Source organism: Suncus etruscus, chromosome 20 (assembly GCF_024139225.1).
Source record: "Suncus etruscus isolate mSunEtr1 chromosome 20, mSunEtr1.pri.cur, whole genome shotgun sequence".
Taxonomy (NCBI): Eukaryota; Metazoa; Chordata; class Mammalia; order Eulipotyphla; family Soricidae; genus Suncus; species Suncus etruscus.
In genome coordinates this window covers 2237472-2293892 of record NC_064867.1, presented here as the reverse complement: position 1 = coordinate 2293892, position 56421 = coordinate 2237472, and the positions used below count along the sequence as shown (strand labels likewise).

General features: G+C 45.5%; 1 protein-coding gene across 1 annotated transcript; it reads left to right on the top strand.

Annotated features, from left to right (window-relative positions):
- The first annotated feature begins 11496 nt into the window (after positions 1-11496).
- Positions 11497-43121, top strand: EXOG (exo/endonuclease G). The gene is made up of 6 exons (XM_049766430.1): positions 11497-11693; positions 15500-15649; positions 21249-21388; positions 28386-28462; positions 31440-31554; positions 41279-43121. Exons 1-6 carry the CDS (start codon positions 11552-11554, stop codon positions 41735-41737), a joined length of 1083 nt encoding a protein of 360 aa, XP_049622387.1. The 5' UTR covers positions 11497-11551; the 3' UTR covers positions 41738-43121.
- Positions 43122-56421: the final 13300 nt, after the last annotated feature.

The following is a 56421-nucleotide window of genomic DNA, read 5'->3' as shown; positions in this document are numbered from 1 at the left end:
AGCAGGCGCTGAGGTGCTGAGCGGTGAATGCAGAGCCAGCGCTGTGCTGAAGAGGCATGTTTGCCGCCCTCTGTCTGTCTGTTGTCTCAGAACCTGTGACACGAAGAACCCCAGCTCCTGTCTTGGGAAACTTAATGCTGCAACTCTCCCTCGAGGAACCTTCGAAGACTGTTACATAAGAACACTCCTTCCTCCAGAGGGGAGCTTTCCCTCCGACCTGCCCTCTCCTCCCTTCTTTTTTTATTGGTTGGTTTGTTTTTTTTTTGTTTTGTTTTGTTTTCCCCTCTCCCTTTTCAGACAGAGTGTTTAAGAAATAGCAGATATATTTTTCATGGATTAATGGATGTTGTCCTGACCGAGAGAAAACTAGGATGAGGATGGTTTGGACTGGAGTTGGCTGGGGAGGGGCGGGCTGGGGTTAGGGTTTGGAGCAGAGCTACACTGGACTCGGGCACATTGGGCGCAGCATCCCTGGCTGTGGAGGCTACTTCTCAGGTAACCGGGAGTCGAGGGGAAGGACCATCGAGGCTGAGCATTGACGGCCAGGCCAGAGCGGGGTCTGGAAAAAGCACAGAAGCAGGTGCGGCTGCGACCCATCTGCTGACCCTGACCAGTGTTTCCCGCCCACTTGGGTATGGACATAGGGCAAAGCCTTTTTCTCTTTTGCCCTAATTTAAAGGTTAGGTGATGGCAGAAGTCATTAAGGTTTAGTGAGTACATTCTTCCTTAGATGTGATGTTGTAAAATAACTTTCACAGGGGAAACGGTACTTGCTTCCTCCTGAAGCAGTTTGGGGAAAATGCCTATGGGGCGGGGTGCCCTGCACAGCCAGGGAAGGCGGATTTCCTAGGAGGCACCTGTGTAGAAGGTTCTCTCAGAGATCACACCCCCCCCACCCCCCCAAATCCTTCAGCCTGGGCTCTGCCCTCTTGCTGACATGACTGCCCCCTTCTGCGGCTTGTGGACCTGGCTTTCTCCAGACCCCTTAACGTGGTGCATATTCTAAAAACTTTTTTTCTATTATGCCATAACCTTGCTCTAGTCGGTGAATGTTCCTAATGCTGCTGTTTCAACATTTAAATTTCTTTTTTTTTAATTTATGAGACATGCAAATTTTTTTTAAAAAAGAAACACATTCACATATACACACTTTGCTATGTGGCTTCCGAGGTTTAAATTTTAAAAAGTTAAAAAAAAAAATTTAAAACTTCACGACCACAGACCACCTCAAACCAGAAATACCTCAGAATTTTCTACTTGTGTAAGTTTTATTATATATTTTGTTAGTTGTGTTGTCTTGTAGTAAGTATATTTTAATGTAAGTTGGCTTTTATGACAAGAAAATTTAAAAGAAATAGAGAAAAAGAAAAAAAAAGTGCTGGCGTCTTATAGGGAGAGCTACCATTTTTGTTTGCTAACAAACAGCCCCTTGTAAATATTTCTCATCTGCCGTAGGTTGGCCGTTGGCCACGTTTGGGCATTGTCACTCTTGAAGGTCCATGAGGCTTTTCTTCTGGTTTCTTTCGACAGTTTTATTTTACAACTGGATCTCTTCATCTCGAGGTAGGCAGTCAAGAAGCAGAGAGGGGCTCAGCTCTCAGCTTCTCTTGGGCTATTTGGTGGTTCAGCTAGTTCCCTCAGCTTGATTGACAGATTTTCCCCCCAACCCCTAAACCTGGCAGAATTACAGCCCTGAGGCTCACTGAGGGGAATTTGTTTAAGATTGAATTCCTTTGGCAGTGGGGCAGACCTTTAATGGAAAGAGCTTTGAGGCCGTATCTGAGACTCCACGCCACCACGCCACCGTGGGCTCTGGCATTCTGTGATGGGGATGCTTGGGAAGGGAGCAGGGTCCCCGCCCACACTCTGGGGCACTGCCCTGTAACCCCCCACTTCTCCTACCCCTTGGCTGGGCAGATGCTGTGTGGCTCTTGGAGCTCAGATTCTGCTTCAGGGATCAAATGTGAGCTGGCTGAGGTCGTCACAAGGACATGGTTTGGGATTTTGGTTTTCCTTTTTTGTAATTTTGGTAAGCTGTGCTGTCTTTCTTTTCAAAGAGAAACTATGGGACTTCATGCTGTGGTACTTTTTCTTCCCGTGGAATAATTTTTCAACAGCACACCAGGCCTTGCAGCAGTTGCTTTTCTTTCCACGTATTTCTTTAAGAAGCTTTAAGATAGTATTGAGAAGTGCCATATCTTCATCTTTAGCTTTCTCCTCAAGCAGTGCTGGGCACCCAGACTGTGTGTCCTCCAAAGGAGCCGGTACCGTTCATTGCAGGAACAGTCAGACCCCCAATCCGCTCCAGTGTGGTGAACTGACCCTCCAGTATGTCTGCTTGAGTGTTGAGGGCTTCGGGGTGATGTGGCTGGTGCGTGCTGGCTTTTTTCAGGGAGCAGGATCAAGCCTGGCAGTGGAGGACACGGCTGGAGCCCTGGTAAGAGAGGTGGCGCAGCCTGACCTCCCCATGGCCTGTGGGCTTCTCAGTGGCTAGGTTCCTGCTTCCTTCCGGGCTCGGCCATTCATGCGCTGAGTGGCCCTGGCCAAAGTGGACTGTCGGGAGATGGGATCTGGCTTCAGACTCTACCCGCCATGGGTGCAGAGCAGATCAACTCGCGCCTGGGCATGCTGCCAGGGTTTTGCCTAAGGTTTCCTCAGAGAAGGGACCTAGTCGTAAACTCACGGGGCTTGTGTTGGTTGGATCGTGAGGACTCTGCCTGTGACATCATGGATCTCATGCCTGGGAAGCTGAGGCAGCTACTGCCCACTCCTCCAGCTCCCATCTCGGTGGAAGGCCATGGGGATGGGCATGGCCCCCTGTTTCCTGCCTGTGGGAAAGACTGTCCCTGTTGTCTCTAACAACCACGGATCTTCGCTCCTTCCTTTCAAGCAGCTTCCCAAACTAAGCAATAAGGCTTGAGGCATGGGAGCCCGCTGGCATGTGCCAGGGGTTGGAGGCAGATTGGGTGTGGTTTGAGGAGGGGGACACACTATATTCAAGAGAAGGTAGATCTCTGGGGAGTCCTTGAGGCCTTCGATTGTTGAAAAGGAGCCGGTTGGCCATGTCAGTTGCAAGCCTCTGCTTCAAGTGCTCTGTGGTGCAGGCGGACTTTGGGGGAGGACGTGTTCTCCTTGGGAACACCCATGATCATCACCGTGGGAGCCACACCTAACCGGAGAGATCTAGAAATTGGCAAGAGGAGGAGGAGGAACAAGTAGGGACCAAGAGAGTCCCGTGGACCTGGTAGGTGGTGTTCTGGCTCCGTGGCCTTTCTTTGGGAACTGACTCCAGCTGCTGGGGCGAGTGGCACCTTCTCCGGAGAATGAGAGGCCCACCTGGGGAAAAACGTGAGCACCATTAGCTATGGTCGTGCTTGCTGTTGGTAGGTGTCCAGAGACCTCATTTTTATCCGAGGAGGGCCTCCCAGGTGCCAGCTGCTCCTGACTCAGATTTCATCTCTACCGGACTTGCAGGAATGTAGACAGAACAAGAAGGGCCATGTTGGACCTTGAGCTTCTTCAGGAGGTTTACACCCACCCCAGTGCATCATCTCAGCAAAAGGAATTTTCGTTCCCCCTTCTTTTTGGGCCTCAGAGAGGCCAGTGCTTCCATTGGACCCCCCACGCCCTGTGCTTGTTCCACACTGGTGATCTGGGCCAGTGTGTGGGTGACTTGGTGCTAGGCTTGTCGGTGTGTGGGATGTCAGGGCTCCTGGTCCCGAGTTGCGATGTCAGGGGCCACTGGTCCATCCGTCCATCTGGGGTAGGTCGAGGGAGGTCCTCTGTAAATGGAATTCGGCTCTCTTAGAATGCAGTGTGAAGTTCGTTCATAGCACTTAACTGGTTAGTTGGAGAACCTCAAGGTTTTTAGTGAGAAGCGTACGTTTGCACATGGTTGAATCGGTACTAAAAACTGAGCAGTCAGGAAGGACTCCTGAAAACAACTTACTAGAAAAATACCTAAACTGGAAAGCATTCTCCAGGAGTGAGCTGAGCTTGTTGCTCCCAGTTGCTTCAGTAGCCGGTAGGATTCTTAATTGCTGGTCTTGGTTGATGGACACGGCCAGGTCTGGTTTCCAGTTTGGGGCACCGTTCCACGCCTGTCCAAGAAACACAGTACTGCTCTTCCCTAGGGTAACATGAATTTTCCTGGGTCTTTGAATATGTACAAAATACTCAGAGGATGTGTTCTGTTCTAGTTCTGCCTAGTGGAGTCCTATTTTTCCATCTCTGGTAATGTTTAAGGTTAAAAAGAAATAGGCCAAGTAGTTCAAATGATGAATTGGTTTTATTTTCTGTTTCGATGTGTAAAGGCTTCATGAATTCAGGGTAATCACTTTAGCTTTTTTAAGTATGTAATTCCTGGTAGTTGATTTATAAATTGTTGGTTACAACCAGCAATCCACCTATGAATGTATTCCAAGCCTTTAGTCAAGCTTGTGAACAAAAGTTTTAAGATACGAATTTTATTTTATATGGAATAATACATTGAGGTTTAAATTCCGTCTCCTCCTTCCCAGAATTCAGTTGCTGCAGCCACATTTTGAAACTAATGACTGGGTCCCAAGAGACCCATAAACTGTCAGAGAAAAATCCAGATCGTCTAGTAGATACTGCTACGTTATACTCATTTGGGTTCTATCCTAAACTTTGGTTTGAACGAGATTTTGAATGAAGTATTTAATCACCATTGAAAATTTGACCAGGTTTTTACACTTTGTAGTGGTATCTTCTGCGTCTTAATGAAGCAGGACTCTGGTTGCGGTCCTCCCAAGTCCCTGTCTCCTGTAGTGCCAAAATCCCCCTACTTTATTTGCTCGTATGGCAGCTCATAAACACAATACCAATGGTTTTCCTCATGAAGTAAAACATGTTCTCTGAATGCTGGTATGTGGTGCTGCTGCCCTTTCTGCTCCAGGAATGTCCTTGGATTGCCCGGGGCCACAGTAATCCTGAGAAGTCGGGCAGGCCGCCCACTGGATACCGAGGAGGAGATAGACACACCAATGCATTTGTTCGATGCATTGGACAGTTGTACAGGTGTGGCTTCTCCAGACAGCTCCAGAAAAGTATTACATTTGTTTGCAAAGTTTACACTTGTGGGCTCATCATCATGGGAAATAGGACCCCACTAGCTCCTGCCTGTCGGGCAGCTGAGGGGGGTTCTTGCAAATCGATGAGTTTTGTTTGAGTCCTGGGACTTCCTGCTGCAGGTTGGGCACAGGTGCCTTCCCTGACTCCCCCAACCCCGTTTTTTTGTCAGAATGTTGTTAGGTAGCATTGTAAATAAGAGTAGGATATATATAGAGAGATGACACTTGAAATTTTACGTTAAGAAATCTATAGCTCTACATAGATATTTAGTGATATGACCTGACAGATTGTTCTGCAGTGTGGAGAGTGTGTGTTTTATACCACAGATTATTTTTATAAAATCTCGTGAGTTTGAATAAGAATGCTTTTGTAATCAGAGCTTTACCTTCCAAGATAAATGTACACTGGAATATGAGTGGAATGGCACTCAACGAGGATTCTTGGGATACAGACTGGCAGATTAGAACCCATTGGTGGGTCTTGTTGGCTGAGATGCACTTGTTGTGTGGGAATAACCGTCCTTGAGCTTTGCACCTTGAAGGTAAGCGGAAGGGGGGCTGAGGAGAGACCAGAGGAGCCAGCAGGGTCTCTCACATCTGTGCTTCCTCTTACTACATCTTTGGAACAAAGCTTAAAACATCTTTTGTGGGCTCCAGACATAGGATAGAGTGGTCTGAAGATGTTTGGGGGTTGCAGACTGGGACTCATTGGGATTCGACTTCGATGTAGGCTACAAGCACGTGACTGGAGTGTCCCATCAGACATCAGACTGGGTGATCCAGGACCGTAGAATCCAGTTCTTAGGAGAGAGTTTGCAGTTGAGCAATTTACTTGAATCAGTGGGGCAGGGTGGTGGGTGGACTGAGTGGCCAGACGAAAGGCCAGGCACATTGGGTTCTCTGGTGAGGGTTCTTTGGAGCGAGGGTGCTTGGACCAGGTGAGTCAGCCACACCTGACCGACCGAGGGCAGCGCCGTTCACACCTCCACGGACTCATCTTCTCTGCAGTGTCACTGCTGTAGTAGCGTGGAGCACATTCTGCATATTATTAGCCGTTTGGTTTTGAGGTGGAGACCAGGTAGTTACTTGGTCAAGCTTTCCCAATGGGAAAGGAGGGAAGACAAATACTGAAGCCGATTCTTGGTATGAAATCATCGCAGTTGTGAGGCCCAGCCAGAGGCTGCTGGCTGCAGGTTGACCCAGCCAGACACATTGGTGGGGGAGACTTTTGTCAGGAGAATCTAGAATGTGTCCTTTGAAGCCATTCATTCTGGGAAGAGTCAAGTTTTATACTTGACCCCTTTTAAACTTGGAATGAAAGCTGATCCAGTTGAGCTCTGGAAGTCGACTCCGCTCACAGTTCTTTGCCCCATTCCTCACAAGAGCGTTTCCCTGTATACCAGCCGCCTGTCTTCGAATGTAATTCTGTTGTGCCTTTGATTTTTGTCACCTGCCTCCCCCAAAGCAACTGCTGTAAGTTTTTTTCTAATTATCTTTTATACCCCAGGCCCCACCTTTTTCTTTGTCTCAGATATAATTTCTGGATGCAGGGTCCTGTTGTTCCAGGTATCTTAAGAACCACAGTTACCTCAGACCTCATGTTCAACACTCATCATCTGGGTCCTCTTGGTACTGTGGGCTTGAAACATACGCCCACACCAACACACATCAACCGCATGCCAACACACACACAGAGGAACACCCTGTCGATTGTGGACACTTTTGTTTCAAAGTAAAAACTTCCCAAGAACTGATGGGGATTGCTGGCACGTACTCTCCCGCCCCTGTGCTGTGGTGGATGGGACTTGAGCGTTCCCTGAATGGTGCTTCCTGTTCTTCTCTTTGCATTCTGCCATTTTCAGTATTCTCGAGTGTGATTAGGCAAAGTGATTTGATTGGTCGATCTTGTGTACAAATAAGTTCCAAAGATGAGCTCTTCGCTAGCTCAGTTGCTAAATAAAGCTCAAGTGTAGAACATTCCTTTTATTGGCAGGATTGCAAAAACCATCAGGCAAAGTGATTTGATTGGTCGATCTTGTGTACAAATAAGTTCCAAAGATGAGCTCTTTGCTAGCTCAGTTGCTAAATAAAGCTCAAGTGTAGAACATTCCTTTCATTGGCAGGATTGCAAAAACCATCATCCACCACTGTGCATTTTGGAAAGGTGTCTAAGCATAATAAATTGCTGTGAAATTAGGCCTTGGGGAATGTGGCTGTCTGTCATTTTTTATGAATTTTAAATATATATATAAAGAACTTTTTTTTTTAAACTAGTTCAGAAAGTTGAATTAACCAGCAGTTACCTACCACATTTGAATTTTTGTCTCTGGGGCATGAACGACAGACTGAGATGTAAAGTGGTAACTCAGCCATATGAGCCTGGGCTGCTACTCGAGAGCTCTGCTGTCTCGGGGGACACCCAGGACAGGAGTGTGGCTCTAACACTACTCTCGAAGAGAATCCTCACCTGGCTCTCCAAGTGTCTGGCCTCTGTGCCATTTGGTGGCCTATAGCTTCAGTCCCTGCAAGTGCTTTAGCCCAAGTGGATCTTCTCAGAGCACTGCCGTGAGTTAAATAAATGTTTAGCCAAATACTTTCTCTTAAGGGAAAAACTCTTTCCAAATTTTGCCAGCATGACAGAGATGAGGGTGGGGCAGCTTAGGTGACGTCTGGGGTTTAAAGTCCCAGAGAGGCTCCATTAAGGCTTGAGAGCCACTGACGACTGAGATGGTTCGGCACTCTGATGGGAAAGTGTTAGAACTTCCTGCGAAAGGGGAGATTTGTTAAAATGCCAGTGGCTCTCCCACCCTCAGTTTTTTCCCCTAGAAATCTGAAGAAAAAAAAAGGCAAAGAAAATTGAGTGGTACTTGAAAATTGAGGGTGAGGGTTACCGCAGATTAGAAACAGACTTGTAGATTTCAGTTCCATACCACAAATCCACACAATGACATTTTGACATTTTTCAACTGTACAAAAGAATCTGCTTGTGATTTTGAAATGACTTTTGTTATAGCGTCTGAGGCCGAATTCACCTGTTTAATATTTTTCCAACATTTGTCCTTGAATCTGAATAACTTTATACAGTACTGTAAATTTGACTTTTGTTGAGTTTGGTGTTCATTCTTGTGAAAAGAGCTTTCTGCATGTCATGGACATACAGCTCAAGACACAGCAAAGTACAAAGTTTGCAGAACCAATTTTAGAGCCAGCCGAAAACGGCACCTGTCAGTTACCAGCTACTTCAGAATTTGTACATTCTTTTCGAGGAAAAGAAGGAAAATCCTAAAACTGACCTAACCTAGTGGAGAGGGTTGAGGATGGAGAATGTCATATTGAACTGTGTTATCTAACTTGTACATAACATTTGTAATTAAAGGTTTGGGTTCACCTGTTTCTTGCAGTTTGAATTGGTGAGTCATGACAAACTTCAGAAATGTTACTAGTCTGTGAACTAAGGCTGTAAAAGCCAGGAAGTTCTTCAAGTGCAGAAATCAAAGACTGACAGTTCAAGGCTCAGCTTCAAAGAGTACTGTTCGTATACCAGGATATGTGAAATGTAAATGTAACAGGTCACTTTTCACCCTTGTAGCTATAAAATTGAAATTTTGTAGAACAGTGATAGCTTGTACTACTGAATTAACAAAAGTTATACTAAAGTATCATGTTTTTTAAAAATATATATATATACACACACAGAGTTGAGTTTGTCACTGTTACCCTGTGTGGATCTGAAAAAGTGTGCTGATTGATTATATATATCTACATATATAAAAACACACACCAACATACTAGATCTGCACACATCTGAATGGCCTGAAGCAGACACCCATTGTGATCGCAGTTGCAAAATGAAGACGTTTTGGAGAGAACATTGTATCATAGTCCATTCATTTGCAGTGTCCCTTTGTTCCTTTTGACTGTGGTAATTGTAGAAACGAGTGTCAAGTTGGAAACTAGACGTGCTAAGTTGGGGTTTTGCTGCTGGAACTGTGCACTGGGCCCTCGAATAAACCGATGTGAATGTAGTTTTTCCCCTTGTGTGAACAGCAGCCACACCCCAGCGAAATAGGAGGGAAAAAAATCTATAGACTATTTCAAGTTTTATCTTTTTGTATATGAAAAATAAAATAATGGTAATCATAAAGCCCTGTCGTTTGCTTATTTTTTATTCCATCTGGAGGAGGGAGAGGAAGGCCATTAGAAGTGAGTGAGGGTGAAGAAAAAGGATAGAAATCTTGGCAATAATTCTCAGAGCAGAGAGGAGGGCAGGAAGGTCGAGCGCGCCGGGAAGAGTGGTGAGTGGGCCCGCGAGGAGTACGCACGCGCCGACCTCTCCCCGCCCATTAGAGCCCCGAGTGGGTACTTTTTCATTTCAGCCAGACGCGCATGCGCGCCGTGTCGGTCCCGGCTTCTCGCGTGGAGTGCGCCTGCGCAAAGAAATCCACGCGTCAGCCACACGCAATAAATGGTCGCCCGCCACACGTGCGCATGCGCAGAGATTCAACCAAAGAGGACCGCCGATCGCAAGTGCGTACGCGCCCACGTTAATACAGTTGGCCACGCTCAAGATGGCTGTCCGCCGCACGTGCGCACGCGCCCGTCTACAGAGCTTGCCACACCCAAGATGGCCGCTGGCCTCCAGTGCTCATGCGCCTCCCTTACTCTCGCGGGAGGTCCCTCCCCTTGTTCTCAACGCAGGCTCCCTCTAGCAAGCCCTGTTGAGCACTGCACCCAGCCAGCTGCTCTCGGAGGATCACCTCGACCTCATCTCAGTGTCTCCCTCCAGCGGTCCTATGAAGCGCTGCACCCAGCTTTGCCGTGATCTTTGTGTTTTTCCTCCTGCTTTCTTTCAACTTTTGCTTTCCGCGTGCAAAATTACTCATCGGAGAGCTGAAAATGTTGTGTTCTTCCTGATTCTTAGTATTCATTTTTGTTTTTGCTGTGCCTGTGTTTCTATTCTAATCCTTTGTGAATATTGCTTTTTTTGTATTTCTTCATCTCATTATTTGATTCACCTTTCTTTATGGTTTTTCTTCTTTCTTCTTCTTTGCTGAAGCTTGAACAACTTGGCAGTGAACTTTGTGTTTTTCCAATGGCTTCTTCCTACGTTTGCTTTCCACAAGCATCATTACCCAGTTGAGAGCTTAAAAGGCAGTGTTCTCCATGATTCTTCTAGTTCTTTTCTGATTTTGCTCTGCTTTGTGTGTTTATTCTAATCCTTTGTGAATATTTCTGTATTCTTTTTTTTTCCATCTCCTTCTTTGATTTTGATGTGTAACTGAAGTTGCTTTTTTGCTGATGCTTGAACAGTTTTGCAGTGATCTTTGTGTTTTTCCTCCTGCTTTCTTTCAACTTTTGCTTTCCACGTGCAAAATCACTCATTGGAGAGCTGAAAATGTTGTGTTCTTCCTGATTCTTATTCATCTTTGCTTTTGCTGTGCCTGTGTTTCTATTCTAATCCTTTGTGAATATTGCTTTCTTTTTGTATTTCTTCATCTCATTATTTGATTCACCTGTGTTCTTTAAGGTTTTTCATCTCTTCTTCTTTGCTGAAGCTTGAACGACTTGGCAGTGATCTTTGTGTTTTTCTTACGGCTTTTTTCTTATTTTTGCTTCCCACGTGCAACATTAGCCAATTGAGAGCTTAAAAGGCAGTGTTCTTCATGATTCTTCTAGTAGTTTTCTGATTTTATTCTGCTTTGTGTGTTTAATCCTTTGTGAATATTTCTGTATTCTTTGTTTTTCTTCATCTCCTTTGACTTTGATGTGTCACTGAAGTTGCTGTTTCTTTGCTGATATTTGAACAGTTTTGCAGTGATCTTTGTGTTTTTCCTCCTGCTTTCGTTTAACTTTTGCTTTCTGCGTGCAAAATTACTCATTGGAGAACTGAAAATGTTGTGTTCTTCCTGATTCTTAGTATTCATTTTTTGTTTTTGCTGTGCCTGTATTTCTACTCTAATCCTTTGTGAACATTGCTTTCTTTTTGTATTTATTCATCTCATTATTTGATTCACCTGTGTTCTTTATGGTTTTTCTTCTTTCTTCTTTGCTGAAGCTTGAACAACTTGGCAGTGGTCTTTGGGTTTTTCCTACGGCTTTCTTCTTACTTTTGCTTTCCATGTGCAACATTACCCAATCGAGAGCTTAAAATGCAGTGTTCTCCATGACTTTCCTAGTTCTTCTCTGGTTTTGCTCTGCTTTGTGTGTCTATTCTAATCCTTTGTGAATATTTCTGTGTTCTTTGCTTTTCTTCATCAGCGTTTGCCACACCCAAGATGGCCGTCGCACGCGCATGGCTCCTGTCCTCGTCGCCTGCGAGGAGTGCGCACGCGCCGACCTTCCCCTGTCGCCACTCCGAAGATGGCCGCCGCCCGCGCACGCGCATCGCGCCGGTCCTGGTCCTGGCCGGCCCTCGAGGAGTGCGCACGCGCCGACCTGCTCTCGTCGCCACTCCGAGAATGGCCGCGCGCAGCTCTTTCTCCCGCCTGGGGGGCTTCGTGGCCGGGGCGCTGCTGGGGGCCGCGGGGGCCGGGATCGCCGCCATCCCGCTGCTCCGGAGCCCGGGCCTCGGGGAGGAGGCGGACGAGGGGGAGCCGGGAGGTAAGTCTGCCCTGGAGAGGTTTCATTGCAATCAATCAGTCAATCAGTCAATCAGTCAATCAATAATCGATCACGATCAATCATCATGCATGGTCATATTATTATTAATCATCATTATCAATCCTATTGTCACATCATAATAAAATAATCGTCTCCATAGAATATTTAATATCATGCATTTAATCATAAGACTATGTGATTTGTATAAACAATCAAATCATAATTGTGATTCAATATTATACTATCATAACATGAATCATATGATAACATAATTAACACATTATTTACATTTAAATTTACTATTTATATTTAATCAGTGTTTAATGTATCATTCTATTAGGATGTCATTGATAGGATATTATTTATATTTGATTTAATTTAATGTTCTTCCTATTCGATCAATATAATGTTCCTATAAAAACTAATACAGCAAATAAGTCACGTTAATATATTATTGAATGTATCATCATTTTAATCAGGTGCATTATAATGAATACAATCATAAATATATGCTTGCATTACAGTGCAATATATTGCATAATAATATATTATTAGATGTTGCAAGTCAACCCCTGAAGAGGTTGACTGATGGAGGGATGGAGGATGAGGTCTTTCGCCTCCAGCTCGGAACACGCGACTGCCACCCTGTCCAGCTTTTGGTTCTGAGGTGAAACGGTGGGTAAACAGCTCGCAGATAGTCAGGCTTGTGGAAATATTAGCTTTATTCGGAGGACAAGACTGAAGTCCAAAGTCTCAGCCTCAGTTCCAGCAAAAAGCCCCTCACCTTCCACAGACCCTTGTTTTTATCCCCCAGAATCAGGTACCACCCAATGGTGGGATCAGATACCAACCAATGGTAGAAGCAGAATCAGGTACCACTCTAGGCTGGGGGCAGAATGCCAGGTCACACCCTAGGGTAGGGCACAATCACCGATCAGGGTAGGGTCAGTAATAATAATAATAATCCCCTAAAATATTTACATACACAACAATTAGACTTGTATTGTAATTAATATAATTATGGCCCTTCTATTATGACATAGTATGTATTATGTAGTCATAAGTATATTATACAATTACTTGTTACAACACAATTGATCGCTATATAATCAATGATTAATTGAGCGTTAGTTAATCATTCAGTAATTGGGTTTTGGTCCTCTCGGGAGACCATACGGGATGCAGCGGAATCGAACCCGGTCTCTCCCAGTCAGCTGTATGCAAAGCAATCCAGCGCCCACCTGTCTGTCTGGTCGTCTCTGTGCCCATGTGTCTTCTGTTTTTGGGTTTTTGGGTCACACCCAGCGACACTCAGGAGGGGTGACTCCTGGCTCTGTGCTCAGAAGTCTACTCCTGGCAGAGCTCGGATCCTATGGGATGCCAGGATTCCAACGGGGCAAAAAGCCTTACCGCTGTGCTGTCTATCTAGGACTCTGGTCCCTGTGCCCGTGTGTCTTTGCCCAGGCCTTGGGTGGTGCCTGGCATGTCTTGGGATCCACCCCGGGGGAGAAACTGTTTTGGAGCAGGTGAGTTCGCTTTTCCGTGAAGACTGGCAGACACATGCTCCGGGACCTGACCTGAATGGACAGAGGGACCCAGGCCTGGTGGGCAGAGGTCCCACAAGGAAGAGGCACCGAGGATAGACAGGGTCGATGGGGAACCCACTTCACTGCTGTCCCCTGTCCCGAACAGGAGAACCAGAGGGATAGAAGTGGTTAAAGAAACTGTCCTGCACACGACAGGTTGTCAACTGATTTCAGTACCCTGAGCACAGAGCCAGAAAGAATAAATCCTGAGCACTGCAGGGTGTGATCTTAATCTTTTTTATTTATCCCCCATTGCAGAGGCGCCCTGGATCAGAATGCAGCCCCAAAGATTAAGCACAAAGCCTGGGTCAGACACAGCAAACCACCCGTCTTCTCACTAGACCGCTTTTTTCAAAAAATAATTTCTTTATTGAAGCACCGTGGTTAGAGACATGTTCATAATTGGGTTTCAGCCATAAAATACGCACCCTGTTTTCACCAGTGCAAGTTTCCCACCACCATTGTCCCCCTCTCCCCCCCCCCCTTTTTTTTTTACCTCCACCCACCCCCTGCCTGTCTTTGACACAGGTGTTGTATTTCTCTTTCATTGTCATGGTAGTTGCTAGTGTCCTTATTCACTCTGTGATCAGCTTGTTATCATGGGCTGGTCCTCATCTCTGTTGTCTCTGGGTGTTATTATTATACTTCAAGACCACTTTTTGAACTTTACAGTATGAGCAAGATCTTGGTGGGTCTCCTCTGTAGGTGCCCCAGTGGGTCAGAGGAGCGAGGCAGGCACTTCCCTGAGTAAACCTCGGCCTAGTCCTCGCCTGAGCTCCTTGGGCTGCTGCTACCTTTGTCTGTGTGGTGCTTTGTGGGAAAGATTTGATGGACTGGTTTTGTTTCGGTTTTGGTCCACACCTGCTGCTTCTGGACTCCTTCCTGACCGGGGTTCTGTGGCTCCCAGCGGTCCTCAGAGATGTTGGTAGTCGAACGTGGGTCTTTCCTGCTCTGCAGTCCCTCAAGCCATCTCCCTCACCAAGATCTTGTTCTACTGGAAAGTTAAAAAAAGCAGTCAGATGAGATGGCTGGAGTGATTTACTGCATCTACCCAGGCTGTGCGCTTCATCTTTGGGGCTGCATTCTGATTCGGGGACCCTGTGCAATGTGGTGGTGGTGGGGGGGATGAAAAAGGTAAGCACCCTGCAGTGCTCAGGATTTATTCTTTCCTGGCTCTGTGCTCAAGGCACCGGAATCAAATGAAGACCTGCTATGTGCAGGACAGTTTCCTTACCCACTTGTATATCACATTTTTCTATTTAATTTTGGGCCATACCCGGTGGTGCTCAGTGGTTACTCCTGGCTCTGCACTCAGGGATAACTCCTGATGACATTGACGCACCTAGGGATTCAGTTATTCAGCTGCCTGCAAGGCCACTACTGTACTGTTGCTCCAGGTACCCCAACCCATCCCTCTGCCCTCTCTTGATGTAACTATGTAAACTGATAGGCAGTGATGGGCAGAATTTCTTCAACCCCGCTACCACCAGAGGGATAATACAGGGATAGAGAGTTGGTCTTGTGTGCTGTGCTGCTGAAATAGGTTCAATCCCTGGTACCCCATGTTGTAAAATCACCTCATATGCCGTATCTTCAACCCCAGGTGAGCGAGTCTGAATCAGAGACCACCCCCAGGTGGGGGGAATAAGAACAGAGTAAAGGCAGATAGTACTGGCTGTACTGAGCCTGTCCCACTCAGGCTTGCTTGTAAGACAATCTCTGTTTGGGGGGTAAAACCAAGTTGTAAGTAAACAAATACATAAAAAGAAACCAGGGATGATCTTTTTTTTGGGGTAAAATAAGGTGTAACCTAACACCATATGAACCTGAATCCTCTAGGAGTGATCCCTGAGCTCAGAACTAGGAATAAGTCATGAATATTGCCAGGTGTGGCCCCAAACCCAAGGCAAATGAAAAAATTTTTACTGTCTTTATAATGGCAAAAAAAAAAAAAAAAAAATCTCCTGGTTGCGTAGGCATTTTAAGTTAAAAAATGTTTTATTATTACCTTTTTTTTCCCTTTGGGCATTCCTGGCAGGCTCTGAGACAACATGGTGTGTGAGTGGTACCAGAGCAAGCGGAGTGTCCTACCTGCTGTAGTTTGGTTCCTGTCCTTGTTATTTCTTTTTAATTCTTACCCTTTATCTCTAGGGATATCTTTGTTCCTAAAAAGTGAATATTATTTGTTTTTCCACCCTCCCCCCTGCTTTTCATTTTTAGGTTCTAGAGAAAAGGCTGTCATGGAACAATTTGGATTTCCTTTAACTGGAACGGAGACTAGATGCTACACGAATCATGCATTGTCTTACGATCAGTCAAAGCGGGTCCCAAGATGGGTTCTTGAACATATCTCTAAGAACAAGATACTAGGTAAGTGACTCGAGGCAAGGCATTTATGGAAGATGTTTCCACATGTAGAACACAAAGGATGATGGGTAATTGACCTTTTTCATACCTAACACATATAGAATATAATGACTTACTGGATAAAGAGACCCTGCCTGAATCAGGGAACCCCTGACTATTGCCAGAAATTGGTGGTGCTGTCATACTAGTGCTGCTGCGAGCACCATGATGGAAGTGCCATCCATGTTTCTTCCACTGCTCAGCCTAAGGGTGTGTACATAAAAGCGGGAGGGGGTCAGAGAAGGCGCCTCATATTAAATTTAGCGTTCCTTTTTTTTTTTTTTTTGTTTGGTTGGTTTTTTGGGGCCACACCCATTTGATGCTCAGGGGTAACTCCTGGCTAAGCGCTCAGAAATTGCCCCTGGCTTGGGGGGACCATATGGGACACCGGGGGATCGAACCGCGGTCCTTCCTTGGCTAGCGCTTGCAAGGCAGACACCTTACCTCTAGCGCCACCTCTCCGGCCCCAAATTTAGCGTTCCTAATTTGACCGCAAGCTCTGGCATTTATCTTCTGGCCTTGGTAAAATGTTTTCTTGTTTGACTTTTTTTTTTTTTTTTTTTTTTAATTTTGAGGCTATACCTGTCTCATTCTGGTGATGATCAGGGTTAGGTACCATGCAGGGCCAGGTATCCAATCTAAGTCTGCATGGCCTCTTGCCCACTGAACTGTCTCCAATCCGGTGAAAGTAATTTTTAGTCTTCACCTCTCCTTGGTTTGTGGAGAGGGATTGGGGAGGGTTGGCCTAGCAGGGAACCACAGTGTATCATTATAATTGCTTAAAATGCTAAAGGAAGAGGGGCCGGAGAGATAGCACAGTGGTAGGGTGTTAGTGTTGCAAATGTCTGACCTGGAACAGACCTGGGTTTGATTCCCAGCATCCCTCATGGTCCCCTGAGCCTGGCAGGAGTGACTTCTGAGCTCAGAGCCAGGAGTAATTTCTGAGCACCTCTGTGTGTGGCCCACAAACAAACAAACAAACAAACAAACAAACAAACAAACAAACAAACAAACAAAACCTAAAGAAAGAAATGATTGCACATTGACAGTTTAAGGAATAGTGAAGAATATGAAGTGAGATTACAAAAGATAAGTATCCTGGGTGGGCCAGAGGGAGACCAGATGCTTATCTTTTATTTTTTTTGGTTTTGGGTGACGCCCGGCAGCGCTCAGGGGTTACTCCTGGCTCTATGCTCAGAAATTGCTTCTGGCAGGCTCTGGGGACCATATGGGATGCCGGGATTCGAACCACAGTCCTTCTGCATGCAAGGCAAATGCCTTACCTCCATGCTATCTCAGGCCCCCAGATACTTATCTTTGAAAGGAAAGTTGGTCTGAGGATGGGAAACATACAGGTGAAGGAAAGCACTGTTGTATCATGCAGGGTCACAGTGCAGAGATGAGTTTTGTTCCTTTGGGGAACTAGAAGCCCTAATGGCTGAAGCTGGAAAGGATATGAGGTGGCCTGGAGCTGAAAAGGCAGGCAGGGCCAATTGCTCGTCCCTGGGCCCTCTTGGAAAGAAGCAAGAGGACAAATTTAATGTTTGATTGATTTTTTAAAACTAGATTCTTTCTTTCTTTTTTTTTTTTTGGTTTTTGGGCCACACCCGGCGTTGCTCAGGGGTTACTCCTGGCTGTCTGCTCAGGAATAGCTCCTGGCAGGCACGGGGGGACCCTATAGGACACTGGGATTCGAACCAACCACCTTGGGTCCTGGATCGTCTGCTTGTAAGGCAAACGCTGCTGTGCTATCTCTCCAGGCCCAAAACTAGATTATTTCTATTTACACTCATCACTGTCCTGTCTTTCCTGACCCTTACCCATATGGAGCAGTATTGAACTATACTATTTAACTAGGAATTATTTACAGTACATAAAAAATATATACAAAATAAAAAGTAATTCCCCTGCTTACTTTTTCAATCTTGTTCTCTCTTGAATGCATATTTCTTTTTTTCTTTCTTTCTTTTTTTTTTTTTTTTTTTTTTTTTGGTTTTTGGGCCACACCCAGCGGTGCTCAGGCTCCTGGCTGTCTGCTCAGAAATAGCTCCTGGCAGGCATGGGGGACCATATGGGACACTGGGATTCGAATCAACCACCTTTGGTCCTGGCTGTGCTATCTCTCCGGGCCCTTGAATGCATATTTCTCCCCCCCCCCCCCCCGCCCCGCCTGTGTCCCTTTCTGTCTCTCCCCTCACATTTTTTTTGAACCAGGTGGTGTTCAGGGGTTACTCCTGGCTATCTGCTCAGAAATAGCTCCTGGTAGGCACGGGGAACCATATGGGACGCCAGGATTTGAATCAACCGCCTTAGGTCTTGGGTCGGCTGCTTGCAAGACAAACACTGCTGTGCTATCTCTCCGGCCCCAAAATTTATTTTATTAAAAAAAAACAACTTTGTTTTTTGGGCATACCTAGCGGGTGCTCCAGGCTTACTCTTAGCCCTGCACTCAGGAATTACTCCTGTCAGTGCTCCAGGACCATGTGGGAGGCCTGGGATTGGACCCATGTTGTTGTGTGCAAGGCAAATGCCCTTCTAGCTCTACTATAGGTTCGTTTTCCCCCCCAAATTAGTTTCTTTCACTAAAAATCATATGAAGCAACATGAAAAATGTAGAATTGCTGGGCCAGTATTTGAAGGAAGGCCAGAATCCGGAGATAAAGCTCCATCATTGTCTTGGCCCCACATCCTGATATGGGGACTGGGACTGAGGGCAAGAACCTCAGACTCACTCAGGATCTGTTGTACACTAGACTCCCATCCTGTGCCCCATGAACCTGGTACTCCCAAGGACTGCATCCTTAAGGAAGCGTGGGTCACAGCTCACCTGCCTTCCTGTCACTGCCAATACATGGGAAGTGACAGTATCCTGCTGAAAAGAGTCAATAGGAAAAGGAAAAGCTTGCCAAGGATAGTGATGGCTGCAGACTGGCCAGATTTATAGCCTCAGACCATGTATCCTGTAGATTTGGGATCCTATGCCCTGCGCTTGGTTGAATATGCTCCTCCAAATAAATTTACAACCTAACTCATGGAAAGGCTTTTTGATTCAAGGCCTCTGGAAATGCCACATGTTTTACAAAGACAGCCAGCAGAGCATGGAGCAATAGGCAGTTGGGAGAGCATTTGCCTTGCATGAGGCTGATCCAGGTTTGATCCTTGGCATCGGTCCTCAGCATCCCATATGGCCCCATGAGTCGCCTGCAAGGAGTGATTCCTGAGTGTAGAGATCTGAGTAAACCCTGAAAGCCACCAGGTGTGGCCCAGAAAACAAACAAACAAACAAACAAAAAGACAGTGAGAGGCTGGCAAAGTTAATCACATACAGGGGAGAGTTAACGCATAGAGAAATATCTGCGTTGAGTTCGCTAATAATCTTTCTGTGTTACCACCTATATTTCTTATGAAGTAATGAGATATTGTATTCTGTGGAGCACTGTCTGCTATATTCAAAGATGGTAATTTGTACATGTGTGATTGGGATTTCACACATGCACGGAAGACTATCCCTGGCTCTAGAACTACTTAAGACCTGTGAATCTCACAGTTTAAAATTTTTCTTGGCTAAACAAAATGATCTTGGAAATAGTAGCCTATCTGTATTCATTTTGTACTCGTTTTACTTGAGTAGCAACCTGAGTATTCCATTTACCTTTAGAATTTTCTTTTTTTTTTTTTGGGCCACACCCGGTAATGCTCAGGGGTTACTCCTGGCTATGTGCTCAGAAGTTGCTCCTGGCTTGGGGGACCATATGGGACACCGGGGGATCGAACTGCGGTCCATCCAAGGCTAGCGCAGGCAAGGCAGGCACCTTACCTTTAGCGCCACCGCCCGGCCCCACCTTTAGAATTTTCACAGTGATTATAATAAGATCTGTCCTAATGACAAATGTAAAATACAGCGTTGGCATTTGCTGTTGACAGCTGAGGTAAGTGTTTTGGAGGTATTAGAGTATTAGCAGAAATCAGAATTTCAGAAAATGTATGGGGCACACCAGGGATGAAGTCCACACTTACAAGGCAAGTAAGTGCTTTCCTACTAATTTACCGTTGAGCTATGTCCATATCTTTTTGACTTTTTTTATGGTTTGGGGCCTTCCCTGGCAGTACTCAGTGGCTGATCCCCTTTCAGTGCTCAGGAGTTTCTCTTGATGGGGAGGGGGACCGTGCTGTACCCTGACCTCCTGCATGCAAAGCCATCTCTTGAGCCTGTTCACTGGTTCATTTCATTTACTTCTGGATTAAGCTCAGAACCTGTAGATTTGTATTGTTATGGTTTAAGAGACAATAAATAAGACATCACAGAACACTCCTTACCCCACAAACTGTGCCTACTCAGAACAAATTGTTTTGTGTCTCACACACATAAAATCTGTTCTTGTGGTATTTATCAAGCTTGTCAAAACAGTTATACAAAATCTGACACATTCTGGTCTCTTTTGGGGGGAGCACACCTGGCGGTGCTCAGGGGTTACTCCTGGCTCTGTGCTCAGAATACACTCCTGGCAGGCTCAGGGGACCATATGGGATGTCCTGGATTGAACCTGAGTCAGCTGCCTGCATGGCAAATGCCCTACCTGCTCGCTGCACTATGGCCCCAGCCCTACCCACTTTTTCAGAGCTAAAGTTTATGTAGTAACGAAGCGTGAGCTAAAGTTTATGTAGTAACGAAGCGTTACATACAGATACATTATTTTTATTTTATTTTATTTTTGGTTTTTGGGCCTCACCTGGTGACGCTCAGGGGTTAATCTTGGCTCTATGCTCAGAAATTGCTCCTGGCAGGCTTGGGGGACCATATGGATTCCAGGGATCAAACCTGGTTCGTCCCAGGTCAGCTGCATGCAAGACAAATGCCTTACCGCTGTCCTATCACTCTGGCCATTAGCTAGATTTTTTTGTTTTGTTTTGTTTTGTTTTTTGTTTTTTGGGCCATACCCGGCGGTGCTCAGGGGTTACTCCTGGCTGCTCATAAATAGCTCCTGGCAGGCACGGGGGACCCTATGGGACACCGGAATTCGAACCAACCACCATAGGTCCTGGATCGACTGCTTGCAAGGCAAACGCGCTGTGCTATCTCTCCGGGCCCAGCTAGATATTTTGATAGTCTTTGCTTTTGTTTATCTACTGTCCAGAGGACTTTGAAAAAGCCAGAAACAAAAGTATAGAGATAGCTGCACTCTGTAAAAGGAATGCTTTTCTAGTCCTAGGCAAATTCAGATGAAATATCTCAAGTATGCCAGGAACTTGAGATAGACATGCAATCTCTAAGTGCTGGCTGCTCAGAGATCCCAGTCAGCTGCAGCCAGCTTGCTTTGTTTAGAGAATCTTTAGAGATATTTATTATGCACTGATAATTTTTTTTTTTTTTTGCCAGAGCAGTAGCACTCCGGTAGGGTGTTTGCCTCACATGCAGCTGACCTGGGTTTGATCCCTGGCATCAATTACGGTCCATTGAGCACTGTCAAGAGGATTGCTGAGCTCAGAGCCAGGAGTAAGCCCTGAATGTTGGTGGGGAGTGCTCCCTCTCCCCCACAAAACAGTACTTTTTTTTCCTTTCCAGGTAATGCAAACAGAAAACGTTGTAAATTCAAGCCTGATCCTAACATCTCTCCGACCTTCAGCGCCGTCAACGAGGACTACATGGGAAGTGGGTGGTCTCGAGGACATATGGCCCCAGCTGGAAATAACAAGTTCTCATCTGTAGGCACCTTGGGGAAAGTGGGGTGGCATATTTATGCTATGGAACTTGGCAATCAAAAACCAGGAGTCACACTTTATTGTAGAACTTGAGAATTTCATTACCTTTAAATATTTTCGTCATTTTCTTTCTTTTATGTTTGTTTGTTTGTTTTTATGCCACACCACACTCAGGTTACTCCTGGCTTTGCGCTCAGGAATTACTACTGGCGATGCTCTGGGATCGTCTGGAATGTGGCTATTGAACTTGGGTCGGCCATATTCAAGCCAAACGCCCTCCTCAGTGTATTAAGCTCTGGCCCCTTTTAAATATTTTTTGTTTGTTTGTTTAGGTGCTAAAACATTTTTAACAAGGTCAAATGAAGAAAACAAAATGTGGGCCAGAGAGATGGCACAGTGGGTAGGGCGTTTGCCTTGCATGTGGAGGGACCTGGTTCGATTCCCAGCATTCCATGTGGTCCCCCAGCCTGCCAAGGACGATTTCTGAGAGCATAGCCAGGAGTGACCCCTGGGTGTGGCCCAGGAATCAACCAACCAATCAATCAATAAATAAAACCAAAAAGCTCTGTAAAAGGGAACTGAAAAGCCACTTGGAACCAAAGCTATTTATTCTTTGAAAAATTTCAGACCCATAGAAAGATTGAAAATATCAACAGCAAATGCATTTTGCTACATTTACATCAGTATATATACACACATAATAAATATATATGTATTGTATATGAGTACAGGTAATTTTTTAGTTATCTTTAGTAGAATTATTATACTTCATTCCTAACTAGATTGCAAATGTATTTTTTAAATTATCTTTATTTAAACACCGTGATTGTATATATTTATATAAATATGATTGCAGTTGTATGATTTCAGTCATGTAAAGAGAACCCCCCTTCACCAGTGCAACATTCCCACCACCAATGTCCCAAATCTCTCTCCTTCCCACCCAATCCACACCTGCACTCGAGACACGATTTCTTTTTTTTTTTTTTTTTTTTTTTTTTTGGTTTTTGGGCCACACCCGGTAACGCTCAGGGGTTACTCCTGGCTATGCGCTCAGAAGTCGCTCCTGGCTTGGGGGACCATATGGGACGCCGGGGGATCGAACCGCGGTCCGTCTCCTAGGCTAGCGCAGGTAAGGCAGGCACCTTACCTCCAGCGCCACCGCCCGGCCCCGAGACACGATTTCTACTTCCCTCATTCATTCACATTGTTAGGATAGTTCTCAATGTAGTTATTTCTCTAACTGCACTCATCACTCCTTGTGGTGAGCTTCATGTCATGAGCTGCACTTTCCAGCCCTCATCTCTTTTGTCTCTGAGAATCATTGCAAAAATGTCTTTCATTTTTCTTAAAACCCATAGATGAGTGAGACTATTTTGAGTCTATCTCTCTTCCTCCGACTTATTTCACTCAGCATAATAGATTCCATCTACATCCATGTGTAGGAAAATCTCATGACTTCATCTCTCCTGATGGCTGCACAGTATTCCATTGTTTATATGTACCACAGTTTCTTTAGCCACTCATCTGTTGAAGGGCATCTTGGTTGTTTCTAGAGTCTGGCTACTGTAAATAGCGCTGCAATGAAGGGATTTTTTTAATTGTATTTTTGTTTTAATAGGCTAGGGTATATCCCTAGGAGTGGTATAGCTGGATCGTATGGGAGCTCAATTTCCAGTTTTTGGAGGAATCTCCATATCGCTTTCCATCAAGGCTGGACTAGACGGCATTCCCACCAGCAGTGAAAGAGTTCCTTTCTCTCCACATCCTGGCCAGCACTGACTGTTCTCGTGATGTGTGCCAATCTCTGTGGCGTGAGGTAGTACCTCATAGTTGTTTTGATTTGCATCTCTCTGACGATTAGTGATATGGAGCATCTTTTCATGTGCCTTTTGGCCATTTGCATTTCTTCTTTTACAGTGTTTATTTCTTCTCATTTTTTGATGGGGTTAGGTTTTTTTTCTTGTAAAATTCTGTCAGTACCTTGTAATTTTGAATATTAGTCCTTTATCTGATGAGTATTGGGTGAATAATTTTTTTCACTCAGTGGGTGGCTTTTGTAATCTGGGCACTATCTCCTTTGAGGTGCAGAAGCTTCTCAGCTTAATATAGTCCCATCTGTTTATCTCTGCTTCCACTTGTTTGGAGAGTGCTGTTTCCTCCTTAAAGATGTCTGTAGTCTCAACGTCATGGAGTGTTTTACCTATGTGTTGTTCTATATACCTTATAGTTTCAGATCTGATATCAAGGTCTTTAATCCATTTGGATTTTACCTTTGTGTTACCTTCATGTTTTACCTTGGTGTTAGCTGGAGGTCTGAGTTCGCTTTTTTGCAAGTGGCTAACCAGTTATGCCAACACCACTTGTTGAAGAGGCTTTCCTTGCTCCATTAGGATTTCTTGCTCCTTTATCAAAAACTAGGTGGTTGTATGTCTGGGGAACATTCACTGAGTACTCAAGCCTATTCCACTGATCTGAGGGTCTGTCTTTATTCCAATACTATGCTGTTTTGATAACTATTGCTTTGTAGTACAGTTTAAAGTTGGGGAAAGTAATTCCTCCCATATTCTTTTTCCCAATGATTGCTTTAGCTATTCTAGGGTGTTTATTGTTCCATATGAATTTCAAAAGTGCCTGATCCACTTCTTTGAAGAATGTCATGGGTATCGTTAGAGGAATCTCGTTAAATCTGTACAATGCTTTTGGAAGTATTGCCATTTTAATGATGTTGATCCTGCTAATCCATGAGCAGGGTATGTGTTTCCATTTCCACGTGTCCTCTCTTATTTCTTGGAGCAGTGTTTTATAGTTTTCTTTGTATAGATCCTTCACATCTTTAGTCAGGTTGACTCCAAGATATTTGAGTTTGTGTGGCACTAATGTGAATGGGATTGTTTTCTTAATGTCCATTTTTTCCCTATCATTACCGATGTATAAAAAGGCCATTGATTTCTGTGTGTTAATTTTGTAGCCTGCCACCTTGCTATATGAGTCTATTGTTTCTAGAAGCTTTTTGGTAGAGTCTTTAGGGTTTTCTAAGTAGAGTATCATGTCATGTGCAAACAGTGAGAAATTGACTTCTTCCTTTCCTTTCTGGATTCCCTTGATATCTTTTTCTTGCCTAATTGCTATAGCAAGTACTTCCAGTACTATGTTAAATAGGAGTGGTGAGAGGGGGCAACCTTGTCTTGTACCAGAGTTTAGAGGAAAGGCTTTTAGTTTTTCTCCATTGAGGATACTATTTGCCATTGGCTTGTGGTAGATGGCCTTAACTATATTGAGAAAGGTTCCTTTCATTCCCATCTTGCTGAGAGTTTTCATCAAAAATGGGTGTTGGACCTTATCAAGTGCTTTCTCTGCGTCTATTGATATGACCATGTGATTTTTATTTTTCTTGTTGTTGATGTTGTGTATTATGTTGATAGATTTATGGCTGTTAAATCATCCTTGCGTTCCTGAGATGAAACTTACTTGATTGTAGTGAATGATCTTCTTGATGAGACACTGGATTCTATTTGCCAGAGGTTTTTTTTTTTTTTTTTTTTTGGTTTTTGGGCCACACCCGGCGGTACTCAGGGGTTACTCCTGGCTGTCTGCTCAGAAATAACTCCTGGCAGGCACGGGGGACCTTATGGGAAAACCGGGATTCGAACCAACCACCTTTGGTCCTGGATGGGCTGCTTGCAAGGCAAACGCCACTGTGCTATCTCTCCGGGCCCGCCAGAATTTTTTTTGAGGATCTTTGCATCTTTGTTCATCAGGGATATTGGTCTGTAATTTTCTTTTTTTGGCACCATCTTTATCTGATTTTGGTATTAGTGATGTTGGCTTCATAAAAGCTATTTGGAAGTGTTCCTGTTTTTTCAATTTCATGAAAGAGCCTGGCCAGGATTCGTAGTAGTTCTTCTTGAAAGGTTTGAAAGAATTCATTTGTGAATCCATCAGGGCCTGGGCTTTTGTTTTTGGGCAAATTTTTGATTACAGTTTTAATTTCCTCAATAGTGATGGGGGTGTTTAGATATGCTACATCTTCTTTATTCAACTGTGGAAGGTTATATGAGTTTAAAAATTTATCCATTTCTTCCAGGTTCTCATATTTAGTGGCATAGAGTTTCTCAAAGTCTCTGAATACCCTTTGAATCTCTGCAGTATCTGTAGTAGCCTCCCCCTTTTCTTTTTTTTTTTTTTGGTTTTTGGGCCACATCCGGTAATGCTCAGGGGTTACTCCTGGCTATGTGCTCAGAAGTCACTCCTGGCTTGTCCCCCTTTTCATTTCTAATACGCGTTATCAAGTTTCTCTCCCTCTCTTTCTTTGTGAGTTTTGTCAGTGGTCTATCAATCTTATTTAATTTTTCAAAGAACCAACTTCTGCTTTCGTTGATCTTTCGGTTTGTTTTTTGGGTTTCTACTTCATTGATTCATTGATTTCTGTTCTCAGCTTTGTTATTTCCTTCTGTCTTCCTTTTTATTTTATTTTTGTTTTTTTTTTGGTTTTTTTGGGCCACACCCGTTTGATGCTCAGGGGTTACTCCTGGCTAAGTGCTCAGAAATTGCCCTGGCTTGGCTGTCTTCCTACTTTTGGTTCCTTTTGTTGATCATTTTCTAATTTTACAAGCTGTGTCATTAAGCTGTTCAGGTATGCCCCTTCTTCTTTCCTGATGTTTGCTTGCAAAGCTATAAATTTTCTTCTCAGTACCGCTTTTGCTGTATCCCATAGGTTCTGATTGTTTGTGTTTTCATTGTCATTTGTTTCCAGGAAAATTTTGATTTCCTCTTTGATTTCATCTCGGACCCATTAGTTGTTCAGTAGTAGACTGTTTAATTTCCAGCTGTTAAAGTTTTTCTTGTGTGTCCCTTTGTAGTTCACATCTAACTTCAGAGCCTTGTGGTCAGCAAAGGTAGCCTGCAAAATTTCTATCCTCTTGATTTTATGTAGGTTTGTTTTATGTGCCAGCATGTGGTCTATCCTGGAGAATGACCCATGTACGTTGGAAAAGAATGTGTATCCAGGTTTTTTGGGGTGGAGTGTCCTATATATATCTACTAGGCCTCTTTCTTCCATTTCTCTTTTCAGGTCTAGTATATATTTGTTGGGTTTCAATCTGGTTGACCTGTCAAGTGTTGACGAGCCTGTGTTGAGGTCTCCCACAATTATTGTGTTATTATTGATATCCTTTTTCAGATTTGTCAACAATTGTATTAAATACGTTGCTCGTCCCTCATTGGGTGCATATATGTTTAGGAGAGGGATTTTTTCCTGCAGTACATATCCCTTGATTAGTAAAAAATGTCCATCTTTGTCCCTTACAACTTTTCTGAGTATAAAGTTTGTGTCATCTGATATTAGTATGGCCACTCCAGCTTTTTTAAGGTTGTTGTTTGCTTGGATGATTTTCCTCTAGCCTTTGGTTCTGAGTCTGTTTGTTCTGACTATTCAGGTGTTGGGTTCAGTTGCAAATGAATTTTTTTTTTTTTTTTTTTGGTTTTTGGGTCACACCCGGCGGTGCTCAGGGGTTCCTCCTGGCTGTCTGCTCAGAAATAGCTCCTGGCAGGCACGGGGGACCATATGGGACACCGGGATTCAAACCAATCACTTTTGGTCCTGGATCGGCTGCTTGCAAGGCAAACGCCGCTGTGCTATCTCTCCAGGCCCGCAAATGAATTTTTTAAACTTTATTTATTTATTGATTAGTCATACTGGGTGTGATCAGGGATTACTCCTGGCTCTGCACTCAGAAATCATCCCTGACAGGCTAGGGGACCGTACGGGATGCTGGGAACCAAACCAGGTCCCTCCAGGATCAGCAGCATGCAAGGCAAATGCCCTACCACTGAGCTATTTCTCCAGCCCATTACTTAGAATTTCTATCCACTCTCTGGTCATTTGTTTTACACTTAACCATAGGCCCTCGTTCACTGCATTTCTTTCAGTCCTGCAAGGGATGATTTATGAGTGCAGAGCCAGGAATAACTCCTGAGCACTGCCGGGAGTGGCCCAACAGCCAGTCAATCAATTAATAAATATATAAAGTTAAAAATCAAAAGAAATTCTAAGTGACAAGGAATTTCTTTGCTATTTGGAACTAATAAGTTTCTACATAAAATCCCTAGGAGTTGACCTTTATTGGGATACTTTTTGCTGGAGGCATAAAATCAGAACTTACCCTTTACTTTTGTCTTGAAAACTTAGTTCTTAGAATCTACAGTTCAGGTTGGAATTTTATAAATAAATAAAGCCTAGTACACCACACTTTTCATTTAACTACTTTTATTTTTAAATTATTTGTTTTGGTGGTACTCAGGGCTTGCTTCTAGCTCAGCACTTGAGAACTGCTCCTGGCAGTGCTCAGGAGACCATATGGGATGCCGGAGATTGAGCCTAGATTGGCTGTGTACAAGGCTAGTGCCCTGTCCTCTGTACTGTCTCTCCAGTCCAGCCCATGACTTTTTTCTTTTAAAAGGGATGCCTTTTTTTTTTAATTTTTAATTTTGAGCCACACCTGGTGGTGCGTAGGTCTTACTCCTGGTTTTGCACTCCGGATCACTCTGGTGGGGTTTACAGAACCATAAAGGATTATGCCCGGATTAGGGATGGAACCCTAGTCAGGTACATGTAGGACAAGTTCTGTCCCACTGTACTATTGACCACGCCTGCCCATTATTTTGAATGATCTTCATTGAGCTTTTCTGGAATAGTGGTGAATTTTTTTTTTTTTTTTGGTTTTTGGGCCACACCCGGCGGTGCTCAGGGGTTACTCCTGGCTGTCTGCTCAGAAGTAGCTCCTGGCAGACACGGGATTCGAACCAACCACCTATGGTCCTGGATCGGCTGCTTGCAAGGCAAATGCCGCTGTCCTATCTATCTCTCCGGGCCCATGGTGAATTTTTTTAATCCTATAAAGTGGGGGTTGTAATTGCGTGGCAATAACAGAAATAAGGAACTGCTTTTCACTCCTGCTTTGGACAATCTTTGTGAGTTGCTCTATGTTTCTTTTCACAGAAAGCCATGGCTGAAACGTTTTACCTTTCTAATATTGTGCCTCAGGATTTTGAGAACAACGCTGGCTATTGGAACAGGTGAGGGGTGAGAGATTTCTAGAGGTGGTTCTGTGGAAGATGAATGCTGTGGCAAGAGAAGGTGCTAGTGTGTCTCGAATCGTTTCACTGTCAATACTAGAGGTGGGAGTATGTGGGCCTTCCTGACAGAATGATGCATAGGTCTTGTCTTCTTTCTGGTTTAGGAATATAGTTTAAGAATATAGTTTAGGAACATAGTCTTCAGGACATGCTCTCTCATTCATCCATTGATCTTGTTGACTACTGATCTGAAGTCAGAGTTTGGAAGAAACTACTTCATAATAAGAAATATTATTTCTCTTAATAAGTGGGATAGCGAAATATTTTTTAATATGCCTAGAGGACATATTTTTTTATTTTTGGGGCCACACCCGTTTGATGCTCAGGGGTTACTCCTGGCTAAGCGCTCAGAAATTGCCCCTGGCTTGGGGTGACCATATGGGACGCTGGGGGATCGAACTGTGGTCCTTCCTTGGCTAGCGCTTGCAAGGCAGACACCTTACCTCTAGCGCCACCTCATCAGCCCCAAGGACATTATTTTTTTAATCTACATGGACTTAGAAAGTTCCAGAGACTTCTTAATAGAAAACTCTGGTACATATAAGCATCTGTTTTTTGGGCCACACGCAGCTGTGCTCAGAGGTTATTCCTGTCTGGCTCTGGGGGACATATTGTGTACTGGGGATTAAAGCCAGATTGGCTGCGTGCAAGTCAAACACCTCACTTGATGTACTATTACTCTGGCCCCAGATATGAATATGTGTGGATCAAGTTTTGATAGTAACTGACATTTATACTTCTTTTTTTTTTTTTTGGTTTTTGGGCTACACCCGGTGACACTCAGGGGTTGTTCCTGCCTATGCGCTCAGAAATCTCTCCTGGCTCAGAGGCCATATGGGATGCCAGGGATCGAACCCAGGTCTGTCCTGGATGGGCCACGTGCAAGGCAAATGCCCTACTGCTGCACTATTGCTCCAGCCCCTATACTTCTATTTTTTGACACTTAATTTGGAGGCTGTAGCAGTGGTCCTCAAACTATGGCCCGCGGGCCACATATTGTATTTGTATCTGTTTTGTTTCTTCATTGCAAAATAAGATATATGCAGTGTGCATAAGAATTCGTTCATAAGTTATTTTTTTTTTACTAGAGTCAGACCTTTCAATGGTCTGAGGGACAGTGAACTGGTCCCCTGTTTAAAAAGTTTGAGGACCCCTGCTAGAGGGTTTGGGCCACATCTGCAGTACTTAAGAGCCTATTCCTGGCTCTGTACTCAGGAATGACCCCTGGTGGTATTTGGGGGAACATTGGCGGTTCAGGCATTGAGCTGAGTCCCTTCTTGTGCAGCTAGTACCTTAACCCCTCTAACAATCTCCAGCCATATTCTAGAACACGTTTGACCAGTTTTGCTAAGGCTCTTTATGCATCTAAAACTAGTGCTGTTTACAGTTGTTTCAGGCTGATTATGTATTTTCCAAATGATACTTAGTTTAAATTGAGACCGTAAAGAAAAGAAAACAAAGTCAGGTATCACAGCCTTGTTTGTATTATCTGCTCATTGTTTTTTTTTTTTTTTTTTGGGCCACACCCGGCGGTGCTCAGGGGTTACTCCTGGTTCTCTGCTCAGAAATAGCTCCTGGCAGGCATGGGGGACCATATGGGACACCGGGATTCGAACCAACCACCTTTGGTCCTGGATCGGCTGCTTGCAAGGCAAACACCGCTGTGCTATCTCTCCGGGCCCTGCTGCTCATTGTTTTAAGCAGATATTTTATTCAGCAATATTTCTGTATGTGTTTTGTGGGTGTGGGAGTGGAGGGAGGCACTCCTGGCTCTGTGCTCGGGACCAATCCTGGCAAGGTTCGGGGTGGGGGTTGTTATATGAATGCTGGGGATTGAATACAGGTTGGCAATGTGCAAAGTAAGTACCTTACCTGCTGTGCTATCTCTCTGTCTCCATTTGCATTTATATTTTAGAGTAAAAGGGTTTACTGCGACTTTGTTGTCAAGGTCAGTCTTGGCAGGGCTTGGGGGAACATATGTGTGGTACGTATCAAATCCTGTCAGATGTGTGCAAGCCACAGACCCTTTGCTATCTCTCTAGTTCTACCATTTGTCATTTTTTTATCCAATAAATTAGGAAAGTAGGTTTTTAAAAATAAATCCCAGGGGCCGGAGTGATAGCACAGTGTTAGGGCATTATGCCTTGCATGCGACTGACCCAGGACTGACCTGGGTTTTATCCCTGGCATCCCATATGGTCCCCCAAGTCAGTAGCGATTTCTGAGCACATAGCCAGGAGCAATCTTTGAGTGTCATTGAGTGTGGTTTACCCCCCCAAATCCTGGTGGTGTCAATTTTGTGAATTTGTTCTCATATTTATAACTTTTCAAGAATAAATTGGCATATTATAATTTAAAAGATCAGCTTTGACTATAATCCAGCACTACTAAAATAACTTGTGAAGTTTTCTGGCTCTGCATATCTATCCCAAGGCATTAATGTAATGTTAAATGAAAGAAAAAATACATTGTGTGGCTTTACTTGCAACCCCTAGTCTGGCCCCCTGAGCACTGCCTGAATGATTTGTGAGCATTGAGCCAGTAACCTTGAGCACTGTAGGGTTTGACCCGACACTTTCAGACCTCCCTTCAAAGAATGTCTTTAATTGTCCTAGATCAGGAATTTCCAGGTAAAAAGAAGAACATATCAATGTGTCAATGTATAATTATATGTGATCTATATAATTTTTCAAAAAGGCTAAGAATATTGGTTATAGAAGAATAAGAACAACAGTTTCAGTGTGATAGTTTTCAGTTTTCTGTACACTAAGCTGGGGAAATTGTTGTTTATCTGATTGTAATGGTGTTTGATTTTTTGTTTACATTGATTTCTCAGATTCCATATTTCTTTGATAGAGTTTGCTTTTCTACTTTTAGGCCTGAGACCATTATGGATTGCTTACACTTTATTTTTCAGAATAGAAATGTACTGCCGAGAGCTAACAGAGAGGTTTGAAGACGTTTGGATAGTATCTGGACCATTAACTTTACCAAAGACTGGTAATGATGGCAAGAAAACAGTCAGCTATCAGGTAGGACTGTGTTTGTGGGACACGATGATGTCGATTGGTATTCTTTATTTTGGGTGGGAGGAGGGTGTGGTTGGAGTCATACCCAGCAATGTTCAGGGTTTATTCCTGGCTCTGCACTCAGAAATTACTTCTGGCAGTGCTTGCTGGGCCATATGGGAAGCTGAGGATCCAAACCGGGTCAGCTGCATGCTGTAATATTGCTCTGGCCTCAAGAATTCCATTTTTAGGCTTCACTTAACCACCATTGCTTATTACTTCTTAACTACCATTACTGTTGGAATGACAGCTATAGATAGAAGATACAATTCATGATGGATTGAAGAGCATCCCTTTGGGTCACAAGGGGAAATAGATGTAACATCATTTATATTCACTGATAGACTATAATATGGAAACATAATGTGGGTGAAGTGGTCTCTCTGTTGGATTGGCTAACAATTGTTGTGGGCCAGGGAAGATTAACAGAGAGTTTGGAATTAGTTTTTGAAAGTGAAGGAGAGTAAACTGTAGAAGGCTAGTGTGGAAATTCCAGAATATGAGTACACACAATTCTGCTTAATAGTTTTGTTATGGGATCCATTTGTTTTATTTTTGGTTCCCACCAGGAATGCTCAGGGCTTTCTGGTGGTGCTTGGGGGACCATATATGGTGTCATGGATTGAACTAGGATCCACCATACGTCTTCAAACCTGTATTCTCTCTCTCTGGACCTCTTCTGACTGTATATGATGCCAGGAATTGAACTGGGTCTGTCACATATCTTAACCCCAGTGCTATTTCTCTGACCCTATTCTGGTATTGTTCATAAAAACCAAAGCTTACCTTAAAAGAGTATGGGTGACTCAAGGGGGAAAAGGATGTCTACAGTAGGATAGGAATCAGGTAATAGACTCTCCTCCATGAAGGCATTTTAGATATGGAGAAATAGGTGACCGGTGACTTAATTCAGGTTTCATAGAGTGTTCTGGCAGAGCTGTGCTGAGTGGGAGATCTGGAAGAAGGGTATTCGAAGGAGAGTGAGCGGAAGGAGAGGAGTGAGGCCTCACTGCCGTAGTTCATTGCAAAGAAACCTGGTGCTAAACGCCAGGCTGTTGGAGTGAGGAATGAGAGGACAATACAGGAAAGAATTATCATGGAGTTAATAACCTTTTGGTGAATAAAAAGGAGAACTTCAAAATAATACGTAGAGTGCAGCGAGTTGTGTACTGGGAGGAAAGTTGTTTTTTATCTTTCGAGTTTGGAATTTTAAAAAATGTTGTTTTTCTGTGCAAGATAATCTGCAGACTGAAAACGAGTGGTGTGGGTGCTTTAATCTTCTCAAGTTGTGGGGAAATGCTGAGGCCAGATTTGGCCAGAGGAGTTTTCAAAGACTGGGTGGACAAGACTGCGGAGTCTGCCGAGCGCAGAGCCGAGTTGATATATTGTGAGACGAGTGCTAAGTGAAAGGGGCATCAGAGAATTCTCAGTGGAGTCCAAGAGAAGTAACTTTGGGCGGAAATCATAGCAGTGTTCTAGGAGTAGGTATTGAGGAAACAAATGCCAGTTAAATGACCCAGAAATAAATAGTTCAGGAAAAGAAAACTTGCATGTATTTGCTGTCCAGTGTGCACAGCTCATTGTCAGCCTGTCCAGATCGTCTGAGGGTTCATAGTGGGACCCCAACCTCACGGTAGCATTCCCTCCCACTGATGCTTCCAGGAGTATAGCCTGACAAAGGAGTTCCATGCTAGGCAGATTAGTTCTCTCCTGACCTTCCTACTTAACACTTTAATGTTCTTTATAATATCAGAAGAAGAAAAATAACTTGAAGTTCCCTTTGTTATGATTTTTTAACAAAAATAGATAGTTACACACTCTCTCTCTCTCTCTCTCTTTCTTTCTCCCTCTCTCTTCCTCTCTCCCTCTCTCCTTCTTTCCCTCTCTCCTCTCTGCAATGCTCAGGACTTACTCCTGTTTCTGCACTCAGGAATCACTGCTGGTGGCCTTGGGACCATCTGGGATGTTGGGAATTCAACCTGGGTCAACCAGGTTTGCAAGGCAAACCCCTTCCCTCTGTACTCTACCCGGGCCTAACACACACTATTTTTTTTGTTGTTGTTGTTATTTTGTTTTTGGACTACACTTGGCAGTACTTGGGTTACTTCTGGCTCTGTGCTCAGAAATTGCTCCTGGCAGGCTCGGGGGACCATATGGGATGCTGGGATTCGAACCATCATCCTTCTGCATGCAAGGCAAATGCCCTACCTCCATGCTATCTCTCTGGTCCTCTACATCCCAGTTTTTTCTTTTTTTTTTTTTTTTTTTGGTTTTTGGGCCACACCCGTTTGACGCTCAGGGGTTAGTCCTGGCTATGTGCTCAGAAATCGCCCCTGGCTTGGGGGGACCATATGGGACGCCGGGGGATCGAACCGCGGTCCTTCCTTGGCTAGCGCCTGCAAGGCAGACACCTTACCTCCAGCGCCACCTACCCGGCCCCATCCCAGTCTTTTCAATGAGTTTTAGGTAGTTATTTATTGCTCACAAACTTGACAAATTTATATGGTTTTTTCCTTTTCCTCCTCCTCCTCCTCCTCCTCCTCCTCCTCCTCCTCCTCCTCCTCCTCTTCCTCCTCCTCCTCCTCCTCCTCTTCTTCCTCCTCCTCCTCCTCCTCTTCCTCCTCCTCCTCCTTCTTCTTCTTCCTCCTCCTCCTCCTCCTCCTCCTTCTTCTTTCTTCTTTCTTCTTTCTTCTTCTTTTTTTTTGCTACTTTGTTTCATGGAAGAAAAGTTTACACCAAGTTTAAAAGTAGGAATTAGGGCCCGGAGAGATAGCACAGCGGCGTTTGCCTTGCAAGCAGCTGATCCAGAACCAAAGGTGGTTGGTTCGAATCCCGGTGTCCCATATGGTCCCTCGTGCCTGCCAGGAGCTATTTCTGAGCAGACAGCCAGGAGTAACCACTGAGCAACGCCTGGTGTGGCCCCCCCCCCCCAAAAAAAAAAGTAGGAGTTAACCAGTAGTTAAGAACTCTGCATGAAATAGTTATTTTGTTACAATTTTATTTTAACTATGTGTTGGCTAAATGTTGTAGTGAAAAGTATATTGTATTTAAGTTGGATGGGATTATCAGGGAAAGTAGGAGCCATTTTTGGGTCACTCCTATTGGTGCTCGTGGGAAAGGAGAAGTGACAGGAAAAGGTCAGTTGTGTACTGCAAGAAGAGAGTCAGGGAAAGAAACCAAGATGGGAGGTTGGATCAGGTGACAGATGCCTTGAATGTCCTGCTAAACATTTCAGCGTTTCATAAGAAAATAATTGTGGTTAAAAACTAGTACCTGGGGCTCAGCAGTAGGGCGTTTGCCTTGCATGCGGCCGACCCGGGACCAGCCCTGGTTTGATCCCTGGCATCCCACATGGTCCTCTGAGCTTGCCAGGCGTGATTTTTGAGCACAGAGCTAGGAGTAACCCCTGAGCACCGCTGGGTGTGGCCCAAAATCCAAAACAAACAAATAAACAAACCCCCTCACCCCCCGTACTATCCTTTAATAATGCTTAATAAGGGAATGATATAGTATTGCCAATCCCTTAAGACTGGTCTGTTTCTGTCAAGGAATACATATTTGAACTATGAGTTCCATGGGAGCATCTTGTAATGATGATATGTGGCAATACAGAATGCCTGGACAGCATTTGTGGGGTTCTTTTAGACTTGGCCATTTATTGTTTATTGATTATCGGCACTAATACTCTGAACCTTGTTTGAGAAAGAGGTTACTGATGGAAACAAATGTAATACTGAGTTTCATATGTAGGGCATGAAGTGTGTACATGTATAGGGTGGAGTAAATGAAGCTGCTAAATTGTGGCCCTCTGAACTGGAAGGCCATAGACACCCACTGCAGGCTTGGGAACTGAGGGAGTGAGGGGTGAAGTCAAACCACATAACTAGCGGCCTAAAGGGATGGATGAGTTATGACCTCATCAGACTTGCATGCTAACTGCACTCATTCGCAGTTGTATTCCTTGAAGCTGTCAGGAGTCCACGGTAAGGGGCCGCTGGACTCTTCAGGTCTAGAAACTTAGAAGAGGTGAAAGGTGGTACAGTGGGAATGATTCCAAGTGACATGTGCTAGCATGCACACGTTAGAGTAGAAATGGTTCAAGCAGAGAGGACTCTTCTCACGACACAGACATTTCTGTGAGAAGGTGTGGGCAAGGATCATAGCATCTGAGGACCCGAGAGAACATGGGAAGGTGAGAGGCAGTGATGTGATCAGACAGAGTCACCTGGCAGCTCTAATCAGAATCATCCCTTTATTATAGCCGAGGTCATCCGAGTGCTTTCTTGGATGTCCTGTTACAAGAAGAGATAGAGTCCAGATAAGTGAAACAACCTGAAGAATATGGCCTGACAAGAAACTGAGCTGCTCATATTTTACGTCTCTGTGGTTGTGGTAACGTGAGAAGTCCCTGCTAGTCTGTATTCTTTGTCCAGTGGGGCATTCCAGACTGCCACAATCCTAGAGGAGGAAAAAAGGAAAACGGGTTCTCCAGTTGCCACTGGCTGGAGCCAGGGGCTTTTCGTGGTGTGGGGGAGGGCCCAGCCAGTGTTCAGGGAGCTTGGCCAGGCTGATGCTTTCCAGCCAGGGTAGAGGGCTGCAGTGTTTCTCGGGCCTTGCATGAGAAAGATCCCGGTGCTCCTGGGGTCCTAACTCTGGGCCCAGGACCAGCAAAAAACAGTGCTCCATCCCATGGAATGATGTTCTGCCCCCCTTGGGAGTCTTGAGGCACCCTCTCTGTCCGCAGTGGTCAGAGTTGCTTCTTTTGAAACTTCTTTGCTTCTTCCTCTTAGGAAATAGTTTTATTTCTGTGTCTTTGTTTTCATTGAAAAGCAAAATGATGTCGCTGGTTAAATCTCTAAGGAGAATTGTCATCCCAGGAAGGCGGCACTTATTCTCCTGTCACTGGGCAGAATTTCTGCCACCCTGTACCTTGCTGGAGCTCCCATGAGAGGAGAGGTCCTGTCTCCCTTCTAAGGAGGGCTGGCACCAACAGGTGCTCTCGAAAAAACCCCCTGAGCCAGCCACCTTTCTGTCAGCTTCTCTCTCGCTGTGACCCCTCACTTTTCTTTCTTCCTCTTTCCAGTCAGGCCTGGATTCCTCATTGGTCATACTCTTGGTTCTTCTACTAACTTGGCATCGGGCTTGGGAGTGGGTAAGCTCGTGAGTGGCCCGACAAATGGCAGCCTTGGCCTGATCACTGTGTGATGCCATCTCTCCTGGCACCACGTCAGTAGGGAGACCCAGCTCAGTTGGACGGGGCGGGTGGAGGGAAGCGGATTGTCACTTTTCTCCCTGGGATGAAGGAGCAAGCTCAGGCCTGCGGGCAGTAAAGTATGTTTTGAACAAAATGAGGTTCAAAGCTACATTTGATTTTTTTTTTTTTTTTTTTTGCTGGGGAGGGGGCACAATTGGCAGTATTCAGGGATTACTGCTGGTTCTGCACTCTCAGGAATTACCCTGTCAGTGCTCGGGACTGTAAGGTGCTAAAGATTGAACTTGGGTCAGCAAGGTAAGCATCCTACCTGCTGAACTCTCCAGCTTCGTGCTAGCTACATTTGATTTGGGCTTGGGGGTGTGTGTGTGGGCCACACCCAGTGAGGCTCAGGGGTTACTCCTGGCTATGCGCTCAGAAATCGCTCCTGGCTTGGGGGACCATATGGGACAATGGGGGATCGAACCGTGGTCCATCAGGTTAGCGTGTGTAAGGCAAATGCCCTACCGCTTGCGCCATGGCTTCGGCCCCTGGATTTGATTTTTTGTTTGTTTGTTTGTTTGTTTGTTTGTTTTGGGGGCCATACCTGGCATTGCAAAAGGGTTATTCCTGGCTCTGTGCGCAGAAATCGCTCCTGCCAGGCTCCAGTGACCATATGGGATGCCAGGAATCGCACCCAGGTCTGTCCTGACACCCTACCTACCACTGTGATATCATTCTGGCCCAACATTTGATTTTTATGTTCTCCCTCTGCCTCCCCCACATTTCCCCCTCTCGTGTGTGTATGTTTTAGTCACTCCCAGTTGATTTCTGGTTTTTGACAGATTTCTGTGCTTTCTGTGATTTCACATCAGCAAGAATTTCCTTTGTAAAGTACCTTTCTATCTAAATTTTATACAAAGAGAGTTGCTGTTGATTTCTGAAGACTTGATTCGTGTTAAGCCCAGGAGCTCTTTGTTTAGGGCAGTGCTTGCCAGAGGGGGTCAAATAACCTCCTGGAAGGTGCTGGAATGAGGGGGCAGAACACTTTCTGCTTGCTACTTAAATAGACTTAAATAGGTGGAAGGGCAGGTACATTTTGGAATGTCTGCTTTATGCATCGTTTTTGTTCGGCTTGCATTCTAAAACCCTCTTGTCCTCTTTCACTGGTGTAATCTGGCTTGATTTCAAGTTTTCTTAATTTCTCTGTAACATTTTTTTTTATATCAAATGCATTGCACCCCCATCTTTTGAATACATCACTGTAAAAAAAGATAAAAGTTTTGCAGGTTAAAAAAATTGGGGGTTGGAAAGAGAGTACAACAGGTAAAGGGCTTGCCTTGCAATCAGCTAACCCAGAGTTGATTCTTGGTACATTGTGTGGTCCCCTGAGAAAAACCAGGAGTAAGCCCTTAGCACGGCCGGTGTATCCTTCTCATAAAAACAAAACAAAACAGGAAAACAATTTTTGAACAAGCCTGTCCTGTGCCTTCATGAATGTTCTGAGAGCTGAGTGCCACGAGGGACTCAGTGGTGCCGCCAGAGCTTCACTGGGTTGATGGGACTTCTGTCCACTGAATCATTCTTCCTTTTTGTTTCTAGAAACATTTTCTTTCTTTTCTTTTGTTGTTTTTCGGCCACACCACGCATCATTTAGGGATTATTCCTGGCTCTGCATTCAGAAATCACTCCTACCAGGCTCAGGGACCATATGGAATGCCAGGGATCGAACCAGGGTTAGTCGTGCGTGGGTCCATGCAAGGCAAATAAATGCCCTATCACTGAGCTATTGCTATCGCTCTGCCCCCTAGAAACATTTTCTGAATATTTTCTGTTGCTCGAGTTATCTGCAAAGAAGATAGCTCTAAATATTTTTGGAAAAAAATTTTTTTTCTTACCTGTGAATCTTAGCATGTCAAACCCTTTTCTTTTGGGCCAGAATTTGGGGAAATTAGTTAGAATCCTGTTGGTAGAAAATGGCCATGACCAGTTATTTTATTAAATTAATTTTTGGTGGGGAGCCACAGCCATTGACGCTCAGGGGTTACTCCTGGCTATGCACTCAGAAATCGTTCCTGGCTTGGGGACCATATGGACACTGGGGGATCGAACCGCAGTCCATCCTAGGCTAGCTAGCACTTGCAAGGCAGATGCCTTTCAGCTTGGCCACTGCTCTGGCCCCTATTTAATTTTTAAAGTAAAAACAGGTTTTTCTTTGAGGTTCTAAGGAAGGGGAAGGAAAGGATAAGAAAAAGGGAGAGAGGAACGCTCAAGAGAAAACAGAATACAGGCTTCTCCAAAGGCAGAGTTCCAAAAACTGAAATATGAGTTCCAAAACATGAAAATAGGAAGACACGAAAGTACATTTTAAAAGGAGAGATGCGGGTGATGCGTGCATACAGACGCCATATACACGACCTGGCAACACACACACACACATCCCTGATCAGTCATACACACAGACACACACATCCCTGATCAGTTATTTTAGAAAATGAATACACACACACACACACACACACACACATACACACATATACGCACACACATCCCTGATCAGTCATACACACATACAGACACATCTCTGATCAGTTATTTTAGAAAATGAACACACACACACACACACACACACACATACACACATATACGCACACACATCCCTGATCAGTCATACACACATACAGACACATCTCTGATCAGTTATTTTAGAAAATGAACACACACACACACACACACACACACACACACACACACACACACACACACACACACACACACACACACACACACACACACACACACACACACACACATCCCTGATCAGTTATTTTAGAAAATGACATTTTGTCCAGAGTTCACGAGAGGAGAAACTAGCGCCGGGGCTCCACATCATAGGCCTGAGTGCTGTACTGCAATAATGAAGGTTTCCCACTAGGTGGCACCAAGAGTTTGCTTACTGTGGACTCCCCATTTTCCTCTTGGAACACAACTTGTGCCATTGGGCTCAGCCGTAGCTAGCTACCTGCCCTCAGCTCTGGTCCCTGACCTACCTGGTTCCTAAGTTGGTGTACCATCTTGGTGCTGACCCTGCACTCTTAGCTGCCGTCTCATCACATTCTTTCTATAGACACAGCTATCGGAGGTCTTGACGCCTTTTGCCAGGAAGCTTCTTGAGAGCGGAGACCTGCTACATTAATGCCAAAGCTTCTTCCTTTCACTTTCCCACCACTCCCAGGCACAGGATTTCGGAGCTGCAGGGTTGAATGAGTGCCACAGTCGTGATCTGGGACCCTGACATGGTTCTTCTCCCCAGCTGCGCAGATGACTGACTGACTGGGTAGGACCGAAGTGGGCATTCTGTGCCTGAGCTTTGGCCAGCTTCCTAAACTGTGGCCTGAACTGCCCACAGCCAGTCACTTCTTCTAGCATCAAAGATAGGCCATGGATGACTTTCCTGGGCTTGGGACTTCTTGTAGCACGAAAGCTGGTAGCAACACAACCCCTGTGTCTTCCAGGCAGCTGGAGGCTGTGGAGTTCTGAGCTCTGGTGCCGTGCAGGACGGAGCCTGGGAAAAGAGGAAAGGATCCTTTGTAGCTCTGCCTGGGGCTTCCTGCAGGCCCCCCCTGCAGTAGGAATGCTGCTCCTCCATGGCGTGGCGTGCAGCACCTTCAACATGCTCTTCTGGATGGGCTCATCTTACTGGCAGGCCATTAAAGAAACGGATGCTCGGGTTTTTTTTTTTTTCTTTCAGAAAACAGATACGGCTTTCAAGCCAGTTTGGAAGGGAATTTGAAAAGGTTTCATAATGCAGTTATTTCATGACGACAGCCAGCCAGTAGTGGCAAGCAAGTGGTTTTCTGACCCGGCTCTGGCTTATTTGTTGTGTCAACATGTTTCCAGATAGCATTTAGGTTTGATAGCATATTTAGGGACTGTCTGTCTGATACAGTTCGAAGAATGTGCAAAAACTCTTAGCAAGCAGCTTAATTGAATTTTAAAAATGAGCAATACCGGAGATGATCATACTGATGTTGTGTCTGGTGGCCTCTCCAGTGAATTTGATAAACCAAAGCCATATTTTTACTCCTAAAGCTGGGAACTCCCAGCTGTTTGGACCTTTGAATGTTTAGAGTGCCAGAAAATCTGATTATGAAATGAAGAGAAAAAGGCAGATTTTCTTGTTGTTGTTGTTCCATTGAATGCCCAGCACATAAGAACCAGGGCGTCCTTTTGTACCCAATATCCTACAAACAGGGCAAGATGGCTCCTCTTTGAGCTGGCATTATTTTAAACAATGATCAAAATCGACTTGCTGACGAATTCTATATTTTGCTTTGCTACTATTGTTAGTAGTTGAATTTATCTTTGCTTAAATTCATTGAGATGGGGTGGGATAGCTAAGAATGCATTTTCAGAATTCCCTCTAGAATCTTTGGGGAGCAGTTTGGGAACTGCTGGCACAAATCAGCATTGCTAACATGGTTGCTTTGTTTGTAGGTGATTGGCCAGGATAATGTGGCTGTCCCTTCGCATCTCTACAAGGTGATCTTGGCTCGCAGAAGCCCCCTGTCTGCAGAACCACTGGCACTGGGGGCCTTTGTGGTCCCCAATGAAGCTATTGGTTTCCAGCCCCAGTTAAGTGAATTCCAAGTGAGCCTCGAGGATCTGGAAAAGTTGTCTGGGCTGGTGTTTTTTCCTCGTTTGGATAGAACTCAGGACGTCAAGAATCTCTGCTCTGTGGACACCTGCAAGCTCCTTGATTTCCAGGAGTTCACTCTTTACCTGAGTACAAGAAAGATCGGGGGAGCTCGGACAGTACGCAAACTGGAAACCATCAGGGAGAACCTGAAGAATGCGGGCATCGAGCCCGATGAGTACTTCCTGAAGCGCTATGAGAAGAAGCTGGAAGAGCTCAAAGCTAAGGAGCAGCCAGAACTCGATCCAAAACAAACTTAGTTCTCATCATGTAGTTTTCAGCTGTGTGGCATCACCCACAGGAAAGGCCATCCCTGTGTAGGCTGGCGTCTTTTAGTGATGTCCTCTTTAGAGAGATGACAGACTCCAAAGAGGAGAAGTCTGTTGGGTGTGGGAGCTAAGAACTTATGGACACTGTAATCTCTGTTGGTCTGTGTCGTTAGCTGGGGGACACATCCATGGAATGATACTCTGTCTTTTTGGATCCACAGTGTGACAAAACATTGTCTTTTTGTGCGTCCAGATTGTAGCATTTGTAATTTTTTGAGCTTTCTTAGAATCCAGCACCTAGGATTTTTTTTTTCCCTGGACCTGAGCTAGCCTCAGAAATGGCTTTTAGAGACTCTACCTGCTTTTTCCTGCCCACAAAATTATGTATCGGTGCTGTTCCTCCTCTCCCGGACTCGTTGTTCCTCCACTTCTGTCGAGTAGAAACACTCAGCAGCCACATTTCCTGCTCCCTTAGTGCTGTGTCTGTGAACTGAGATCCGAGCTCCTCTGATCTTACAGCAACTCTAGGAGGTCAGTTCTAAGCACCTCAATTTACCCGTGAGAGAGTCGAGGCAAGGGGACCTAGACGTCTGACCCGGGCTCATTTTCCCAAAGCAGTGACAGCTGAGCTAAGAGACACACAGCTAAGAGCAGTGAGAATGCATGCAGCAGGTCCACAGTTCCCTGGTCACAGAAGCTTTCGATTCCACGTGAAGTTCAGGATTGTGTTTGGTGGATGGTGAGGCTGCTTGGTCAGAGGCACTCTTTATTTCATTGGCTGTGCTGGGGTCAAGTCAAGTGTGATGCACACAAAGGACAAATGGCACGTGCTCTACTGCTGAGCCGAAGCCATGGCCCACACGCGAAGGCATTGAGTCTTGGCCTGTCTTGGCCTCTCCTTAGTTCTCCAGGAAGAATCAATCACGGAGGTTAGAGAGCTGATTGGTAGGGTTTATGAGAACCCCTGCTAGCCTTTGCGGTGTGTTTTTTTAGAGATATGAATTAATCGTTAAGGACCCTGAGAAGGACCTATGTCCAGATCCGGCAGCATAGATTCTGCTTGTTTGTGCCTACTTATATACTTGAATGGCAGCAGGCCAGCTGTGCTTTGGGCCACACACTCAGAGAGATTGATCTCGGTGGGGGAACCATGGCGCCTGCTGTGGAGCCCGGTCTGGACCACTAGATTTGGGTTCACATGAAATCTTTTCATGGCCTTCCTAAGCGGAGGCAGAAAAATGGCTGAAAATAGCCCAGAGGAACCTTGTGAGAATGCGGCACTATCGTCTTCCCCAGTGGTGTTGTGGGAAGCCTTCAGCGTTTCTGTGTTTGTTTCTGGCAGAAATGCCGAGGCTGTAATAAAAGGTAAAGCTGATGAGATCGACTCTGTTCTGCCCCTTTCTTTGAGTAGAAAGGAAAGGAGTTGAGCAAGAACACGGCATTCTCATGAATATCATTCTGTTTCTCACACTGTGCCCCTTTAGCTTGTGCCAGTCCTTTTTCTCGGTGATCAAGAGCCAGAATGTCCCTGACCAAAATACCTGCTACTTGCGCTCCTGTGGAGCCGGCCTGTGTGCTTGTCCATGAGCCCCAGGGGAAGGCTGTGTGGTCCCACTGCCTCTGGAGGAAGCCCCTCACCTCCAGTCTGCTTCCTGCCTTCTCACCTACAGCTTCTCCAGGTAGCTGGAGCTATTTCCTGGCCTCTTCTCATTCCTGCCTCTTATTCTGAGAGGTAGAGAGGCTTGATATTTTTATTTTGTAATCAATAAAGTGCCTTGCATTTTTAGTTCTGAGAAATGCTGCCTGGCTATTGAAAAAAAAAAAAAAATAGAGGCAGCTGCCTATAATTTAAAAGTGCAGGGCCACTAAATATCCAAGCCAAACTCAACAATAATAGAATCAAGGGACCTAACTTTAACAATGTAAACTCAAAGGGGCCTGTGACACTGGCAGGCTAGGGGCCAAAGGGTGGTGGTACAGGATGCACTCTGGAGCCATTGGTGGAGGGAAGTTGACAATGGTGGTGGGAATGGCCCTGACTCACTGTCAATCTGAAATTCAACTGTGAAGGACTCTGTAGATCACAATGGTTTCAATAATAATAATAATAATATAATAATAATAATAATAATAAAAAGTACAAGGCCAAGGATGTGACTCCAAGGAGAATACATGACTTGTGTGTGTGAGGTCCCAGGTTCTCTCCCTGGGGTGTACTAGACAAAACAACCAATGTCGGATTAAAAGAAGAAATGCAATGGACCAATCCTTTTTTTTTTTTTTTTAATTTTATTTAATTTTTTTTATTGTAAGAATTTATTCAAGAGACAAAATTGATTAACATAATGAGGTAAACTAACATAACGTAAGATAGTGACATAACATAACATATAATATAATTGATATAATAATAATACATGTAAGTCAAAGAAAGTTTCTGATTAAAAACCTATTTTTTTCCATAATGGCTTACATATCTTTCACAGTAGTATTTTAGGTACATATTAACATTGAGTCAGGGGAATACCCATCACCAACTATGTCCTCCCCCCATTCCAGTTCCCTTTCTACGACCCATATACCCCACCATCACCTCCCGGGCTGCTAGAGTAGGTGGACCCCTCTTTGTCTGGCTTACTATTAGTGATCACATATCTCTTTGGTCCTGGAACCCTCCCTTGTTTCCCCCTCTATTTAAGAGGCAGAGCTAGATAAATCGAGGTATGTGGTTTTGTTTGAAGGAAAGAAAAGCAATAGATTGGGGTACAAAATAAGAGGGAAAAAAAAACCAAAATAAAAAAGATGTCAAAAGTCAAATACGCTGAAAATGGGCGGAGTCCCTCAAGAGGCTTCCAACCTCAGTTTGAGAGAGGATGTGAAAAAGCTAATTGAAACACCATAACAATAAAGAAATAAATATTGAATTAAATAACCAGTGAGCACTACAGCAATAAAGACAGGCACCACACAATAGTCTCGGTTCTGAAATCAGATCATGCTCGAGTGCAAAAAGAAAGAGAAAGACAAGACAAAAATAAAATAAAATAATATTGGAGACATCAACCTTAATCTCCACACCAAAATAAAGACGTCAAAAAAAATCGATCAGGGGCCGGGCGGTGGCGCTGGAGGTAAGGTGCCTGCCTTGCCTGCGCTAGCCTAGGACGGACTGCGGTTCGATCCCCCGGTGTCCCATATGGTCCCCCAAGAAGCCAGGAGCAACTTCTGAGCATAGCCAGGAGTAACCCCTGAACGTGGCCCAAAAACCAAAAAAAAAAAAAAAAAAAAAAAAAAAAAAAAAAAAAAAAAAAAAAAAATGATCAGTTTTGTGTTTTGTTTTTTTTTTTTTTTTTTTCTTTTTCTTTTTCCCCCTGCATAGGCATAGTAACTATTGGGGATATTGTAGAGGGAATTCCCTTGACCTAGGAGATACAGGGTTTCTCCACCCCTGAAGTATACTGTCATGGGATTAACTATAGACTCCTTGCATGATCATTTACTCTCCCCTTGTTGCTTTTGTGGTGTGTGGAAGACTTCTGCTTTATCTTGGATGGTAAAATCAGACCTCTGTATCTAGAGATCTTGGTGGCTGGGCAGCTCAGGGAATGGAGCTTAATGAAGTCTTTCTTTGTGGTTCTAGCAGTTATATTTCTTCAGTGTCGTTTTAATCCATCGTCTGTAGTTGGTGTTCTTGGCCTTTATGTTGCTCCTAGAATGGAGCCTGGGATAAAGTCTCTCGTTATGTTTCCGGAAGACACGTTCAGTTGCGGTTGTCTCAGTCAGACTTCTGAAATGGGAGCTCTTGTTTGTTGAACAGATCGTAGACCAAAAGCTAGGCTAGAGCTTTTTGTTGCTGTTGTTGTTGGTCCCTGGATGTGTACTGTCCAGTCTTGGTTGCAACAACCAGTCGTCTGTATATAGCGATCTTGGCTTTTGCACAGATCAAAGGGTGACATGTCTTCTGATTTTGTCTTATCAATAGCTGATGAGGAAGGACAACTTGCTCTTAGATCAAGTTGTTCCCATTTCCTCATTGTCAAGTTATCAATTTAGAACTGGCACATGTTGGTGTCAGAACAGCATTGTAAATGCCCTGGAGGGGATTTGGTTCCTGGAGCTGTTGTGGAGAACTCTGTTGTTTCTATGTCTGGGATTCAGGAGATAAGGCTGAATGGTCAGTGTCTAGTTCCCTGGAGCCCAGGCTGTTTCCACATGACATACATTCAGGGTGGGAGATGTCCCTGTGTTGTAAACAAGTATGAGTTCTTATCTCTAGTAGATAAGAGCTTGTTTTTATACGTACAATTTCCCTTTTGTTTAATATGTCTTTGCAGGAGGAAGTGGTGCTACAGTATATTGCTGGTGGGTTTGGGGGGTGGAGAGAAAAGAAAACAGACTCCCGACAAAAACTAAGAATATATATGCTCACACATATCTAAAGGAAAAAAAAATGTCTTTTTTTTTTTTTTTTTAAAAAAGAAGATTAAATAAAAGATGTAAGTAAAGGGATAAAGTGGGCCAGGAGAGATAGCATGGAGACCAGGCCACTGTCCTTCCTGTAGAAGGGCGGTGGCTCAGAATCCGGCATCCCATATGGCGATGGACCAATCCTTTATTTTACTGGAATAGGGACCACATCCGGTGGCTGTGCTCTGTGTCACTCCCGGCACCAAATGCAGTGCTGGAGACCAAGCCAGGGTCAGCTGCTGCAAATTGTATGATTTCTCTGTATTCTCTTGTATTTTTCTGTATGATTTCTCTGACCCCCACAATCTTCATTTCTTTAGTTGACAATATGATGGCAGGGTTTCATGCACAGAACATTCCAGCACCACACTCCGCCAGAGCGTCAACTTCCTTTCACCAGTGTCCACTACACCATTCCATTACCCTCCCAGCCCTTCAGAGTGAAGGAACAGTTCTTTCTTTTTCCTTTTTTTGGTTTTGTTTTTGGGCCTCACCTGGTGATAATCAGGTTGCTCTTGGCTCTGCACTCAGAAATGACTCAGCAGGATCAGGGAGCCATAATGGGATGCTGGGGATTGAACCCAGGTCGGCCATATGCAAAAACAGTGCCCTATCCACTGACATTCTAGCCCCCATCCTCTTTTTTATTTTATTTTTTTGTTTTTGGGCCATACCTGGTGAAGCTCAGGTTATTTCTGGCTCTGTGCTCAGAAATTACTCCTGGTATGCTCAGGGAACCATATGGGATTCTGGGGATCAAAGCCTGGTTAGTCACATGCAAGGCAAATGCCCTACCTGCTGTGCTACCACTCCAGCCCTACCAGTCCTCATTTTCATGTTTAGCAGTTGTGTTGGTCCACCACAGTGGTGCTTGTTCTGTTGTCTTCTACACTTGAGAATGGTAACATGCAGACTTTGGCTCCAGTTCAGGCCTCCTCAACCCCCCTCCACCCCAGTAGGACTGTTGAAGGCTGGGACTAGATGCTACTCACCCCACACCTCTCCCCAGCTCCTTTTGGGTCCTGATCAAAGAAGCCTGAGCAGTCACTATCGCCTTGGGCCCTCTCCAGGTTCATTCCAATTCTCTGGTTAGACCTGGAACTCTGCTTTCCTTTTTGGTTACACTCAGAGCCCCTGGTGTGAGCAGAAAAACAATGAAGAGTTTGGGTTGGGTCATTCATTGACAGCTTTATTCCAAGACACCAGGCTCTTTGGTCTCTACTGAGATGATGTTACTGGACTATGCAGAGGTCAGATGGGTTGTGGCAGTGCCACGAATGCCTGCCACATTTTTGCCCTTCCTCCTTGACCCTCAGATGGCCACACATGGCTCCTTCAGACCTTGGAATAGTACCTAGCAGGAGAGACATCTCGAGAGGTTTCCTGCAGAGCTGGGCTTAGTGGCAGGCAGCCTTCTTGTTCTGAACTAGTCCTCCCCTGTTTCCCATGTTCTCCCTTGTATTCCCCCGTCTTCTCTGTCTTTCCCTAATGCTCCCTTGGAGTCTCTGGCTTCATTCTTGTGAGTCCATAAGGTGTTGATGTAATGTGACAAAAATCAGACTTCCCAGAGCAGTTCATCCCTGTAGCTCTGCATCTTGAATTCCTGCTCACTTATCTCCCTTCTGTACCTTTGTCCTTCCAAAAAGCACACTTAATACATCCATTATGGGGGAGCTGTTTAGGGACATCACATCTGCATGAAGGGGTTGGAGTGATAGCACAGCAGCAGGGCACTTGCCTTACATGCATCCAACCTAGGATAGGTCTGGGTTCAATCCCCAGCATTCCATATGGTCCCCCGAGCCTGCCTGGAGTGATTTCAGAGCACAGAACCAGGAGTAACCCCTGAGCACCCCCGGGTATGGCCCCAAAACCAAAAATCAAAAAGCATCTGCATGAGCATAAAACTGCTGCTTACCCCCTTAAGGCCAGCCTTTTAGGATGTCATCGTTCATGACCATTTTAGGGGCCTTGGTGCTTGCTGTTAGCACAGTCATCAGAACAACAAATGAGACAGACCACAAGGGTTTGAGGCAGAGGTGGTGGTGGATGGGACTCTATTCCTCAGCTTGCAATATGGCCAGGGCTGGTCATCCTTAAATGCCCAGAACTTTAGGGCTCACCGTTACCTAATGTCACTCAGCAAGACTCAGCTGTGACCTGGCCCCAACATCATCTCCATCCTACCACGTAAGCCAAAGAAGCCACTGTCAGCCCACGGAGAGCAGGCTTCTGTCCACTCCTGGTTCCAGGCTCCAGGTTAAATGGAACTGTAGAAGTGAGTTTGTTGAGGGCTGCATTGCAGTCACAAGGTCCCTAACCCCCCCCCCCCCACCACACCTTTCATCTTGCTTTGAACAGCTTCAAGTCTGCAGAAACCTGTAGAGTATGAGAAATACCTTCTCCCTCAATTTTTCTCTTTTGATTCCCTCCCAACCATTTATTTTATTTTTCTTTGGGGGGGGGGGGTCCACACCTGGTAGTACTGGAGTTACTCCTGGCTCTGTGCTCAGAATTAACTCCTGGCAGGCAGTGGGGACCATATGGGATGCCAGGATTCGAACAACCATCCATTCTGGATGGGCTGTATGCAAGGCAAATGCTCTACTGCTGTGCCATCTCTCTGGCCCTGCCCGCCCCACAACCATTTAAAGTTAGCTTTTCGTTTCTGAGCCATACCTGACGGTGCTCAAGGATCACTCTTGGCTCTATGCTCAGGAATTACCCCTAGTGTTCGGGGAATCATATGTGGTGCCATGGATGGAACGCAGGTCAGTCCCATGCAAGGCAAGAGCTCTATCTGTTGTACTTCCTTCTCTTGTCCCTAAAAGTAACTTGTTCGTCATATTTAACAACATTTTTGTTAAATATTCAACATTTAAACCTAGTCAACATTTTTGAATGTTTTGCATGCTTTGACCTGTACCACAAGAAAGAAAGAAAGAGATTCCTCAAGATGGCTCATACTTTTTTGTTTGGTTTGTTCTTGGACCCCTGGCAATGCTTAGGGGTTACTCTTGGCTCTGTTCTCAAGAATCACTTCTGGTGAGCGTAGGGAGCCATATGGGATGCTGTGGATTGAACTTGGGTAAGCCATGTGCAAGGCATGCAGAGCCAGGAATAGCCCCTAAGCACCACCAGATGTGTCACAAAAAAATGAACCACACCAACCAACCAAACAAAAAAATTCAACTTTATAAGCAGCCTATTGAAATTTCCCCAGATGTCCTTAAATACTTTTAAAAAAATTTGGTTTCATTTAATGTTCCAATATAATCTCTAGTCTTTCAAACTAGGACATTCTGCCTGACACAAAATTTCTTTTATAAAAATATAGATTCTCCAATACCACCCTGAAGAGATGGTTAGATGTAGAAATGGGCTTAATTTTTTGTTGTTGTCTGGGGCCACTCCTGGCTATGCCAAGAGGCTGCTCCTGGGGTGTGGGCTCAGAACTCACTCCTAGCAGTGCGCAGGAACCATGCAGTGCCTAAATTAAACCATGCACATAGGATTCACTGATCCTTTAAACCAGGGGTCTCAAACTCAATTGACCTGGGGGCCGAAGGAGGCAAAGTCGGGGTGATCCTTGAGTGCAAAGTCAGTAGTAAGCCTTGAACATTTGGGGGTGTGACCCAAACAACTAAAACAAAATAAAACAAGAAAAGATTCCTCTAGGGCAGGGCCACAAAATGTTGTACGGAGGGCCACAAACAGCCTGCGGGCCGCGAGTTTGAGACCCCTGCTAAACCATTTGATACTCAAAATCAAGTTAGAGGAGCCGGCAAGGTGGCGCTAGAGGTAAGGTGTCTGCCTTGCAAGCGCTAGCCAAGGAAGGACCTCAGTTTGATCCCCGGTGTCCCATATGGTCTCTCCAAGCCAGGAGCGATTTCTGAGCGCTTAGCCAGGAGTAACCCCTGAGCATCAAATGGGTGTGGCCCAAAAAACCAAACCAAACCAAAACAAAACAAAACAAAATCAAATTAGAAATTGCCTCCCAGAGATGGGAGGCATTGGTGGTGGGAAAGTTGCACTGGTGAAGGGGGGTGGGTATTTTTTTTTTAACATATATAACTGAAATCCAACTACAAACATGTTTGTAATTGTGGTGCTTAAATAAATATATTATTAAAAAAAGAAGCAAAGAAATTGCCTCCCAGACAGGAATCTTGGTAAGTAGATGCTCACGGAACTTGTGGATGTCAAGGAAGAACTTCCATCCCTTTGGAGCCCCAGGTACACAGTTTTATTATAGCAATGAGGTGACACGAAATTAAAACCTTGTCTGGAACTCCTTCCACTGTGGCAATGGCCTTTCCAGGCTGCTCAGAGCTGCCAACACGACTCTCACAGGGGGCCCTCAGAGCCTGACTGCTTAAACCAAGGGTTTCCTCTCTTACAGACTTATAACTTCTTGAAATTTTGTTTTACATTTAAATTTAAACTGTGCCATTTTAAGAACAAAATTATGCCATGTGCAGCAACCTGGATGGAACTAGGGGATATCATGCTGAGTGAAATCAAGGAAAGGGTTAGATACAGAATAATCTCTCCTCGTCTAGTTCCTTATGTGGGACTTCAAGAGACATAGCAAGGTAGCAACAAAGGGCCTAATGGAATAAGTGATGTAGACAATTGCAATTTGGGGAAAATTGAGATGGAGGGGAGTTTGGACCCTACATCTGGAGGAGGAGTTGGGTACACTGGGGATGCAATTATGTGCATGAGAAACCGTTGTTAACCAGCTGTGTGCAAGGCTAAGGCCCTATATGTAATACTATGACTGGCCCCAAAAGGCCATTTCTTGGAGGGTCAGAGAGATACTGCCAATTAGCACCTGGTCAACCCTAGTTCAATCCCCAGCGACAAAAATGGATCCCCAGACACTGCCAGGAGTGATTCCTGAGCACTAAAGTAGGAGTAAGCCCTGAGCCTGAAACAAACACACAGACACAAAAGGAAATTGATTTGTGATTTATTACGAGCATATGCTTAATTTGTAGATCCATTTTATACACCTACCCAGAAGTGCAGAAAAATGTCTCAGGCGAAAAGGAAGAGCAAGGAAAAACGTTTAAGCCCAGCTTGAGAGCTCAGAGGCTCGTGGACTCGGCTCTGCCTCTTTCTTCATGCTCGGCTATTCGGGAGTTTCAGCCACCGCTGCCCTGATGTGCATGTGGTGGCACCTCGTTGCAGCTGTGTTTGTATATTCTCAATGATTTTTTTTTTGATTGTTTTGTTTTGCGGCCACACCCAGCGATGCTCAGGTTCATTTCTCTCTCTGCACTTAGGATTTAGTTGAAGAAGTGCTTCTGGTCAAAATGAAGTGTTGGGGGATGGAGTGCCAGCACAGTGGTAGGGGGTTTGCCTCACAAGTGACCAAGCTGGGACAGACTCAGGTTTGATCTGAGCCTGCTAGGAATGACTTCTGAGCGCAGAGCCAGGAGTAACCCCAGAGCGCTGCCGGGAGTGACCCCAAAATGGAAACAAACAAACAAACAAACACACAACAAAATGAAGTGGTATTCTGTCAGCAAAATTGCATGGGCTAATGTGCTCCAGTCGCCTCACAATTCAATTCTTTTCTGTTTCTCTAAGAAGAAATGCTGATGGCTGATGGCACAGTTTGGGGAACAGGTTTCCCAGTTTGCCTATGGGTCATTGTGGGACAGTGCCATCTGTGTCCCTTTGGGCTAGGCCCTGCCTTTGCCCCACTGGGCCAACTGGCCCCCTGGCAGATGACATCCTTCAAGTCAGGCTTTTTAGGGGAGCAGTGGGACTGAGCAACTGTGTGGTCAGAGACAGGGTAAGGGCATTTGCAGCCCGGCCAGCACTTAACACGTGGCAGCCAGGTCCTGTCACCTCTGCCAGGCTTCCCAGTGACTATCAGAGATGGTATTTCTGTCCCCTCAAAATTCAGGCTTGGGAACAACTGTGAAACCCACAGTGATGCAGCGGGAGCGAAGGTCTTAGGAGGGCTCAGGCTTCGGTGTGTGAGGACCTCAGAAAGTCATTCAGGCCAGAGAACAGGCTCTCCCCAAACCCCCAATTGTTCAACTCCCCCATGGGGAGAAGACTATTTCTATTTTGGGGAATATCTCTAGTCTTGGGATCTGGGGAGGCAGGAAGCAGTGCCTAGGGGTCAGGTGGAGGGTCCTCCAGGGCTTGTTTATTGGTCCACTGAGCTGGTGGTTTGATGCAAAGGCCCACAAATGTGAAACTGTTTCTGCCCTGTGGGGCTGAGGGTATTGTAGCTGTCCTGGCAGTGCTGGGGTCTCCAGGCCTGCTTAGGGGACCATGTGATGCTGGGCTTGGACCTGGTGTGCTGCATGCCAGGAACGTGCTCCAACAGCTGCACTGTCTTCTGGTCCCAAGGGTCTGATGCCACCGCAGCCCCAAGCAATCGATGAAACTGACTTATGGGGGAAGGTGAAGGATGGACTCTGGCCCTGGCATGGGGTCCAGCTCTGGAGCTGGTAGCAGCTGGACTCTTTCTCCCCAGGCCTTCCACCTCAGTACTCTGGCCGGTCTGGCTGCACATTGCATCCCAGTTTGTAGATCACCCTCGAGTGTGGGGGTCCTGTTCACCCTCACTTTTGACAAAGGAGCAGGACTCAAAAACTTAGGACTCGGGAAGGTGTCTGCCTCTCTGCAGGCAAGCAGAAAACATGGTGCTGACCCAGCCTGGATCTTGGAGAGGATTCTCAAGGTGATGTGCTCAAGACAAGCTGAGTGTATCTGATTGAGTCCCTTGTGTGTGCCCCTGTGGACACCAGGGCCTCTCGGGCCCACTGGGCCAACTGAGGACGAGCAGGAAGTCCGTGGGCAAGGTTTGTCCTGGGGAGAAAGAGGGGAGCCAGGGGGTGGTGGGCAGAGTGCTGAATTGGCACTTTGAGCGCTTGGCCTTCTGAGAAATGAAGCTAAACTGAGCTGCTCCAGCTGTGCTCCAGCTGTGTGCAGGTGTGGAGTCCCGCCCACTCCCTCCAGAGCCAGGAGCCTGCAGTGACTTTCCTTCTTTCCTTTCATGCATCCTGATCCTGGGATCCTTCCTGCCCAGAGAAGGGCCAGGTCGGGACAGGGGCAGGCAATGGCCTTGAATCTCCCCCAGGGGCATTTCTTGGAAGACAAGGACAGATTCTTTTCTTTTCCAACTTCTACCCAGGATTGGTCTCTGACTTCTCCCTGAGATCCTTACCCAGGTGTTCCTCAGCCTCCTTCCCAAAACCAGCCTTCTGCTGAGAGACAGAAAACCCTGAATTTGTCCCAGGTCAGTGAGGGAGGAGTTCCAACCCTGTGGAAAGCTGACACTGGCCTTATTCCCTACAGGAATGATGGGTGCCCTTGGCCCTGACATAGCCTTCTGACTCCTCCCGATGCTGGCCAAACGCCTTCCTCTGGCCTGTTTGCACAAGCAACAGCACCATCTCCTTATGCCTCAGTTTCCCTCTCTGCAAAGTGCAGGTGGGGCCACACAATCTCCAGGGTGCCTTCCTGGTCAGTGTCTTTGAACTGTCCAGGGGGGAAAGGGAGCCCAGGGGGAGCTTTGCTGGTGAGACCAGTGGAGCAGGCTGGGATAAGTGGGCTGAGGGGCCTCTGAGGAAGTGTGAATGAGGGAGGCAGATGAGGTGGTGCGGACAGCCCTGTCCCAGCCCTATCTCCTGTCTACGACACCCTCTCCACACCCCGGCCCTGATAAGCAGGTGTGAGCTTCGGCTGCCTTGTGACAGGCCCTTCAGAAGGGAGGGGGGTGGCCCTCAGCACTCCTGTGTCCTGATGTCAGCTCTTCCCCCCCCTCCCTTCCCCACTGGTCCCCTGTCTTTTGAGATACTGCCCTGTCCTTCTGTCCATCAGTCTGTCTCTCACCCTGACTGACTTGCCTGCCTCGCCCCCCTCTCACCGCCGCCCACAGCTGCTCCTTTGTCTTCTGCAGAACCCCCACACCTCAGCACCCCAGCACTGCCCCATCTGCACCCACCTTTTCTCAAGGCTGCAGCCATAGTTCACAGAAGGTGGAGCCCCACAAACTCTGGCTACTGACTCTGTGGGTCCAGTGGTGGGGGAACTAAGAAGTCAGGGCAGAGGGGCCGGAGAGATAGCGTGGAGGTAAGGCGTTTGCCTTGCATGCAGAAGGACGGTGGTTTGAATCCCAGCATCCCATATGGTTCCCATCCATATGGTTCGCCTGCCAGGGGTGATTTCTGAGCATAGAGCCAGGAGTAAGCCCTGAGCACTGCCGGGTGTGACCCAAAACAACAACAACAACAACAACAACAAATGAAGTCGGGGCAGAGAGAGCCAGAGCCAGTGGGCTCTTGGACCCAGTCAGGAAGGAGCCAGTGGGATGGGGACCTCTTTGCTGAGATGCCCCAATCCTCCCAAAATAATAACCTCGAACTCTGTCCAGGCTTGAAAATTAATTTGATTGCCGTTTATTGCTGTACTGTACAGAGTTTCATTGAGTGATTTTTCAGGGGCTACCTATGCACCCTTCCTTTTCATGCTCACTTCACAGTGTCTCCTGTTTACAGCCTCTGTGGAGCCCTGCATGTGGGTACAGCTGGCACCGGCTGTGGGCACAGGCAGAGCCCAGTGCAGTGAACCTCTGGGTTCCAAGCCAGCTTGCTGTCTTGCCAGGCATAAAACTTGAAAAATGAAGAAGGTAGCATGGATGGAACTGCCACGACTTTGTAGGACTCTTACAGGTCTCCTGCAAATTCATATAGATGAAGTATTTCTGGTTTTATTTATTTGGGGGGAGGCATACCTGACAGTGCTCAGGGCATACTCCTAGGTCTATGCTCAGGGAAGATTATTGGTAAGACTTGGGGGACTCTATGAGATATCAGGGGTTGAACCCAGGATGGCTGAGTGCAAGGCAAGTGCCCTCCCTGCTCTGGCCCTTGGACGTGACATGTTTTAAGCACATAGGCCTAGCATTTTGTGGAAGCAAGTTGTTGTGTCCTCATTTTATTTTATTTTTTGTTTTGTTTTTGGGTCACACCCGGCCGTGCTCAGGGGTCACTCCTGGCTCTACGCTCAGAAATCGCTCCTGGCAGGCTCAGGGGACCATATTAGATGCCGGGATTTGAACCACCATCCTTCTGCATGCAAGGCAAATGCTCTACCTCCATGCTAGCTCTCCAGCTCTTGCTGCGTCCTCATTAAGATGTTCAGACTGTGTGTGTTTGGCAAGAGGCCCACAGGGGTGAAAGAGGCGTCTTTCTTCAAGTGTGACATCATGAGCCAAGTCAGGTCCCTGTCCCCATTTGTTAGAGAGGTTGTCTTTGATTCCTTGGTTTACCAAGATGTCCCATTGTACAATGACACTTCTTTGTGATTAAAAAGGGTCTATGGGGAGATCTCTTAAGGCTAGTGTTCTTCGTGTGTGTGTGTGTGTGTGTGTGTGTGTGTATGTGTGTGTGTGTGTGTCCACTGAGCCACATCCCACTTCTATAACACAATCTCCACCCCCCCCCCCACTTTAAACTAGCCATTCAAACTAGCACCCATATCTATCGCTCCCTGAAGTCTGTCTGGCAGAATGATCCAGGCACCGCTGGCTTAGTCCCTGCTGCCATGAGAACCAGCTTTCACCAAGGCCGCTTCCTCCTTGGCCTGGAGACTGGAATCTAAGAAACCAAGGTTTATCACACTTGATTATATTGTTGTTTCAACAGACAGTCTGAGCTCTTTGCCCTGTTGTGCTGCTGGGCAGAGCTCAGAAGAAAATGCCACCTTGAGATGATGGGTTAAAAATGAGGGAATGATGTGGGACTGGAGGGATAACGCAGTGGGGAAAGCATTTGTCTTGCAAGCAGCCATTCCAGGTTCAATACTCAGCATCCTATATGGTCCCCTAAGCTGCCAGAAGTAATTCCTCCTGAGCCCAGAGCTAGGAATGACCCCTAAGCACCAGTAGCATGACCACAAATTTTTAAAAAAAATTAAGAACTTGAAAATAAAAATAAAAATGAGATTGTAATTGAGTCCCTTCTGCCCCCTCTCTCTCCCTTTGTGCCCTCTTCATCTGACCTCACCTCCCCTTTCTTGGGAGGCCTCTGTAGATCCCCAAAATGGGAACTTCTGAGCCCCCCAGCTCTGCGTGTGATAGCAGAGGCAGACAGCTCTGCGACCTCTGTGTGTGAGCAGCCCAAAGCCAAGATAAAGCATGGGAAAGTCTTGGCTTCCAACCATCTGGTGACAGGGTG

Excerpts from the sequence above, each read along its gene's own strand:
- EXOG (XM_049766430.1), top strand. The coding sequence starts at position 11,552 with ATGGCCGCGCGCAGCTCTTTCTCCCGCCTGGGGGGCTTCGTGGCCGGG. Across the intron at positions 15,650-21,248 it reads CTCTAAGAACAAGATACTAG|GTAATGCAAACAGAAAACGT; the intron begins GTAAGTGACTCG and ends TTTCCTTTCCAG. Across the intron at positions 21,389-28,385 it reads GAAATAACAAGTTCTCATCT|AAAGCCATGGCTGAAACGTT; the intron begins GTAGGCACCTTG and ends TTCTTTTCACAG.